The sequence below is a fragment of the Aquarana catesbeiana genome, linkage group LG05 (genome assembly GCF_042186555.1).
Source record: "Aquarana catesbeiana isolate 2022-GZ linkage group LG05, ASM4218655v1, whole genome shotgun sequence".
In the NCBI taxonomy this organism is placed as follows: Eukaryota; Metazoa; Chordata; class Amphibia; order Anura; family Ranidae; genus Aquarana; species Aquarana catesbeiana.
Window position 1 is genome coordinate 398,159,396 of NC_133328.1, and position 72,089 is coordinate 398,231,484.

A 72,089-nucleotide genomic window follows, 5' to 3' on the forward strand; every position below is an offset into this window, starting at 1 on the left:
TCTGTTGGAACAAGAAGTAAAAGAATCCGTCTGGAAATTAATTTTTTGTAAAAGAAGTATGCTAACTTTAAGTTTATGCATTTGGTAAAGAATTTGCCCTCTGTTAGAGCTAATATTTAGGCCCTTAACATTGTATGAGCAAAATTTCAGTAATGGTGGTGCCACCATCTTTTGAGCCATGAAGGAGTGTAGAAAAAGACACAAGAGAGCGTACAAATGGAAAAAAGATGAGATAGGGGAAGAAGAGAAAAAAAACAAAATTACAAATTTTTTTTTAAAAACACACAAAAACCTTCCTTTATTGAAAAAAAATTTCGAAACACTCGAGAGAGTGTAACAGAAGAATCCTAATTTGCCTGCAATAACGCAGAACACTGTGTGATAATCACACAATAGGCACTAATCGTGTCAGTCCTACTTGGAGGGGCTGGGGGGTTTGTAAAAGGGAGTAAAAAGAAAAAATCATGAGTTGTGTTCCCGTCAACAAAGCAGACATGTTGTCATCAAACAAATTATGCCCGCATAATTCAACAAATTTTGTAACTTACATAGTAGTATATTAAAAAAGAGCTAACATGCTTATGGCTGTTTAATTGCACTATTGAGGGGGGGGGGGAACCATCCCTTCAACATGGGTGCATATGCCTTATATACTCTACACCCCTTGGGGAGATAGATTTACCCAGAGTGTGTAGGGGGAACAACATGGCCCACACTGTGCCCATGGATAAAAAAAAGCATTGTGGCCTAAAGAAAGGCCAGATATGGTCACCGTGAGCTGTAATGCAACAGATCCTAAAAAAAAAAAAGGGAGGGGGGAAAATAAAAAGAGAAAAAAAAGGAAGGAAAAAAATAAAAAGGGCATGATGGGGGGAGCTTGGATTGAAGTCAGATTAACTCTGGAAGAAATAGTTGATTGGAGCTGCATGTAGCTTGGAAGATTCCAGCTAAAGTAGGAAGGATCCCCTTTTATTTATATGCCTGGTGGTCATTCTGTGGCCAAAGTCATCTGGTGAGCACATTTATATGTCACTTCGAATGAAGCACTTTTTTTGTCCCTTCAAGATTATAAGCACACTGCACTTTAGGAGGCACGGTGTTGGAGAAAATATATAGAGAAGATTTGAATCACCATATTGTTGTTTATCCATTATTTAATACTTTGTTGGACTGTTTTGACACCAAGTCCATGGTTCACATATTGGTAAAACACATCATATATTCACGTTACATTGCATGTCTATTTGCACCCTTTTTATTAATTTATGATGGGGGGAGCAGTTCCCCTATCCAGTGTAGCCAATGCTGTTTGTAATATAGCCAACATTGCTAGACCCAGATGCACTGTACTTGGTTCCTCAATGCCCTCTACATGTGTGGTTACCTATGGAACCATTTGGGCACACTGGTAAGGGGGAACTTGATCAAGGTTCCATTCTAAACATAATAAGGATGGTCTAGCACCACCTTACTCTTCATCATTACAAAAAAAAGGTGTGGGGGAAGAGGGAACCACCCCTACAACATAGGTGCATATCCCCTATATACCTTACACCCCTTGGGGAGATAGATTTACCCAGAGTGTGTAGGGGGGGACAGCATGGCCTACACTATGCCCATGGATAAAAATAAGCATTGTGGCCTAAAGGAGGGCCATATATGGTTGCCATGAGCTGTGGCACAACATATCCTCCAAAAAAAAAAAAGAGGGGGAGGGGAGGGGAGGGGAAAATGTATGTAAGCTTAAATAAAATTTGAAGTCCTGTTAAAGTTCCAAAAATATGTTGAACGAAAAAGAGTTTTTATTCTTTTCAGGTAATTTTGGATGACAAGGCCCATTTTCAGTCAGCCCACATCGGGATCGAGTGCATCCACGTTGTTGATGAAAAGTAGCTGTCCTTCCCGCCTGGCGGTAATAATCTGAAGGGTCAAGCCAATTTGGATTTGGAATGGGGGCTTGTTCAAGTATAAGTAGCACCCGTCTGGTGGATCAAATCAAGTAAAGGGCGGACCACACGATGCATGTGGACAATGTTCGGGATAGGTCTGGAAAGAGATGAATAATGGAGTTGTCAAACCCAATTAGACCTTGGCGTCATGCCTTACACAATCTCTTCTTATAGGGTATAATAATGAACCTGACAAAGAACATCTCTAGGATGATTGGCCTGGTTGTCTCTGCCCCCTCCAACACAATGAGCTCTGTCCAGTTCAATGAGTGAAGCAGCTTCCCTACCCAAAACCTGGTTGAAAATGACAATCACTGTAGATTTTAAGTCAGTACTTAGCGTTGCTTCTGGGATTAGTGTAGAAGTGTCCTTCGCGCTATCAGTACCGTGTAAAAAATAATTAAATAAGATAAATGCAGCAAAATCTCAAATGTGTGCTGTGACACATATAAAATGAAAATACTAAATCAAGACGTGATCTCGCGCAGTGATCTCATACCCTGGGATCCTTTCTCTAGGTGAAATAGTGTTTGGAAAAGGTACATAAAATAAGTGATAATAAAATAGTGACGTGAAAATAATATTATTTTGCATAGGTGCAGGTGCATACGTATAAAGACATTCTATAGTAAACTCTTAGGTGGTAAAAGTAATAAGTAACTGATGACAAATAAATTCTAGTGCAAAGCTACGCATCAGTACATGTACTCTGGTATATAATAAAGAAAGGTCAATAATAGATAAAGAGATAAAGTCCTTAACGATGGATAAACTATAATGGAAAGTCCAAAATAGGGATGTGGTATGAATCCACTGTAAGGTTTCTTAATAAAGCACTATAATGATGTTGTCCTTCTGAACTCTCTGTAAGTATGGTCTCTCAAAACTCTCACCTTAAAGCTCTGGTGTCATAGCTGTTGTGAGTAATAATCCATGGATGTTGTCACCTCTGTTGGTCAGTGCTGCTGGTCATGGATCTCTCCTCTAGGATCGCCTGCTGTAGCTTGTAAAATAGCTCCAGTAAAATCAGCTCGGCATTGGGGGTGAAGAGGGGAGAGAAAAAAGGGGGCTCCACTAGTGTAGTAAGTTAAATTATGGGGACATTTATTAAGTGTTAAAGCTAGTAAGCTAGTGTGGCGCTTTCAGCGCACTCTCACTTCTCTTCCTGTGTTCGTCTCGCTCCGGCCAATCCCAGGGATTGGACTAAGCTAGTGTGGCCCTTTCAGCGCACTCTCACTTCTCGTTCTGTGTTTGTCTCGCTCCGGCCAATCCCAGGGATTGGCCGGAGCGAGACGAACACAGGAAGAGAAGTGAGAGTGCGCTGAAAGGGCCACACTAGCTTAGTTTTGCTGTATCTGCTTTTTAACTTTTGTTAAAATGTAAGAGTCTATTTTAACACTTAATAAATGTCCCCATAATTTAACTTACTACACTAGTGGAGCCCCCTTTTTTCTCTCCCCTCTTCACCCCCAATGCCGAGCTGATTTTACTGGAGCTATTTTAGAAGCTACAGCAGGCGATCCTAGAGGAGAGATCCATGACCAGCAGCACTGACCAACAGCGGTGACAACATCCATGGATTATTACTCACAACAGCTATGACACCACAGCTTTGAGGTGAGAGTTCTGAGAAACCATACTTACAGAGAGTTCAGAAGGACAACACCATTATAGTGCTTTATTAAGAAACCTTACAGTGGATTCATACCACATCCCTATTTTGGACTTTCCATTATAGTTTATCCATCGTTAAGGACTTTATCTCTTTATCTATTATTGACCTTTCTTTATTATATACCAGAGTACATGTACTGATGTGTAGCTTTGCGCTAGCATTTATTTGTCATCAGTTACTTATTACTTTTACCACCTAAGAGTTTACTATAGAATGTCTTTATACTTATGCACCTATGCAAAATAATATTATTTTCACGTTGCTTCTGGGATGCCTTTCAGCCGTATGTTGTTCCTACGGTTTTGGTTTTCACTATCTTCAATGCATATTTGTTGTTGACGAAGGCATAGAAGATGTGCAGAGGATGCAGATTCCAACGCTAAAAGGCGTGCAGCATGATCCTCTTGCGTAAGGGCTAGTGCAGATACAGCAGATTCAGAGGCTGTTACTTGTTTCCTTATTGCATCCAATTCTGTGTACAGGGAGGATTCCATCTTTGTAGCCCATAGTTCAAAATCTGCATGAAAAGCAGATATTAGTGCAGCAGTCTCAGAGCCTGAGGATCCCCCGGGTATATGAGACAATGTTGCATCTGGATCACCCCCTGTCAGCATAGCGGACAGAGGTATATTCAGAGGTATACTCACTGCTGACAGCATAGCCTGCTCCAAGGTGTCAGCGTGAGCCACACCAGCCATGTCTGTTTCCTCAGCCCTGTCAACCCTGTCAACCTTCTCGACCCTCCCAACCTTGTCAGCGGGTTTGCCTGTCTTTTCAGGTTGGGATTTGCCCGCCTTGTCTGAGCTAGTGGAGGTGGCATGAGTGGAGGAGGTAGACCGAGTCTTAATCAGTGCCTTCTTGTCCTTGTCAGTGCGAGATTCTTGTGGAGCCTGTGAAGCTGCCTGAAGAAGGTATCGCTGGACAGCTCCCCTCTGGGTTCAGCGGTGTCGACAGTTTGAGTGTTCTAAACCAACATGAAGATTGCGGGCATAGGCAGGCAGCAGGTGGTCTGCGTGTATCAGAGAGACACAATACTCAGTGGCAGCGTGCTCAGCTGTTCATTATCGGCCACGACCAAACTAATTTGACTTGATATGGACCTCTTTCAATTCCCTGTACAGCATAGCTCAGATTTGGAGAGGAAGAGCAGGACTGGGAGCCAGTCAATTATTTTGAATGACACCTTTTTGAATAAAGGCAAATATATTTTTTTGGAGTGCGGCTGTCCAGAATTTCTTTTGATGATTAATTGCCACAGCATTGCCAGCACCTGGACTTCTAGACTGGAGGAGATGCCTTTTACTTTGATCTGACCCACCTGGAGCGGTGATACTCTCTTTCTGGGAGCCAGTCAACCGTGCTTCAGTGCTCATGTGCTAACAAGGAACATGCTGGCAGAGGGCAAGAGCAAAGTGAAAGAGAGAAGCTCATCAGTCTGCTGTTCTCCTTTCACTGTCCAGTCACGGAGGAGGGGCCAACACAAGATGTGTAAGTGTTAGAGCACAGCACAGAAAACTAGATCTTCTGCCTTGTCCTGTGTAGCAGAGCTGTGTTCAGCTTTAATTTAGAATTTGGTCTTCAGGTATCTGGGAATACTAATAACAGAATGTAATAATATGCAGGCAGAAATACAAGCTGGAATAGCGGCAGTAAATCACTTAAACATTGCACCGTGTAATATATTACAATCAGAATCTGTATCCAGAACATTGAAGAATACTATATATGGAACAATGATAAATTCAAACCCTGCACAGTGGAAGCATGGAGCCTGACAAAAAAAGAATGAAAATTAAATTGGTACATGGGAAGGAATTCCTTCTTTGCTGTAAAATAGAGGGTGAAGACAGAGAACTAACAAGAAACCTATACAAACAAGTGTACATTTTCACTAAAATCAAAGTGAAAATATTAGATTGGCTGGGATGAGTAGTAGGAATTAATTAAAGCAGAATACTAAACAAAGTCTAAGGCGCGGGAGCAGAGCTAGATCAATCGAAAGGCAACGTAAGCAGGGGCTTAGGGCTTGGCAGATTTCCAGGGTGCCAAGCTACAACCTTGAACAAGGGAGATACCACAGTTGCTTAAAGCTGTCCACCTGCCTACCATTTCACAAAGGATGATGCATTAGTAGGTAGTTGGCATCTGATGGGGCAGGCCATTCCAGTAGAGACAATACAAATACACTAGCTTCTCTGTGCCTATTGCAAACCTTTACAATGTCAATCAAAGTGATGAGTGGGGCAAAGCTGCTAACATGCTTTTGGGAATATGCTGTCCCGATCTGTTTGTGTTAAAAGGGGCAAAGAAGACAAGGAAGCCTCCAAAACAAATGGATACAGGAAGCATAGGAAGATTCAAAAAGTTTTTGAAAAGAGGGAGTTAAAAAAAAGGAATAGAGAAGAATGCAACACAGTTCCATTGAGTATGTACTGTAAGTGAGGGTTTCCTTTAGTAAAAGTGCCACGTGAAAAGGATTAACAGATACAATATTACAGGCAGCTGAGGAATTTTTTTTTTTGCTTTCTGGCCCCATCCTCCTGTATCATCATGCAGGCTAGGCTCACAGTACTCCAGGATTGAGTACATGATTACGTGAGTGCCACTGAAAAGAACGCCAAACCCCTGCCACTGCCGAAAGAAGAAAAGGAATCTCCTGTGACGTTACCTGATTGACTGGAAGGCTTCAATAAAACAAGAATATATCGTGTTTAAAAAAAAAATGTTGGTGTCCAACGGGAGGGGGTTTACATACCTGGCGTTCTGCTTTAAACGCAAATCTCAAACTTTTCCTGTTCATTTTTTTGTTTTACCCCCTTCCTCCTTCATCTTGAACTTGTCTATTTTACATTGAGGCTCCCCACTCACAAAGAATCAATATGAAGGCTTTGAAGCCAGGAGAAATCAGAGCCAATGCAAATTGTACAGGAAAACTGAAGATTTGCATATTGTATTTTGACATGCAGTATTCACTGTAAATTAGATTTGCTCATGCAAAAAAATGGGATTTCCACAAATGTAAACAGGGTAACTACTAAAACCCAAGAGAACTGAGAACATATGCTAAAACCCCTATTCTTGCCATTTTACTTCCACCATTTGCTTGCCGCCCCTGTGACAGTCTGCATCAGGTTTTATAGGTCCTACTCCTTCCTGCAAGCGCACCAGTATCTCCAAGCCTAGAGACATTTTGAGTGATCCTCTGTTTAGAGAGAATATGACACTTGTAGGAAAAAGAAACAGGGTAACTTCTAAACCATACATTATTCAATACACTATTGAACTATACATTTGGCGAAACCATACGTATTTCCCAATTTAAATGAGTAATTCCAAAGTTTACATAAATGGTTAAAACAAAATTTTCCTAAAATAATATAATATTAATAATCACTGAAAAGTTAAAATCATGGTTAATAACATTATCCATAATAACATATTGGGGTCAATAAGGATTTATGGCCTAAAAAAGACATACATCAAATACATATTCTGAATATTTTGTTTTGTTACATTTAGAAGTTCAAACTGATTTTTAACATGCATGTTATATATGTATTGTATGTCCTTTTCCATTGTAAAGAGAATTCCAGCAAAAAGAACTGATAAGAATGAATAGACCACAAAAATATAAAATAACAAAGCCAGCTTTTGCTGGAAAATTTGCCTTCAATCCAGTAATTTCCTACACTATACATTTTTTTTCTGCTGCCACATGTCTTCAGTCCGATAACCAGCATCATTCAATCTACTTACTCTTATGCCCCGTACACACGGTCGGATTTTCCGATGGAAAATGTTCGATGGGAGCCTTTTGTCGGAAATTCCGACTGTGTGTAGGCTCCATCAGACAGTTTCCATTGGAATTTCCGTCGCACAAAATTTGAGATTTGGTTCTCAAATTTTCCGACAACAAAATCCGTTCGCGTAAATTCCTATCCTGTGTACACAATTCCAACGCACAAAGTGCCACACATGCTCAGAATCAAGCAGAAGAGCCGCATTGGCTATTGAACTTCATTTGTCTCGGCTCGTCACTACGTTCTTGACGTCCGGAATTTACGACCAACTTTGTGTGACCGTGTGTATGCAAGACAAGTTTGAGCCAACATCTGTCAGAAAAAACACATGGATTTTTTTGTCGGAATGTGCAATCGTGTGTACGCGGCATTAGTCCAAGTCATCTGGGACCCTCCCCAGCCTGTGACTGGAAATTGAGAGGAGAAGCAGCACAGTGATGAGCTCATCTCTCTGTCACTCTGCTTTCTCCCCTATCAGCATGCTTCTTGCCAGCATATGAACTGATAAACATATACACTCACCGGCCATTTTATTAGGTACACCTGTTCAATTGCTTGGTAACACAAATTGCTAATCAGCCAATCACATGGCAGCAACTCATTGCATTTAGGCATCTAGACGTAGTGAAAATGACTTGCTAAAGTTCAAATTGAGCATCAGAATGGGGAAAAAAGGGGATTTAGGTGACTTTGAACATGGCATGGTTGTTGGTGGCCAGGCGGACTGGTCTGAGTATTTCAAAAACTGCTCATCTAATGGGATTTTTATGCACAACCATCTGGACTGTGCATTGTGGATGAAAATGTTGATGTCAGAGGTCAGAGGAGAATGGGCAAAATGATTTGAGATGATAGAAAGGCAACAGTAACTCAAATAACCACTCATTACAACCAAGGTATGCAGAATACCATCTCTGAATGCACAACACATCAAACCTTGAAGCAAATGGACTACAGCAGCAGAAGACCACACCAGGTGCCACTCCTGTCAGCTAAGAACAAGAAACTAAGGATACAATTTACACAGGCTCACCAAAATTGGACATTAGAAGATTGGAAAAACGTTGCCTGGTCTGATGACTCTCGATTTCAGCTGTGATATTCAGATAGTAGGGTCAGAATTTGGCATAAACTACATGAAAGTATGGATCCATCCTTCCTTGTATCAACGGTTCAGGCTGGTGGTGGTGTAATGGTGTGGGGGATATTTTCTTGGCACACTTTGGGCCCCTTAGTACCAATTAAGCATTGTTTAAACACCACGGCCTACTTGAGTATTGTTGCTGACCATGTCCATCCCTTTTAGACTACAATGTACCCATCTTCTGATGGCTACTTCCAGCAGGATAATGCACCATGTCACAAAGCTCAAACCATCTCACCACTGGTTTCTTGAACATGACAATGAGTTCACTGTACTCCAATAACCTCCACAGTCACCAGATCTCAATCCAATAGAGCACCTTTGGGATGTGGTGTAACGAGAAATTGGCATCATGGATGTGCAGCCGACAAATCTGCAGCAACTGCGTGATGCTATCATGTCAATATGCACCAAAATCTCTGAGGAATGTTTCCTTGTCAAAAGAAGTTTATTGAGTACACAATGTTATAAAGATACATAAAGTAAGTTTACAAGGATCTATAAAGTAAGCTCATTGTTTTACAGTAGGGTTTATATAGGTAAATATCATGAAATTTCAAATATTAAACATTGGGTTCACGTAAACCTAAATTAAAGATATATATCATTTCCTTAGTTACTTTTGTAGGTATTTAAACGATTTATACCTACTATACATATTGTTTACAAGTAGAGTGTATATAGGTCAAATAAATTCTGATAATGAGCTTTAATCGTAAGGTGGAGAAAAGGAAAGAGAAAGAAGAAAAAGGGTTGAAAGGTAGAGGTATGGTCCACAAGGTTGTCCCGCTCGTCAGTTTATTATTCTTTTTAGTTCTCTTTGAAGCCTTAGAATGGGTGTCTCTGTAGGTCATTTAATCTGTTACCATGGCAACAGGTCATTGAAGTTTGACAGGAACTGTTGTTTTATCCAAGGGTGCCAAAGTTTTTCAAATTTTGGAATTTGATTTTGATCGATGGCTACCATCTTAGCATGGGACATTGTATTATTCATTCTGTGAATTGTTTCTGCTAGTACCAATGTAGGAGATTTCCATGCCTTGGCCACTGTTTGTTTTGCAGCCGTTATTAGTTGGATCATAAGGTTGAATTGAGAGAGTGTTAACCATTCCGGTTTTAGATTAAGTAAAGTTAAATATGGATCTGGTTGTATTATTTTTTTAAATATTTTAGATGCAATCACGAAGACTTCCTTCCAGAAGGTTTGGATTACTGGGCACCATAGGCGTCACCAGGGGGGGGCTATCAAGGCTGGAGCCCCGAATGTGGAGCCCATAGCCCCGAGTCTCAGCGGGTGTGGAGGAGAGAAGAGCCGGCGGGTCGCGGCTGCGGCGGCCAGCATTGGAGGTGGAGGAGGGACGATCAGGCATGTACAGGCACTGAGCCATCGGACCGCCACCTCCCCCCCCACCCCGCAGCGCTCACCTCTTCTCCCTGCTTATGCAGCGCGGCTGCATACAGACATGATCCTTAGGAGTGGACACTGATAAGCTCATCGTACAATCCAGAAGTCATGCAGCCGCACACAGCTGTGACATGAACTTCCTCGGCACTTGTTCACTTGTTCTTTCCTTCCCCCGCTCTCATCTAGATTCTCCGCGGCAGCAGACAGGATGAAGAGCGGGGGAAGGAAAGAACAAGTGAACAAGTGCCGAGGAAGTTCATGTCACAGCTGTGTGCGGCTGCATGACTTCTGGATTGTACGATGAGCTTATCAGTGTCCACTCCTAAGGATCATGTCTATATGCATAACTAAGCAGGGAAGGAGGTGAGCGCTGGGAGGGGGGGGATAGAGCAGCATGGGGGGGAGGAATAGAGGAGCACGGGGACCAGAGCGGGGGGGGGACCAGCAGAGCACATGTGGGACCAAAACAGCATTCGGGGGATCAGCGGAGCATGCAGGGGACCAGCGCAGCACACAGCACACGGGGGACCAGAGGAGCACAGGCGGACCAGAGGAGCACAGGCGGACCAGAGGAGCACGCGGGGGACCAGAGGAGCACAGGCGGACCAGAGGAGCACGCGGCGGACCAGAGGAGCACAGGCGGACCAGAGGAGCACAGGCGGACCAGAGGAGCACAGGCAGACCAGAGGAGCACAGGCGGACCAGAGGAGCACAGGCAGACCAGAGGAGCACAGGCGGACCAGAGGAGCACAGGCGGACCAGAGGAGCACAGGCGGACCAGCGCAGCACGCGGGGGACCAGAGGAGCACAGGGGGACCAGAGGAGCACAGGCGGACCAGAGGAGCACAGGCGGACCAAAGGAGCACGCGGGGGACCAGAGGAGCACAGGCGGACCAGAGGAGCACAGGCGGACCAGAGGAGCACAGGCAGACCAGAGGAGCACGCGGGGGACCAGCACAGCACGCGGGGGACCAGAGGAGCACAGGCAGACCAGAGGAGCACAGGCGGACCAGCGCAGCACGCAGGGGACCAGAGGAGCACAGGGGGACCAGAGGAGCACGCGGGGGACCAGAGGAGCACAGGGGGACCAGCACAGCACGCAGGGGACCAGAGGAGCACAGGCGGACCAGAGGAGCACAGGCGGACCAGAGGAGCACAGGCGTACCAGAGGAGCACAGGCGGACCAGCGCAGCACGTGGGGGACCAGAGGAGCACAGGGGGACCAGAGGAGTACGCGGGGGACCAGAGGAGCACGCGGGGGACCAGAGGAGCACAGGGGGACCAGCGCAGCACGCGGGGGACCAGAGGAGCACGCGGGGGACCAGAGGGGCACAGGGGGACCAGCACAGCACGTGGGGGACCAGAGGAGCACAGGGGGACCAGCACAGCACGTGGGGGACCAGAGGAGCACAGGGGGACCAGCACAGCACGTGGGGGACCAGAGGAGCACAGGGGGACCAGCGCAGCATGCGGATGAAGAGAGCAGCATGCGGGGGGACCAGAGCAGCATGCGGGGGACCAGAGCAGCACGCGGGGGACCAGAGAAGCACAGGGGGACCACAGGAGCAAGGGGGACCAGAAGATCCGGCATGGGTGAGACCTGTCAAAGTTGGCCGGTCTGGATGAAGTCCAGGGCCAAATTTTTGTCTCAGTCCAGCCCTGGAGACGAGCAGGCGGACAAGCAGAGATGACATCATCCCTCTCCGCCCGTCACCAATCTTCCGCTTTCACAGCTGGGACTTCAATGTGGGAGCGATGTGCAGCGGGGAGCAGAGAGATGATGTCATCTCTCACTGCCTGCCACACATCAGCGCTCTTCTGCCCTCACTAAATGGGCCTCTTCAATGTCGGAGGTGTGGTGGGGAGCAGAGAGATTACATCATCTCTCACTGCCCGCCCCGCATCTCCGCTCTCCTGCCCTCACTAAATGGGCCAGTGCTGCCAGCCTGCCACCAATGCAGCGAGAATGCACATTTGGTGGCACTGGCTGGCATAGCAAATGACAATCTGCAAATGGTGGCAAGTGACAATCTGCTAATGGTGGCAGGTGACATGGCAAGTGACAATCTTCAAATGGTGGCAAGTGACAATCTGCAATGGGTGGCAAGTGACAATCTGCAAATGGTGGCAAGTGACAATCTGCAAATGGTGGCAGGTGATGTGGCAAGTGACACGTCCAGGGCTCCCACTGATTCTGCATTATGGTGAGTTGAACCACTTCATTATATATTACAATATAACAATAGAAACAATGCGCTTTGATCACCCTGACACCATATCAACCATGGTGCCATGAAGATTGAAACGCCCCAACACCAGCCTTCTTTTGTCCGCAAAAAATTGCTTACCACCGGCGTGCAACCCCACCCCCCCCACCCCCCCCGTTTGGTGACCGCTGCTATGGGCTCTAGCCCCAGATCTTTTTCAGACCTAGCAACGCCCCTGCTTGGAAAGGTCCACCATATGTGTAAATATGTGCCTATTTCTGGGCATCCTCGAAAACAAAGAGCTGAGGTATTAGGTGAATATTTTGCCACTCTAGCGGGTCTGAGGAATGTTTCTAACACCTTGTTGAATTTATGCCACAAAAAATTCAGGCAGTCCTGAATGTAAAAGGGGATCCAACCTGATACTAGCAAGGTGTACCTAATAAAGTGTCCAGTGAGAGTATATACTGTACTCCCCTCTATGCAGCTGTTCCATGTTGGCTCTAAGACGAAGAAGTGAGTGATCACATGACCGCTGATCACTCAGTTCTCGGTTTGCTCAGTCACCTCTCTCCGCTGCGCTCCTCCAGTGCTCACTGGAGCACGGGGCAGGGGAGCAGGCTGGCGCAGCTGACCCACAAAAGAAGTATGGCCAAAAAAGCTTTGGCCATACTTCTCTTTTAAATTGAATAGGGTGAGGTTTGATCCACTGCTGTGGTTTTGGCTCAAAAACGAAGGCTCTCAGTTGGTTATTGCCACACAATGGAAAAGAAGAAAATTCCCCACTGGAGTCCGAGACAGCACTGAAGATGCAAAACACAAATTTCACATTCCATCAAAAATAAAGAGATCCATTTTGCGTGAGGTTTCTAAGTAATGTTAATTATCACTTATTTTAAATCGGTTAGTAACAAAGATTTAGCTAGGGTGGATGGAGCAGTCAAAAAGGGTGCACTGCGCTGTGCCAAATGTATGTTATTGATGCCAGCGATTAAGAATTATCAATTAAACAAAACCTATTATTACCTTTTTCTGTCTGTTGAATTGTTGTGTCCCTTGAGAGCATGGAAGAAAAACCTGGGACACAATAGATGTCAGTTGCCACCTGTTGAATACCATTTCTCAAATTCAGCCGCAAACAGGTGGGGAAGGACAGCAGAGTATAGGACCTTTCATGGTACACAGAGCAGCTGCAATAACCCCTTAAATCACACACTGTTTACATAAATGTTGAAACGATTGCATCCAGAACTGTATTGGCCCTGTGGCTGCCAAATCTGCATTTAACTCTTTGGATTCTTTGCGATTTTTTTTAACACATGTTTAAATGCATATAGCATGCGTGAGGGGTTACATACGGTTCTTCTAAACTGAAATATTTTCATCTTGCTGTTTTAAATTTTTTTGGAAGTGCATTGTTCATCCAAAGGCAGTATAGCCTGTCAAGCTCTCCCCTTGGGGCCAATAGGAGTACAATGCAACAGCGAACCAAATGCTTGCTTCATGCATTATTTTAATACAGAAAATCCCTCTTTGGTTTAAAAATAAAAAAGCAGACATTCAGGAGGGTGCAAGAATAGCCAGCAAACCACCGCTATACTGCCCTCCACAAAATGATCCACCATAGAATACTTTTCAGAGGGCAGAAAGCTCTGCCATCAATGTGAAAGAACCCTACAGGTCTGAGTGGGAATGTCCCCTTACTAATAAAAAAGAAGATTAAACATCTTCATGATGAACGTTGAGCAATTTTTTTTGCTTAACCACTTCAGCCCTGGACCATTTGGCTGGCAAAAGACCAGAGCACTTGTTGCGATTCGGCACTGCGTCGCTTTAACTGACAATTGCGAAGTGGTGCGATGTGGCTCCCAAACAAAATTGATGTCCTTTTTTCCCCACAAATAGAGCTTTCTTTTGGTGGCATTTGATCACCTCTGCGGTTTTTATTTTTTGCGATATAAACAAAAAAAATAGCGACAATTTTGAAAAAAAACGCATTTTTTTAACTTTTTGCTATAATAAATATCCCCAAAAAATATATAAAAAAACATTTTTTTTTCCTCAGTTTAGGCCGATACATATTCTTCTACATATTTTTGGTAAAAAAAAAAAAAACAAAACGCAATAAGCATTTATTGATTGGTTTGCACAAAAGTTATAGCGTCTACAAAATAGGGGATAGTTTTATGGCATTTTTATTAATTTTTTTTTTACTAGTAATGGCGGCGATCGGCAATTTTTATTGTGACTGCAACATTATGGCGGACAGATCGGACACTTTGGGTGCTATTTTGGGACCATTCACATTTATACAGCGATCAGTGCGATTAAAAATGCATTGATTACTGTGTAAATGTGACTGGCAGTGAAGGGGTTAACCACTAGAGGGCGCTGTAGGGGTTACGTGTGTCCTAGGGAGTGATTCTAACTGTGGGGGGAGGGACTATGTGTGATACAACACTGATCACTGCTCCCGATTACAGTTAGCTGTGATCAGTGTCAGTGTCACTAGGCAGAACGGAGAAATGCTTTTTTACATTAGCATCTCCCCGTTCCTCCTCTCTGTAAGACGATCGCGGGTATCCCCATGGACATCGAGTCCGCGGGACCCACGATCACACTCACGGAGCTCGCTGTGGGCGCGCGTGCCCGCAAGCCCTTCTTAAAGGGTAACGTACAGGTACGTGAATATGCCTGTACGTGCCCTTCTGCCGATGTATATCAGTGTGAGCCGGTCGGCAAGCGGTTAAATACTGCTGCATATAAAAAAGTTTACTCACACGAGATGTGTGCCACTTTTAGGATCGCAGACCTTTCTTTACTACTTACAATTTCACTCATGCCGGATAGTATAGCTTTGACTATACTTCCAGTGCTGTGACTATGAGAGCCACGATTCTCATAAACAGAAGTCATAGTGTCCTTTTATCCATCCCTTCTCTCCCTTTGTTCTTTTACAGGACACCATTAAGATAAAAAAACCTTCTGCATGCAGCTCCCCTACAGCCCCCTAAATACTTACCAGAGCCTGATCTCAATCCAGTGCTGTGCACAAGAGCAGCGGTTCTCTTAGCTCTCTCTCCTCATTGAACAGAGAGGCAATAGCAGGATCCATGGCTCCTACCGCTGTTAATGACAGCCAGTGAGAAGAAAGAGGAGGTGGGGTCAATCCATGCTGTATGCCTCAATGGACACACAGCGCCGGCTCAGCAGCGAGCACCGGCGAGTACCCCCATAGCAATTGGCTTGCTATGGGGGCACTTGGCAGGGGGGAGGAGCCAGGAGCACTGTCGGGGAACCCCTGAAGTGGAAGATTGGGGCTGGTGTGTGCAAAACCATTGCAAGAAGCAGGTAAGTATGACATGTTTGTTATTTTAAAAAAATTAAATTGTGCTTTTAGAATCATTTAACTGACAGCGCTGACAGTTGGATTAGAGGAAACTATTACATGCACAGACAAGGAATGCTTTTTGCAACTAAAATAACTAGCTCCTTTGAATAAACTAAGTTAACAGTTACTACATATTGTAAACACATCTTCAAATTAATGTTTGAAAATTAGATGGGAATAGAAATGGGTTTGGTTCTTAAAATCTCTTGCAATACACTTGCTGGTTCCAGTCAGTAATGTGTAGTAAAATAAAAGCTTCATTAGTCAACCACAAAAATGTAAAATATTACATTCAAATCATTAGCTTTCTGTTTATGCTATTATGTCATTAGAAAAAAAATGAGTGCTGTTCCTGCACATCAAAGACCATTCAGAGTTGTGCTAATAATGTTTTAGTTGGTTGCTGGCATTGCTTTCTGTCCACTCGAGGATGAGTTTGTCCCTCTGCAGTCTTTCCTAACATGTCCATTCCTCTTGAATGAAGGATTTGCCCATTTCTGGGAATTTCAGTTCTGGAGATCTTCAGAGTAAAAAGCAAACACACCATCCTATATGTTATGTCTGACAGTAATGATTGTGAACCTGTATTCATTTCAGAAAAGGAGCATAACTGTAGAGGACATATGTAATGCTGAAATAAAAATGTTGTCAGTTTTTCCATGGTATTGTCTCGTATTTAGCTATGTTTTATGTGTTCACTAAATATAGAGTCAAGAATTGACGTCATTGTATCCCTGAGTTCAGGAGAACCCCAGGAATACACCTTTTACTAAGAATTAACAAAGTGTGTGCATACCTCCCAACTTTTTGTGATGGGAACGAGGGACACCTATTAGCAAAAGTATGTAGGCATAGGACACCCCCTGCCACGTCCCCTTTAAAGGAGAATTAAACAAACAAAAAAAGATTGGTTAACCATTTGCCAACTGCGCTATAGCCAAATGACTGCTACAGCGTGGTCATCCAGTTCTGGGAGGGGCCAGATGGCCTCCCATGATCGCGCCCACCGTGCACTCACTGCAGGGCGCAGGAGCACTCTGTGATCACAGTGTCCTCCGGACACTAATGATCACAGATTGAGGTAAAGAGCCAATCAACGGCTCTTTACCACGTAATCAGCTGTGTCCAATCACAGCTGATCACGGAGGTAAACAGAAGCCAGTTATCGACACTCCCTTCCTCATGCTGACAGGATGAGGAGTAGACATGTGCGCCGTCAATACATTTGTTTCGTTTTGTTCTGTTCCGTTTCGTAATAGCTGTTAATTCGTATTTTGTAATTCGCGTCCGAAATTCAATTTGGATTCGTACGAAATACGAATTTTCGTTAGCTTCGTTAACTTTTCGTAACAATTACGAACGTTCGTTATGATGAATTTAAAAAAGCAAAAAATACCTTTCTCAATATGGCAGTTGTTGGACTCATTACGCTCATTATGAGGGGCTCCCACCATCCCTGTGCTGTGCTGACTTCCTCCTGGGGCTGTACCCCTGCTGTGCTCATTATGAGGGGCTCCCACCATCCCTGTGCTGTGCTGACGTCCTGGGTTTGTACCCCTGCTGTGCTCATTATGAGGGGGCTCCCACAATCCCTGTGCTGTGCTGACGTCCTGGGTTTGTACCCCTGCTGTGCTCATTATGAGGGGCTCCCACCATCCCTGTGCTGTGCTGACGTCCTGGGTTTGTACCCCTGCTGTGCTCATTATGAGGGACCTCCACCATCCCTGTGCTGTGCTGACTTCATGGCTTTGTACCCCTGCTGTGCTCATTATGAGGGGGCTCCCACCATCCCTGTGCTGTGATGACTTCCTGGGTTTGTACCCCTGCTGTCCTCATTATGAAGGGCTCCCACAATCCCTGTGCTTTGCTGACTTCCTGGGTTTGTACACCTGCTGTGCTCATTATGAGGGGGCTCCCACCATGCCTGTGCTGTGATGACTTCCTGGGTTTGTACCCCTGCTGTGCTCATTATGAGGGACCTCCACCATCCCTGTGCTGTGCTGACTTCATGGGTTTGTACCCCTGCTGTGCTCATTATGAGGGGGCTCCCACCATCCCTGTGCTGTGATGACTTCCTGGGTTTGTACCCCTGCTGTCCTCATTATGAGGGGCTCCCACAATCCCTGTGCTTTGCTGACTTCCTGGGTTTGTACCCCTGCTGTGCTCATTATGAGGGGGCTCCCACCATCCCTGTGATGACTTCCTGGGTTTGTACCCCTGCTGTCCTCATTATGAAGGGCTCCCACAATCCCTGTGCTTTGCTGACTTCCTGGGTTTGTACCCCTGCTGTGCTCATTATGAGGGGGCTCCCACCATCCCTGTGCTGTGATGACTTCCTGGGTTTGTACCCCTGCTGTCCTCATTATGAGGGGCTCCCACAATCCCTGTGCTTTGCTGACTTCCTGGGTTTGTACCCCTGCTGTGCTCATTATGAGGGGGCTCCCACCATCCCTGTGCTGTGATGACTTCCTGGGTTTGTACCCCTGCTGTCCTCATTATGAAGGGCTCCCACAATCCCTGTGCTTTGCTGACTTCCTGGGTTTGTACCCCTGCTGTGCTTATTATGAGGGGCTCCCACCATCCCTGTGCTGTGCTGACTTCCTGGGTTTGTACCCTGCTGTGCTCATTATGAGGGGCTCCCACCATCCCTGTGCTGACTTCCCCGAGGAAGTCAGCACAGCACAGGGATGGTGGGAGCCCCTCATAATGAGCACAGCACGGGGATGGTGGGAGCCCCTCATAATGAGCACAGCAGGGGTACAAACCCAGGAAGTCAGCACAGCACAGGGATGGTGGGAGCCCCTCATAATGAGCACAACAGGGGTACAAACCTAGGAAGCCAGCACAGCACAGGCATAGTGGGGGCCCCTTATAATGAGCACAGCAGGGGTACAGCCCCAGGAGGAAGTTCCTCCTGGGGCTGTACCCCTGCTGTGCTCATTATGAGGGGCTCCCACCATCCCTGTGCTGTGCTGACTTCCTCCTGGGGCTGTACCCCTGCTGTGCTCATTGTGAGGGGCTCCCACCATCCCTGTGCTGTGCTGACTTCCTGGGGCTGTACCCCTGCTGTGCTCATTATGAGGGGCTCCCACCATCCCTGTGCTGTGCTGACTTCCTCCTGGGGCTGTACCCCTGCTGTGCTCATTATGAGGGGCTCCCACCATCCCTGTGCTGTGCTGACTTTCTCCTGGGGCTGTACCCCTGCTGTGCTCATTATGAGGGGCTCCCACCATCCCTGTGCTGTGCTGACTTCCTGGGTTTGTACCCCTGCTGTGCTCATTATGAGGGGCTCCCACCATCCCCGTGCTGTGCTGACTTCCTCCTGGGGCCGTAACCCTGCTGTGCTCATTATGAGGGGCTCCCGCCATCCCTGTGCTGTGCTGACTTCCTCCTGGGGCTGCACCCTTACTGTGCTCATTATGAGGGGCTCTCACCATCCCTGTGCTGTGCTGACTTCTTGGGTTTTTAACTTCATCATAACGAATAATCGTAATTATTATGACAATAATAAAATTATATTAACGAACATTCTTATTTTGTCTGTCAATTCTGAATCTTCCATCGACTACCAGTACCAGTCTCCCACTCCGATATTAAAAAAGGTCATTTTCCCAACCCTCACTCAGCAGCAGAAGAAAACCTCTGATTGGTCAACAAACCACCAGTCACGTTTCCGTTGTAACGGAATTTGGATCTGAAATTCGTCAACGAAATTTCATATTCCGTATAAAATTCGGAAGCATAGCAATTCGTATTTCGGATACTTCCGAATGTACGAATTTTCAGAAATTCGTATGAATTTTCGATTTGTACGAAATGAATCACACATGTCTAATGAGGAGAGGAGAAGAGAGCTGATAACCGGATTGTGTAAAAGGGGCATGTACACTGATAATCCAGATAACCAGGGCACTGATTATTAGTGTTCTGATTATCAGTGGAGTCGCAACAGTGCCCACCAGTGCTGCCAATCAGTGCCCACCAGTGCTGCCAATCAGTTCCTACCAGTGCTGCCAATCAGTGCCCATCATTGCCTCCATATCAGTGTCACCTATCAGTGCTGCCTACCAGTGCCCATCAGTGCCGCCGATCAGTGCCCATCAGTGCCACCTATCAGTGCTCATCAGTGTTGCCTATCAGTGCCCATTAGTGCCGTCTATCAGTGCCATTTATCAGTACCCATCAGTGCTGCCTATCAGTGCAGCCTCATCACAGCCTCCTCAGCAGTAGGGATGAGTTTGACTCGAACATCGGCTGTTTGCCAGTTCGCCAAACAGCGAACAATTTGGGGTGTTCGCGGCAAATTCGAAAGCCGCGGAACACCCTTTAAAAGTCTATGGGAGAAATCAAAAGTGCTAATTTTAAAGGCTTATATGCATGGTATTGTCATAAAAAGTGTTTGGGGACCTGGGTCCTGCCCCAGGGGACATGAATCAATGCAAAAAAAAGTTTTAGAAACGTCCGTTTTTTCGGGAGCAGTGATTTTATAAATGCTTAAAGCGAAACAATAAAAGTGTAATATTCCTTTAAATTTCGTACCTGGGGGGGTGTCTATAGTATGCCTGTAAAGTGGCGCATGTTTCCCCGTGTTTAGAACAGTCTGACAGCAAAATGACATTTCAAAGGAAAAAAGTTATTTAAAACTACTCATGGCTATTAATGAATTGCCGGTCCGACAATACACATAAAAGTTCATTGATAAAAAATGAATGGGATTTCCCCACAGGGGAACCCCAAACCAAAATTAAAAAAAAAAACTGGTGTGGGGGTCAACTTAAATTCCATACCAGGCCCTTCAGGTCTGGTATGGATATTAAGGGGAACCCCGCGCCAAAATTTTTTTAAAAATTGGCGTGGGGTCCCCCCAAAAATCCATACCAGACCCTTATCTGAGCAAGCAACCTGGCAGGCCGCAGGAAAAGAGCGGGGGAACGATAGAGCACCCCCCCTGAACCGTACCAGGCCACATGCCCTCAACATTGGGAGGGTGCTTTGGGGTCCCCCCAAAGCACCTTGTCCCCATGTTGATGAGGACAAGGGCCTCATCCCCACAACCCTTGGCCGGTGGTTGTGGGGGTCTGCGAGCGGGGGGGGCTTATCAGAATCTGGAAGCCCCCTTTAACAAAGGGACCCCCAGATCCCGCCCCCCGTGTGAAATGGTAAGGGGGTACCCCTACCATTTCACAAAAAAACTGTCAAAAATGTTAAAAATGACAAGAGACAGTTTTTGACAATTCCTTTATTTAAATGCTTCTTCTTTCCATCTTCTTTCTTCTATCTTCCTTCGGTTTCTTCCTTGTTCTTCTGGTTCTTCTGGTTCTTCCTCCGGTGTTTTCGTCCGGCATCTTCCTCCCTTCTTCGTTCTCGGGCCGCTCCGCATCCATGGGAGGCTCCCGCTGTGTACGCTTCTCGTCTTCTGACACTTCTTAAATAACGGTGGGCGGGCCACCTGGTGACCCCGCCCCCCTCTGGCGCACAGGGACTTGACGGGGACTTCCCTGTGGCATTCCCCGTGATGTCAGAGAGGGGCGGGGTCACCCGTTACGTAACGGGTGACCCCCTCTGAGAAGCGTCACACAGCAGGAGCGTCCCATGGATGCGGAGCGGCCCAAGAACGAAGAAGGGAAGAAGACGCCGTGGAAGAAAATGCCGGACGAGAACACCGGAGGAAGAACCAGAAGAAGAAGAAGATGGAGGAAGAAACCGAAGGAAGGTAGAAGAAAGAAGATAGAAGAAAGAAGATGAAAAGAAGAAGCATTTAAATAAAGGAATTGTCAAAAACTGTCTCTTGTCATTTTTAACATTTTTGACAGTTTTTTTGTGAAATGGTAGGGGTAAGTACCCCCTTACCATTTCACACAGGGGGGGGAGGATCTGGGGGTCCCCTTGTTAAAGGAGGCTTCCAGATTCCGATAAGCCCCCCCGCCCGCAGACCCCCACAACCACCGGCCAAGGGTTGTGGGGATGAGGCCCTTGTCCTCATCAACATGGGGACAAGGTGTTTTGGGGGGGACCCCAAAGCACCCTCCCAATGTTGAGGGCATGTGACCTGGTACAGTTCAGGAGAGGGGGCGCTCTATTGTCCCCCCTCTTTTCCTGCGGCCTGCCAGGTTGCGTGCTCGGATAAGGGTCTGGTATGGATTTTTGGGGGGACACCACGACAATTTTTTTTTTAATTTTGGCGCGGGGTTCCCTTTAAAATCCATACCAGACCTGAAAGGTCTGGTATGAATTTTGAGGGGGACCCCTACATCATTTTTTTTTTAATTTTGGCGCAGGGTCCCCCTTAATATCCATACCAGACCTGAAGGGCCTAGTATGGAATTTAGGGGGACCCCCACGCCAGTTTTTTTTTAAATTTTGGTTCGGGGTTCCCCTATGGGGAAATCCCATGCAGTTTTTATCAATGAACTCTTATGTGTATTGTCGGACTGGCAATTCATTAATAGCCGCGAGTAGTTTTAAATGACTTTTTTTCCTTTGAAATGTCATTTTGCTGTCAGACTGTTCTAAACACGGGAAACATGCGCCCCTTTACAGGCATACTATAGACACCCTCCAGGTACGAAATTTAAAGGATTATTACACTTTTATTGTTTCACTTTAAGTATTATTAAAATCACTGCTTCCGAAAAAACGGCAGTTTTTAAAACTTATTTTTGCATTGATACATGTCCCCTGGGGCAGGACCCGGGTCCCCAAACCCTTTTTAGGACAATACCATGTAAATTAGAGTTTAAAATGAGCACTTTTGATTTTGAACGTTCGAGTCCCATAGACTTCAATGGGGTTCTAACGTTCGTGCGAAGTTTTGGTCTGTTCGCAAGTTCTGGTGCGAACCGAACCGGGGGTGTTCGGCTCATCCTTACTCAGCAGTACCCACCAGTGCTGCCTCATCAGTGCAGCCTATCAGTGCCCATTAATGCCCACCAGTGCCGCCTCATCAGTGCAGCCGATCAGTGCCTATCAATGCCCATCAGTACAGCCTATCAGTGCCCATCAGTGCAGCCTGTTTGTATCTGTTTGCAAATAATGTTTTTTTCAAAGTTTTCCGCCTTTATTTGTTTATTTACCAAAAAATAAAAAACCCAGTGGTGATTAAATACTACCAAAAGAAAGCTCAATTTGTGTGAAAATAATGATAAAAATTTCATATGGGTACAGTGTTGCGTGACCACTCAATTGTTATTCAAATTGCGACAGCGCTGAAAGCTGAAAATTGGCCTGGGCAGGAAGGGGGTAAAAGTGCCCAGTAAGTAAGTGGTTAAACCCACAAGTGCTTTTTTTTATCACTATTATTCTTTTATATTGGCATTTGAAATTTACAAATGCAGCAATTTAGAAATTGGATGAAAGATTTAGAACTGGGAAACACTTTTTAAAAGATAAATAGTGCATTTTATATACAATTATGTAGATCAGACCAAAAAGAGAGAAAAATGAGGAGGAAAGAGGGACAGAGGGACTTTGTTCCAAATTAAGGACAGTCCCTCGAAATCAGGGACAATTGGGAGTGTGTGTGTGTGTGTGTGTAGCACCCTCCTTCATAGCTGCTGTGATTAGTTAGATCCTGTGCTTGTTCACTGTGTTTAGTGGAGCTGTATTTTTTTGTTTGCTAGGTAAATTTAGCTTTTCTCACTGCAACGAGTGTGGCTGTGATTGTTGTTTTAGGTAAATTTAGTTGTGGTCACTGTAGTCAGTGCAGCTGCCTGTGATTAGTTAGGTCTGCTCAGTGTTTCATCTTCTGGTAGTTTGTTTCCAGATAAATGGAGAACTCTCTGAAACATAGGTGAGAAGCAATGAAAATAGTAGCATGAATATTTATACAGCCCCGGCCAATCTCAGAGAGGGTGGCCCTGAAGGCTGCTGGGAGCCTGTATAAATTCTCTGAGACACAGAGCTTTTGCAGAGATTCAGTTCAGCCTGGAGGACTACTGCCCTCCAGGGCAGTGCTGTCATGTGCTTGCTGTTTGTGAGGCTTTAGTGGGTCTGGATGCTGATGCTACAGAGAGCTGACTAAGGTTTATTCTGGTATCACTGGAGAAAGGTGTCACTTGGAAGTTGACAACCAACTGGCCCTGGACATTTTGTGAGTACAGACGGCTGTGAGAGATCTTAGAGACTTTTGGGCTTCTGCCACCCATCTTGTGCTAGAGAGTCTGTGTGTGCCTGTTCAAAAGGTACATCGGCCGGTACTATCTAGTTCAATGTGAAGGGATTCTGCTCTTGTTGTTCTAAAGAAAGAAGTCTGCATTAAACTGTTTCTACTATAAAGCCAAGTCCACAGTTTGCTAAAAAAAAGCAAGGACTTTTGCTTCAGCTTTTCAGAAAGGAGTTTATTGTCCTCAATCTGTACATAGTTCTGTTTTTGGAGTACCCCACTCAATTCCCTCAACCCTATCCCAGGCTTTCCAAAAAAGAAAAACAATTAAAAGAACACCCCTAGACTGGTTATTGAGGAAAAGGTTGACTGTGTTCATGTGCTTGGTTGTGGGGAAATCTACTGGGAAAACAACCTGGGCAAATTTCTAGCGGCTCCTTTGGGGGTAACGCTCCATGTGCAAGAACTTTGACGTGCTTACTTTTTTGGAGGCAAGTAGTATAGATATAAAAACAGTCCAATCCCTGAATCATATAGATACTAAAACAGCGTTGGAAATAAAATGATAATATAATAATATTATAAACCAGTGGCAAAACCCCCCAGTTGTAAACAGATATGTAACAGATGGTTGTGGGGAGCAGTCCAAAGCATTTAAAAGCATTCAAGGTGTTAGGAACAGTTCAAAGTATTCAAGGTGTTCAACAGTCATTATCCTAGCATGCACCTTCCACCAGAGAACAGAAAAATCCGTATTCCATCACGTGTAACACACTCCCCCAGGGGGTCAAACTCACCAGACGCCTCTAATAAGTAAGCCTTAAGTTTGGTGTATGTCAGCTGCTTTGATACCTGGTCTTCACCATCCCAGAGATCCACTGTTGCAGGGGCTCAAACACGCGTCATAAAACACAAGAATGGTAGTACATAGCGTAATCCTGTTTATTATGACACAATTCCCCATACATCAGAAGCCCCCTTAATACTAGCTACATACATTAAAATAAGCATCAACAAGCAAATAGAAATCACCCAGAGGGCGCTATCACCGTGTCCGGCCATCAGAGGAAAGCGTGCATTTCTTTGCAGACACTGCAGACACTTCTGGGTAGAGGGCAGTGGATGGTGGAGCGCACGTGTCACTTCTGGGTTATCGTACTGGTCCCCTGACCGGTTTCGTCATTACCGACTTCTACGGAGGGAGTGCTTATTTTTTTGCCCATCTTAAAATACATTTTATAATTTGACAGGTTTCCTTTCAAACAGGCACTGTCAGAAGTTTAAAGTAAACAGATTTAAATTCAAGTTTTAGCTACACATCCAGTTTTGTATAAAATGGGGGAAAATATTTTTTGGCTTTTATAACTATCTGTGTCCCCAATATTCCCTCACTCCATGTTGTGGTGACTTTGACTACTTTTTAACTGTTCTCCAACCACTAGATAAATGCCTCCATAGTTTTATCAAGCAACTCCATGGTCTTCTGTTTTGCCCTGACAGGCCGCTTTTTGAATGCTAAAGGTGATGTTTTTAAACTGCACTCCAACATTCAACTACTCGAATGCTGAGCCCTAAATTCCTGTGTGAATAGCATTATTAGTTAAAAGTCACATTGTTTAATTTGGCATTTGTGAAGGGTTCAGCTACGATTACGTCATTACGCCTTCTGACTCCCTGCATTAACTACCCAAGTGAATCCACCTTAAGAGATGAAGAACAGCACATTATGCTTGACAAGTTTCCAAACCACAAGAGTTGTTTCTTCATATCACCAGCTATGCTTATAATTATACGGTACTTTTGGGAGAGTGACTATAAAGAATGCACAACTGTAAAAGGTAACACTTTTCAAAATAGCAATCTAATATGAATAAAATGCTGAGCTGCCAATTGGTACATATAGTATATGGTATTAGGGGTATATCTGTAGTATGAGCCATGGCATGCCTCTACTTGTATAACCAAAGTATCTAGTTACAAGTTAAAAGGGGAATGTGTATAGTAATTCTTAAATTATTGAATCTATATTAATTTGCATGCATAATGAAAATAAAATCTATATGTTGATCATGGTGCTGAAAGCATTTTCAGTTATGTAGCAACAGGTGTGGCAGTTAACAACTGCTATTTTATCCATGCTCCTTTGGGACTGAGCTGATCCTTCTTCAAGTAATGCTGGCCATACACTATATGAAAAATCATTTATAAAGGAATACTCCCATAATTCAATTGTTTTATTTTCTTTACTAAACATACACATTCAGAGACATGCATGTTATCCATAAACATTGCTATAAACCAGAGAATAAATGTATGTAACTAATCAATAAGGAATTGCAATATTTTATAAACTTTTCCAAATAAATCGTACTGTACCAGTCAGGCTTATATGTTGAGGTAATTTGCCTTATATGTTGAGGTCATTTGCCTTATATGTTGAGGTCATTTGCCTGTATTGGATGACAGTCACCTAGTGGCTATGTGTACCATTAGAAAAACCTTACTGGGCGTGGCCAAGATGGCGAACTGAGAGGAAGCAGGTTTTAGAGCTCTGCTGGGGATCCGTCCTTATATCCGCACTCCTGGCTGACTTTCTAGCCATAAATTACTCTAAATCATTCCGGATGCCATACAGAACACGGCACAGGGGGAAAAAGCTTCGTTTTCCGCCGGGTGAAGAGGATACAACTCCCAAAGTGACTCTCCACGTGCAGGCCTCCCTTGGATGAGCGCGGAATATGGCGTCCCAGATGGAGATGGAGGAGCAGTCGGACGTGCAGCGACTTGGCTTTCAGGAGGTAATGGCTGCGATAGCCTCATGCCAGACTGCCCTGACTAACAAAATTGAGGCTGTACAGCTGGATGTCAGTCTCATCTGGCAAGACTTTGACAAACTCCGTGCACGGGTGTCGGAGGCGGAGCAGCGTGTGGGGCTAACCGAAGACACGGTCACGGAGCACACAGCGTCGATCCGTACCTTACAAACGAAGGTTAGAGCTCTGAAATATAAGGTCGACAACGCGGAAAATAGAAATCAGAGGAATAACCTCCGCATCGTAGGCATGCCAGAGGGAGTGGAAGGAAAAAACCCCACGGTCTTTGTAGAAGAGGTGCTGAGGGAACTGTTACCAGCAGTGCAGTTTTCGCCATACTTCACAGTAGAACGCGCCCACAGGATCCCTCCAGTCCCGGGACCGCCAGGATCTAACCCCCGCACTTTAATATTTTGACTGCTTAATTTTCGAGACCGGGACGAAATACTCTGAGCAGCTCGCAGAGCGGGTGATTTGAAATACCAGAATGCTACCCTAATGTTCTTTCCTGACTTCTCACTTGAAACACAAAAATTACGCAGGTCTTTTGACCAGATCAAAGTGGGGCTGCGGGCGCGAAACATTAAATACAGTATACTTTTTCCCGCCAAACTGAGGGTCCAGGACGGAGAAACTGTTAAATTCTTTACCGCGCCTCGAGATGCTGCCGCGTGGCTGGAATCCCTGCCCCCGCACCGCCAAGCATAATTTTTGAAAGCACTTACCATATGCTCATGTAACGCTATATCACATCTGTGGCTTTGTCTAATTTTTTCCCTATTTTTGGTTTTTGATTTTGGATAGCCGTTCTCTTTCTAAGCTGATGGGGATCTGTGCTCAATGTATCCTGGCTACATATGTTTTCTAGCAGCAATGAAACCCTCTCATATACCATGCTGCACATGGGAAGGTAATGGGGACACTCATTTACCAGCCAAATGCCAGAGGCTGTGTAGCTGTAATTTACCGATTCCGTTCATGAACAAATATCTGGTTAACAGGAGTGGTCTGGCGATATTTACTTGGCCAAGAGTCCTTTCTAAGAGGAAAAGTTACTGAGTGGTCTTTACTGAAGAATCCGAGTGATACACCGGGGACGGTGATGATGCAATATGGAATCTGCCAGCATTGCAGCAATTATACTGTTTGGGGGGAAAATATGGCATAGAGGTCCTGTTTATTGATACACCTCTTTTGATCCAACATAGGATATATAGCCCTCTAGATTTGAAACTCCGGCTGCTGGGAGGACAATGGAATTCTGCAACAATTGACTCAGGCCCTATGAGTCTGCAGCAACTTAGGTGTTAAAGTACTTTGACTCTCGGTGATGACATGTGCGCTGACCCACAGTTCGGCTAGACTATGATGTGCACTACACGATCAGTCACTTTTTTTGCCTTCTAAGATAGATGTATATGTGGGCTATTGTTTCAGCAAGCATTTCTCTGTCTGCTCCACATTTAATTGTTTTATGTTTAAAGTAGGTTAGTAACTAAGATATGTACCCCTGGGGTCACCCAGGAGAAAGTCTATGCAACGTAAACCAGCATCTCTGTTGCCCTATCTCGTAGCACTCCACGCTATAAGTGCTCGCCTCTGTTAAGATATAGTTGTTGGGGGTTCAGGGTATAATGCATCCTCAGTTTTGGTGGGGGAAGTTGGGGGTGGGGTTATCTGCCGTTGCAGAAATTCAGAATTGTTAAGTATTTAAGTTTTGTAAAGGAGCTGCTTATTTGTAGGTGGAGTGCTACTAATTCACATAGGCATTATATGCATACACATATTTTGTACAATGCCTCCTTAGGCATAGGAGGGACCGTGGGACGGATTACTTATCTATATCTGGGGGGCTGGTTGGGGGGAGGATGGGACATGCGGATCCTGCTCACATATTTACATACAAGAGGGAATGACTGAGCTGTCTATTATATCTTGGAACGTCCGGGGCCTAAACTCAGCCACAAAAAGGATGCTGGTTTTTAAATATCTGCAAAAGTACAATCCCCACATCTGCATCCTCCAGGAGACTCACCTGATAGGTAAGCGTATTTTGGAACTCCGGAGGGCATGGGTGGGAACTCATCTCCACTCCACTTACTCCAATTATGCGAGGGAGCATTTTGATCCGCAGGTCCCTTCCTTTGCAGATTCTGAAAGTTAAAACTGATCCGGGAGGTAGATTTGTCATTATTAACGCCTCACTTTATGATAGGGGAATGGTGTTGGTAGGTCTTTACCTTCCTCCTCCCGCTGAGATACACCTGCTGAATGACATAATGCAGATAGTAATGGGGTTCAATGTACCAGAAGTTTTTATTTTTGGAGATTTTAATATGGTTCCATCTCAGGATCTGGACAGACTGCATGTGGCGACCCGCACTTCCTCGGCTTTGGGGGGTTGGGCTGACACGTTTGCTCTCATTGACCTATGGCGCCATTTTCATCCGGATAAAAGGGAGTATATGTGTCACTCTGCCTCTTACCGAGCACTATCACGAATAGATCTTATCTATGCATCGCCTGGGGCCTTGCGTTGGGCAATGGCAGTGAATCATTTGCCCCGCGGGATCTCAGATCATGCCCCTATTTGTCTTAAAATCCCTCTGATTAAATCCCCGGGGTTGAAGCTGTGGCGTCTGTCCGGATTCTGGGCCAAAGATGATAGAGTCCAGGAGCCAGTGATGGAAACTATCTGTAACTACTGGAATGAAAATGGGGAATCTGCTAATGCCAATGTGTTGTGGGATGCCTTTAAATCTCGGATAAGGGGGGAATATATTACCCGCATATCCTTTTTGCAGAAAGAGTCCTCCAGGCTCCGAGAGACTTTGGAAGAGAAGGCCACTAGTTGTGAGACAGAATATATTCAATCCCCTAATGAAACTAACTATCATATGTGGCAGAGTGCCCTACGTGAGCTCTCCCTACACAATGTTGACCAGACTAAAAAATCTATGTTATTTACAAAGCAGAAAATATTTGAGCATGGAAATAAGAATGGGCGATTGTTAGCGTGGCTAGCAAAAACTCAAATGGCTTCCACCCATATAGCTAATATCCGGAATGCTAATGGGCAGTTATTATCCTCTCCGGAGGAAATAAATGCAGAATTCCTGGAGTTTTTCAGGGAAGTGTATACCTCTAGGGCCCATTTCTCGTCAATAGAACTACAGGACTACCTAGACGCGGTCCCATTCCCTTCTCTATCAGAAGAACATAGAAATTCATTAGAGGAGGACTTTACATTAGAGGAGGTTCAGACTGCCATTGGAAGTTTACAGGGTGGTAAGACCCCGGGTGCAGATGGCCTTCCTACAGAGTTCTATTCACAGCATGCTGAATTGCTTGCCCCTAGATTAAAATCCCTTTTCTCTGGCCTGGTGGAGACAGGTGTTCTACCAGAGTCTATGGAGGAGGCTATTATAGTCTTAATACCCAAACCTGGTAAAGACCCTCAAGACTGTGCATCATTTAGACCTATATCTCTACTCAACGTAGATGCAAAAATCCTAGCAAAGATATTAGCGAACTGATTGTCGTCAGTAATTTCCACATTGATTCATGTCGATCAGACAGGATTTATGCCGGGCAAAGGTACCGACATAAATCTCAGGCGCCTTTTCTTAAATATGTCACTGTGTCACGACACGGTTGGATCTCGGGTGATTGCCTCCCTTGACGCCGAAAAGGCGTTTGACTCTGTAGAGTGGGCATATCTCTGGGGGGTGCTACAACACTTCGGGTTTGGCCCTAATTTCATACGCTGGATACGACTACTCTACAGAGCTCCGAGGGCTAGGGTCCGAACTAACGACCTTACATAGGGGCACTCGCCAGGGATGCCCCTTGTCCCCTAGTTTATTTGCCTTGGCCTTAGAGCCCTTGGCAATCTTGATACGGGAGTCCCGAGAGGTTAGGGGGGTTCAGGTTGGCAGCCTAGAGGAGAAAATATCCCTATACGCGGATGATGCTTTACTTTATCTGAATGACTCTGGCCCATCGCTGTCTGCAGCTTTACTGTTATTCAATAAATTTGGTGCATTGTCAGGCATCCGTATCAATTGGAATAAATCGGTCCTCTTCCCCCTGGATAGGCATCCCCAGGGCCCACATAACCACACACAACTACAGTGGGTTGCAGAGTTCAAGTACCTCGGGGTTAAGGTGTCTAGGGAAGTCGGTCAATATTATAACTTGAATGTACTCCCCTTGCTTCGACTACTGCGGGAGAAATGCCAGTCTTGGTCCGGACTTCCATTGAACTTATTGGGCCGCATAAATATCCTCAAAATGATCATCCTACCTAAGTTCAACTATATTTTTTGGTATAGTCCAATTTGGATACCGCAATCCTTTTTTCAAGAAATTGATAAATGCATCACCTCTTTTATATGGAATGGTGCTGTACCAAGACTGGCAAAATCCACACTACGTTCACCGACGTACCCGGGGGGCCTGGCCCTACCTGATTTCAGGGTCTATTATTGGACAGCAATGCTGGTTACTGTATATTGGTGGTTTGAGGCGAAGAGGTCTAATGCTGCGGTTTGTGTGGAGGCAGCCTGGCTGGGTTCACTACAGGACTTACAAAATCTGGCGTATAGAGGAGTGAGAGCCTACAGAGATCTCCCTGCACCAACTAGGGCGACGATAAGGGTTTGGATTGCGGCTAGTGGGTCGCTGGTCTCCGGTCCAGCCTCTCTGGGGAAACCCCAACTTGCCTCACTTTAGATCAATACCGGATCCTCAGGTATGGGCGAGATTTGGCATCAAGACTCTGAGGGATATTATGCCCACGAGCACACTGATGTCGTTCTCGCAGCTATTCAGGAAGTATGATTTGCCTAGGTGGATGTTCTTCCGCTATGTTCAGCTGAGACATGCGGCCAGGGCTCAGTTCCACACGCCGCCAGTTTTACAATTGGACCCCGTTGAGAACTTATTGTCCTGTGAAGACCTAAAGAAGCCACTTTCAGCTCTTTATGGTACCTTACTTCCAATTGATAGCATAAAAATGGATAGACTCTGGGAACAATGGAAGGCCGATATCCCATCACTAGAGAGGGAAGACTGGGAGGATAGTCTTGAACAGGGCCCCAAGCTGGTTATAGCTGCAGGTGACAAACTTAAACAAACCAAGTTCCTCCACAGAGTTTACTTTACCCCGGTACGTATGTCTAGAATATACCCAGGCAGAGACCCACAATGTCCCAGATGTTTGACACACCCAGGCATGTACTTGCATATGTTCTGGGATTGCCCTATGTTGTCGACCTACTGGACAGAAGTATTTGATCAGTTAAATGTCCGCCTTGAGTTGAATGTCCCTATGACGCCTACATTGGCCCTACTGGGTATTCATGATGATGATCAACGACCACATCATAGCAAGCTGCTAATTTCATATCTGCTTTTTTATGCTAAAAAAGAAATACTGTGTAAATGGACTTCTTCTGTTCCCCCGGATATAGCTACCTGGGAAAATAAAGTTAATGCTGCCCTCCCATTATATAAATTGACGTATATCAATCGTGGGTGCCCATGGAAATTCGACAAAGTATGGTCGACCTGGACATCGATTTAGCTAATGGAAAAACAACAATAGAGTTGTGAGAACCGGTGGTTGTCATGCGGTCCCTTCTGCCTTCTCAGTCCCCCCCCCCCCCCTTATATTTTTTTGTTCCTTGTTGGTTCCTCCCTTCTTCTCCTTTTTTCCTGTACTCTCCTCCCTCCCACTCAGGAACTATGTCTCTGAACAGGGATCTGAATAATGCATTATTCTTGGTAATGTACTATGGTTTATTGACAACGATTTATGATGTATGTACTATGTGTACTGCTGACAATACTGTGACAAGTGTAACTTGTAACCATTCAATGTGAACTTATCATGTTGTAAGTATAATTTTCTACAATAAAGCATTCCTCATAGGCGTGCGCACAGGGTGTGCCGGGTGTGCCTGGGCACACCCTAATCACCCCATGTGCATTAGCATTATCCAGAAGCAGCACCAGGTGGGTGGTTGGAGGTGCCAGTGGCCAGTGTAAATGCCCCCATTATATTAAAGTCTAGGTTCAACTTTAGGAACACGTTACACCAGTATTTAGGGTGTACTATAATATGCTCCCAATCGACTGCCTCCCACCACCAGAGCCCCCTTCCTGTGACAGAAGGTGGCATTTATGTGTGTTGGAACTTTGGGGTGAACACCCTAATGCAATAGGCTGCGCACACCTATGGCACTCCTGGTTGTAAAAAAAAAAAGAAAAAATCTTACTAATGCCCCGTACACACGATCGGATTTTCCGACAACAAAACCGTGGATTTTTTTTTCCGAAGGATGTTGGCTCAAACTTGTCTTGCATACACACGGTCACACAAATGTTGGCCCAAAATTCTGAACGTGAAAACGCGGTGACGTACAAGACGTAAGACGAGCCAAGAAAAGGGAAGTTCAATTTCCAGTGCGGCTCCTTCTGCTTGATTCAGAGCATGCGTGAACTTTTGTGCGACGGACTTGTGTACGCATGATCGGACTTTCTGACAACAAGTTTTGTTGTCGGAAAATTTGAGAACCTGCTCTCAAACATTTGTTGGCGGAAATTCCGACAGCAAATGTTCTATGGAGCATACACACGGTCGGACAACAAGTTCATATCCAACATTTGTTGTCGGAAAGTCCGATCGTGTGTACACGGCATTACACTTCTATTTCCACTGCATCATTTTAGAGCTGGAGCCATTTGGCATCCGTGTGGTTCTGCTGTACAGAACAGATTAAAAGTTTGTAACTCAAGACTTTATGCCTGGTTTCTCTCTAGAGAAATACCATTGTTTGCAAATTTCATAGCCCTTTGTTATAGATGCTGCATAATTAACAACAGTGTTTAATGTCAGAGGGTGATATACAGCTTGCAATTAGGGGAAAATAAATAAACTACATTTAATTTCTTCAGAAATCACATATTGATATAAAATGTTTTATGTTCTATAAATACCTTCCCTGACACCATGGGGTTATTCTCTACAGACTGTTTATGGTCCCTGGCTACAGCCTTTCAAATCTCTAGCCTATGAGGATTCCAATTAGGCAATACAAGAGAAACATCACTGGAACTATGGATAAAATGTATTTAAACCAAGTTAAGCTCCCACTGGAATGCTATGGAGTACATATCTCTCAAGTGAAGGAAAGCATACTGCCTGAGACCATTTCCCTTGGAATACTGAAGAACCTATTTATAACCAAAGATTGGTTAGTCACACAGGTCTTTAAAAAGAAAGGACAAACTGGGTTATACTTAGTACTGGGACCTCCCAGGTCTGGAGGTGGCTTCATTTCATGTTCTATCACCTTAGCAGCCCCTAAGGCAGGGGTCTCAAACTGGTGGCCCTCCAGCTGTTGCAAAACTACGAGTCCCATGAGGCATTGCAAGGCTGACAGTTACAAGCATGACTCCCACAGTCAGAGACATGATGGGACTTGTAGTTTCGCAACAGCTGGAGGGCCGCCAGTTTGAGACCACTGCCCTAAGGTGATAGACACCACCAGATATTCCTCTTCCTGCTCAGACAACTCCAGAAGAGTAAGGTTTAATACAAAGGGGGTTACTAGACACTTGTTACATTTCCAGATTTACCCTGTAGCTAGTATGTACACTCACCAGCCACTTTATTAGTTACACCTGTTCAATTGCTTGGTAACACAAATTGCTAATCAGCCAATCACATGGCAGCAACTGTATGCATTTAGGTATCTAGACGTGGTAAAGTCAACTTGCTGAAGTTCAAACGGAGCATCAGAATGGGGAGGAAAGGGGATTTAACCACTTGCCCACTGGGCACTTAAACCCCCTTCCTAACCAGACCAATTTTCAGCTTTCAGTGCTCTCACATTTTGAATGACAATTACTCAGTCATGCAACACTGTACCCATATGAAATTTTTGTCCTTTTTTTCACACAAATAGAGCTTTCTTTTGGTGGTATTTGATCACCTCTGGGTTGCGCTATAAATGAAAAAAGACAGAAAATTTTGTAAAAAAAAAAAAGGTTTTTTTTTTCGTTTTTGTTATAAAATTTTGTGAATAAGTCATTTTTCTTCATAAATTTTGCCCAAAATTTATACTTCTACATATTTTTGGTAAAAATAACCCAAATCAGTGTAAATTATTTGGTCATTGTGAAAGTTATAGAGTCTACAAACTATGGTGCCAATCACTGAAAATAGATCACACCTAATGTAATGAAGGCCTATATCATTTCTTGAGACACTAACAGGAAAGTACAAATACCCCCCCCCCCCCCAAATTACCCCTTTTTAGAAAGTAGACATTCCAAGGTATTTAGCAAGAGGGATAGTGAGTTTTTAAGTTGTGATTTTTTTTCACAATTCTTTGCAAAACGAAGATTTTTTTTCTTTTCTTTTTTTTCACAAAATTGAGATATTAACAAGTTATTTCTCTCAAACAGCATGTGCATACCACAAATTACACCCCAAAATACATTCTGCTACTCGCTACTCCTCCTGAGTATGGTGATACCACATGTGTGAGACTTTTACACAGCCTGGCCACATACATAGGCCTAACATGCAGGGAGCACCATCAGGCGTTCTAGGAGCATAAATTACACATATAATTTCTTGACTACCTCTTATGCCCCGTACACACAATCGGAATTTCCGTCAGAAAAACCTTGGATGGTTTTTCCGAGATAATCCCGCTCAAGCTTGCCTTGCATACACACGGTCACACAAAAGTTCTCTGAACTTTCGACCGTCAAGAACGCGGTGACGTACAACACTACGACGAGCCGAGAAAATGAAGTTCAATGCTTCCAAGCATGCGTCGAATTGTTTCTGAGCATGCGTAGGAATTGCTACAGATGATCGGAATTTCTGATAGGAACTTTTTCCGTCTGAAAAATAGAGAACCTGCTCTCAATCTTTTGCTGGCGGAAATTCCGCCAGCAAAAGTCCAATGGAGCATACACACAATCAGAATTTCTGACCAAAAGCTCAGATCGCACTTTTGCTGGCGGAATTTCCAATCGTGTGTACGGGGCATTACACTTTTGAAGGTCCTGGAGCACCAGAACAATGGAAACAAACAAAAATTTACCCCATTTTGGAAAGTAAACACCCCAACATATATTCTATGAGGCATAATGAGTTTTCTCAACATGTAATTTTTTTCCACAATTTTTTTGAAAATGTGGAAAGAAAATTAAAAAACATTTTTTTTTACACAAAGCTGTCCATTTCTAAGATATTTCTAACACATAGCATGTACATATCAAAAATGACACCCCAAAATACATTCTGCTACTCGTCCTGAGTGTGGCGATACCACATGTGTGAGACTTTTACACAGGCAGGCCACATAGAGAGGTCGAATATGCAGGGGGCACCATCAGGTGTTCTAGGGACCTATTACACTTTTGTGAGGCACTGATGGGCAGTGTAGTGGCACTGTAATGGCATGGATGTGGCACGGATGAGCACTGATGTGGCATGGTTGTGGCACGGATGAGAACTGATGTGGCATGGATGAGCACTGATGTGATACAGATGAGTACTGATGTGGCATGGATGTGGCACCGATGAGCTCTGATGTGGCATGGATGAGCACTGATGTGGCATGAATGTGGCACGGATGAGAACTGATGTGGCTCGGATGAGTACTGATGTGGCACGGATGAGCACTTATGTGGGATGGATATGGAATGGATGAGCACTGATGGGGCATGGATGTGGCACGGATGAGTACTGATGTGGCACAAATGAGCACTGATGTGGAATGGTTGTGGCACGGATGAGAACTGATGTGGCATGGATGTGGCTAGGGTAAGAACTGATGTGGCATGGATGAGCACTGATGTGGCATTGATGAGAACTGATGTGGTATGGATGTGGCACGGATGATCACTGATGTGGCATGGATGTGGCACGGATGATCACTGATGTGGCACGGATGAGCCAAGAATTAGCCATGGATGGGGATGGGTGAGCATGAATGAGCCATGGATGGGGATGGATGAGCCATGGATGGGGATGGATGAGCTATGGATGGGGATGGATGAGCTATGGATGGGGATGGATGAGCCATGAATGTGGATGGATGAGCCATGGATGGAGCATGGATGAGCCATGCATGGATGGATGAGACATGGATGGAGCATGGATGAGCAGTGGATGAAGCATGGATGAGCCATGGATGGAGCATGGATGAGCCATGGATGGAGCACAGTGACAGAGCATAGTAGACAAGCATAGTAGAGTGACAGCAGTAGGTAGCGAGTTACTTGAAGCAGGGGTGGTGGAAGAGAGGCTAAGGCTGTGTGTGAGGTTCGCCAGAGCAGGATGAAAGATCACTGGAGCAGTACTGTTTGTGTATTGAGGCACTATGAGTACTAGGCATTGTGACCTAGGGCACTGTGAGTATGAGGGTTTCGTGACTTGGGGCACTGTGAGTACTGAGGTATTGTGACCTGGGCACTGTAAGTACTGAGGATATAGTAGACTGTGTAATCAGACATTAGAACAGGGTTGTTGGGTGACAGAAGATGGGTTAGAGGGAAAAACATTATAGAGACCAGTCCTGAAATGCAGAATCTTAATAAATACACCAAGTTATATGATGTTAGGGATGTCAGTTCAGGAGTGGCACTGCTGGAGCAAAGTGACTCCCCTAGCTACCAGGGAAACAAGTCCTCCAGTGAGGATGGGGACAAGGCTACAGGAAAGAATAGGCAGATACTGGTGGTAGGGGACTCATATATTAGCAGAAGAGATAGGTCAATCTGTCACAAGGACAGTGATGGCCAAACACTATGTTGTTTACCGGGAGCTCAGGTTTGGCACATTGCAGATCAGGTGGACAAATTGTTGCATGAGGCTGAGGAGGACCCAGCTGTCACAATACATTATTTTAGGGACTTAGGACATATATTAACCACTTGCCGACCACCGCCGTCAATTGATGGCGGCAGTATGGCTCCCCTGCGCGAATTACTGTAGCTGTACAGCGGACGCTTTAAGGGGTATAGGGGTCGCGCGCGCGCCGCGTCCTTGAGGGGCCGATGCACGCGGCCAGCGGCTGCAATGTCCGCCAGGCACCTGCGATCGCTCCTGACAGAGCAAACACACAAATCCACATTCTGTCAGGGGAGAAGAGACAGATCGTGTGTTCCTAGTATATAAGAACAGCGATTAATCTCCTCCCCCAGTCAGTCCCATGCCCCCACAGTTAGAACACACACTGAGGGAACACATTTAACCCTTTGATCACCCCCTAGTGTTAACCCCTTTCCTGCCAGTGATATTTACACAGTAATCAGTAGCTATTTTTAACGTCAATGGTCCCAAAAAAGTGTCAAAAGTGTCCGATCTATCCACCACAATGTGGTGGTCCCGATAAAAATCACAAATTGCCTCCATTACTAATTTTAAAAATGCCATAAATCAATGACCTATTTTGTAGGCGCTATAACTGTTGCGCAAACCAATCAATATACACTTATTGCAATTTTTTTTTTTACCAAAATTATGTAGAAGAAGAATACATATCGGCCTAAACTGAGGAAAACTTTTTTTTTTTTTTTTTTATATTGGGATATTTATTATAGCAATATTGTGTTTTTTTCAAAATTGTCGCTCTTTTTTTGTTTATAGCACAAAAAATAAAAACCGCAGAGGTGATCAAATACCAGCAAAAGAAAGCTCTATTTATGTGAAAAAAAGGACATAAATTTTGTTTGGGTACAGCGTCGCACGACCGTGCAATTTTCAGTTAAAGCGACGCAGAGCTGGATCGCAAAAAATGGCCTGGTCAGGAAGGGGGCAAATTCTTCCGGGGCTGAAGTAGTTAAAGAAAAGGACCTCCAAGGCAGTATTCTCAGAAATACTGCCTGTACTTTAAGCCACACCAGAGAGGCAGCAGGAGCTTAGGGAACTTAGCTACTTAGGGAACAAGTAGCTTAAGAACTGGTTCAGAAAGGATTGTTTTGGGTCCCTAGAGAACTGGGCTGACTTTGGTTGGTTACCGGCTCTATAGTGGAGATGGACTGCACCTAAATGGGGAGGGTAAAGCTCTGTTGGGTGAAAAGATGGCCAAAAATTTGCAAGAACTTTTAAACTAGGTGGTGGTGGGGAGGGCATCAGAGCAAGTTATTCAAGGCAGTGAGCGAGGATCACTACTGTGGTCAGTGTTTGTAATGTAGATAGAGTGCCTAAGATCAATTCTGGCAGAATCCTACTACAGCCTCAGTACACGCAAGGAGAAAATATTATGCATCCATGCAAAATTAAAAGACATGTTCATAAGGAGTATGTGAATAATATTGAGAAACTGGATTCACTGATACATGAATAGGATTTTGACTTTGTGGAGTATCAGATTAGGTTTGACAGCTCTCATGACTGGCTTGCAACTGTCCAAGAGCACTCCCTGTATCAGAGGGACAGGGAAGGTAGAAGAGGGGGAGGGGTGTGCATGTATGTCAAAAGTGAGTTGCCAGTGAACACGAGGGATGATCTTACTAATGGGGCAACAGAGGAGGTGGAATCATTGTGGATGGAGCACCAAGGGGAAAACACTAATGGAAAAATAATGGTGGGCGTGTGCTACAAGCCCCCTAGCATGAAGGATGAAGAGGATACCGATATACTCTGACAGTTAGAAATGGTGGCAAGGCGAGTTAATATTATTATGTTATTATTATGAGGGACTTCAATTATAGACTGGGTGAATGGCTCACTCACCTAAGGCTTGTCATTTCTTGAATGTCTTGCAGGACAATTCCATGTGTCAGTTGGTGGATGCCCCAAAAAAGAAATAATGCTCTGCTTGACCTGCTAACTGCAAACCACACAGATTTGATTGCAGATGTGAAAATAAGGGATAACTGGGAAACGGGTAACAACATTTACCATTGCTCAAAAAAGGAAAAGGAGACATGAGGGTAGGGCAAGAACATTAAATTTCAAAAGGGCTAACTTTACTAAACTGCACTTCATACACCACAACATTAAATGGGAAGAAATTCTTGAAACAAAAACAACTGAGGAAAAGTAATGCCCCGTACACACGGTCGGACATTGATCGGACATTCCGACAACAAAATCCTAGGATTTTTTCCGACGGATGTTGGCTCAAACTTGTTTTGCGTACACACGGTCGCACAAAGTTGTCGGAATTTCCGATCGCGAACAACGCGGTGACGTCAACCACGTCCGACGAGACTAGAAAAGGCCAGTTCAGAACTCTTTGGGCCCCTTTTGCTAATCTCACGTTAGTAAAAGTTTGGTGAGAGACGATTCGCGCTTTTTCAGACTCGTGGCTTTCAGATCGTTTTCTGCGGTTCAATTTGTGCTTGTGGGTTTGTATCTGCTCTTCAGTGCATGCAAGCAAGCTACGCGTGACTTGGATTAGTCATTGTGTTCTTGTTCGTTCATTACTGTTTTTCAGGTCGCTCTTCACAGGCCTTACTGTTCTTCAGTGTGTTCTGTTACTTCGTTCTGAGCAGCCGACCGTTTTCTAGCCATGTTGCATATACGTACTCCTCGTAGAGTTCGTGCCGTGCGGGGGCTTGGTGTTGGGGTCCTGACCTTGACACAAGTCCAGTCCATGAACAGGGTGGGGAGGAGTTCATGGACCAAGAATTGGTTGCTTCAGCGTGACCAGTTCTCTCATATACCTTTGCTCCGTGAGATCCGTGAGAATAATCCTGATGATTTCAGGAACTTTCTCAGGATGACGGACCCCATATTTCACTGTCTGCTGGCTTTGCTGACCCCCTATATCAGCAGGCAGGATACCTGCATGAGGCAAGCCATCACTGCGGAGCAGAGGCTAGTCGCTACCCTGCGGTACTTGGCGACAGGGAGAAGCCTGCAGGACCTCAAGTTCTCGACAGGCATCTCCCCCCAGGCTCTGGGTATCATTATCCCAGAGACCTGTTCTGCCATCATCCAGGTCCTACAGAAGGAGTATATGAAGGTAAGATTTTTATCCTTTAATATCACATTTTATTGTATTGAATGTTTGCTAATATATTGTATTTCTTTCCTCATTCCCTAATTACCATGATTGTAATATGCTATGAATGTCCCCTTTGTTCTCATGCATGCTGGATTTTTATGTAATTATTTTTTTAGTCCTTCATACATATATGCCTTCACTTACCTCCCCACCATGGTCTCCTGCCCCTATATTCACCTCATGTAGTCGCTTAACAATGTATTTTATCAGCTCCATAGCAGTGCTTTACCACAAACACCCCCTAAAATGTTTTGAAATGTGATTTGTGCTTTAAATTCAGGCAGAGTGCAAGAGGCTTTTTTTTGTGGTGTCCCCAAATCATTTTTATTAACCCTCCCTCCCCCCAAATGCTAAGTCAGCTGATACCAATTCTCTATCTATCCTCAATCATCTATCTGCTGACTTTGCCAAACCCATACACACTATACCCACCTCTTTTGTGGTCAGATGTATGGATGAATTCCCCAAAGCATGTATTGCAAGGACCTGCCTGTATACTTTCCAATGGTACTGTTTAAAGTTTTTAAAGTAATACCCTGTATTTAGGCATTCATCTCTCAATGAAGTGGAGAGGGTTACCTGTCCAAGATTCCCCCCCCCCTATAATGTTAGAATGGCCCATGAGGGGGGGGGATATGATAGGTGTACCTTATACTTAGGTGTTGTAAAATTCCCCTTAATAAATGTTATCTGGAGGTTGGCCAAGAATGTTTGTGTCTAATCTGCTTGCCATGTTTATGTGCCAAAATAGTAATTTTTTTTTGTTTTCCTCAACAGTTTCCTTCCACGCCACAGGAATGGCAGACTGTGGCCTCCCACTTTGTCCAGCACAGCAGTGGGACTTTCCTAACTGCGGAGGGGCAATCAATTGGAAACACGTCCACATCGTCCCACCACCCAACTCGGGGTCGTACTATTATAATTACAAGGGGTTCAATAGTATTGTGATGTTGGCGGTGGTGTCGGCTAATTACGACTTCCTGTATGTGGACGTGGGAAAGAATGGCCGGATGTCCGATGGTGGAGTCATCGCCCAGACTGAGTTTTACAGGCGTCTCCAGAATGGCAGCTTGGACTTGCCACCTCCAGAAGACAATGTGGAAGGACTCCCATTCGTCTTCGTTGCGGATGAAGCATTTGCGCTGCGGGACCATCTTATGCGGCCATTCCCGATGAGGACCCTCACCCCGGAACAGAGGGTTTTTAATTACCGGCTGGCCAGAGCCACAAGAGTGGTGGAGAACACATTTGGAATCATGGCCAGCCGGTTCCGCCTATTTCACCCATCCATATGGCGGAGTATAAACTTAATCATCTAATCCTGGCGTGCTGTGTTCTACATAACTTTTTACGCCAACATTCTGCCAACTATGCTGGCTCAGTTGGGCCTGAGGCCGGAATTCTACATGAAACAACCCTGACGGCGCTTGAAAGTGGCCGTCCTGGCTTGCCCTCCCTGAGTGCCCATGATGTCTGGTTAAGATACCTTGAGTTCTTTGCGCAGAGGATTTGCCCTTAGGAAATAACCCTCATTTTCACAGAAAGCAGCAATTACATCACCACAAAAGTGTTGTAGCGTTGAGACAATAATCCACACATTCTTGATTCACAATCTTTTTAATACCTGCACAATCACATGTGCATTTAGAAAAGGTTTTTAAAACAAACCAACATGTTTGTTGTATAACCTTTTTTGGGGTGGCATTATCAAAAATAGAAATGTCCATTTAAGATAAAACAGGCATGTGTAAAACCAACAAGTAAGACACAAATCTTGAACTTAGAAAGTTCACATTTGGTAGAACTTGAAGGCAATATCATACATGAGTATTTAGGAACTGTGTTTGATATTGCGTTCAGATGGGGTGAAGTCACCCCAGGAAAAGCCAAATTTGCAAGATGCACACAATTTTGCCAATGTCAACATGTGCTAGCTTCCATCACGGGGGATCAAGGGACGTGTTTTGGGGGAGAAACCCCTTCCTCTCAGCTACTTTATTATTGAGGAAGGGGTTGCACCCCCAAAACGCGTCCATTGATCTTCCGTGATGGCAGATAGCACATGTTGACACACTGTGTGCATCCTCCAAATTTGGCTTTTCTAAAAATCGCTCAAACATTTTTAAGATTGTAGCACACAAAAAAACAAAGGGATTTGGAGGGGTTTTAAACTCACCCCAAAACATCAATGATGTTTTTAGTTTTTTGAATAACATCATTGATGTTTTTCTTGAGGTTTTCCAATTCTAAATTACACCCCATGATCTCCCCGATCAGGATCTGGGCACTTTCTGATGTGAAAAGATCTGGATCCACAAAATCACGATCACCTAAAAAAAAAACAAACAAAAACAGGTATCAAAAATATGCCGGCATCCATCTTTTACCTGAGTCTGTGGTCGCAGACACTCACCTGTTGTGGTGACAATTTCCACCACGTCTTCTTCCTCCTCCTGCTCAGCTTGGGTTGGGGGTATTTCCCCTTCTTCCAGAGGTGGGAGGTCTCTGTTCTCCTCGGATGAGGGGTGTCCTCCGAGTCTTTTCTCCCCTATGTAAAATAAAAATGGTATACTTAGCACACAGATATTTGATGGCAGAACTATAAATAGGAAACATTGCTTGGAAGTGGGGTACAATTGTCTATTTTGGCCGAGTTCCAAAATGTTGCATTTTCAGTGTCCTTTGTCAAGCTGCAATACTTTTTACCTGTTTTAAACAAGCTTCACAGATGGAGTCACCCTATAGTATACACTGGAGCACCTGTGTGGGCCCCCTAATAAAAAGGGTGTTCTTGTGTCCCACACCAGTGCTCCAGAGTCCAGATGTGAAAACAGCTGCTCAGTGTCCTCTCCTTACACAGAATCTAGTTTGTATTTCATTCTAGAAACAAACACATCTACACAACCAAATTAGTTTCATACAAGTAGGGCGTCAAAAATGTGGCCAAATGCATATGGCCAAAACAATGGTGTTTTATAGTCCGAAATAAAAATGTTTGATACGAACGAATAATGTGCCCATGAACATGAAAGTTGCCATTTTAAAATGTACACTTTTAAGAAAAGCACATGGAGCAGCACGAACGTAATAAACATAAAGAATAGGAACACAGCACAACTACTTACTTTTTTGCAGCACTCTCCAGATCTTTCTGTACTGCTCGTGTTCTAGTAATTTCAGGTCCGACCACCGCTTCCTGAGCTGATCTTTTGATCGTCGTACCCCGAAATTCCGGTGCAGACTCCTGACCACTTTCGCCATGATCTTGGCCTTTCTGACATTGGGGTTGTGGTAAGGTCCATACTTCCCGTCATAGTCGGCCCTCTTCAGGATGTCGACCATCTCCAACATCTCCCCAAAGGACATATTTGAGGCCTTAAATCGTCTCCTTCTGGATCCAGACGTTTCAGGTTTCCTCCTCCTCCTCCTCGTTGCTGTAATTAGCACGCACCTGCTGTGTATCCGCCATGTGCTCTCCCCCACTGCGCAGAACGAAAAGGGGCGGGGAATAGACTAGAAAGAACGTCAGGGGCGGCCGGAGTTAGATGCATGCGCAGTGTGTATAAAGCGTAACACGCGTGCATATTACGTACGATCTGTGAGCGGAGGAAGGAGCATCGGAGGTGCCGATCGTGATAACGAAGGTAAGATCTAAACTTGGGCCTATACAGCTTCAAAATTGAAGCCTATATTGTAACAAGATTAGGAGAGTTTGGCCTGACTTTAGGGTTTGTCTCGTGTTGTGTCTTGCAGAGAAAATAGATGGCTTCAATGACCACAACTTCCTCACCCTGTTCATAGACAAATACAGGGAGCTGCCCTGTCTGTGGCAGGTGAGACACCCCCATTATAATCATAAACAAAAGAGGTAGGCAGCGCTGGAGAAACTGCTGGAGTTGGTGAAGCCGGTGGTCCCCACAGCAACCATCCCCTATTTAAAAACCAAAATTGGTGGCCTGAGGAGCACTTATCTTAGGGAGCGCAAGAAGGTCACGGATTCCCAGAGGTCCGAAGCTGCAGCAGATGACGTTTATGTCCCCAGGCTGTGGTACTATGAGAGACTGCGATTTCTGTCAGACCAGACTGAAGTCAGGGAATCCCTCTCCACTCTTCCTTCCACTCTTCCTTCCACCCCAGCTGAGGCTTCCGATGTCCAACCTGGGCCTTCCAGCCAGGAAGAAGTGGAGGAGCCCAGCTGGAGTCAGGTATAGCATTCTTCTACAGATTTCTGGTCAATAAAGAAATGATCTTTACTAGATGTTATTATTGATCACTACTTGGTGATTTAATAAAGTGTTTGACATATCAATAGACAGTAGTGGGCACCCAAAATTGGTACAAGAATGAAAAATGCTGGGCTCAGAATGATAGTCTGTTATATTTGTTCACATTCTATTTGCAACAGTCAGGGGGTGAAAATTGTGTGTGATTGATGAAACAAATACTAAAACTATGTCCCTTTTTCATACACAGGAAGACCTCAGCCAGGAGGAGGCTGTGGAATGTGGCAGCCAGGAGGAGGCGGGGGTTAGTGGCAGCCAGGAGGAGGCGGGGCTAAGTGGCAGCCAGGAGAAGCCTGGGACCAGTCGAAGCCTGACTGAATCGCAGGTTCCTCCCCTCCACCTTCCATAAAAAAGACCCAGGAAGGGAAGTCACGTTCAGGATTCTGCACTCGGGCTCATTCAGGAGGCTTCTGCGTCCCTCAGAGCCTTACCCACTCCTGAAGAGGCCTTTGCCTGCATGGCTGTCACAAAACTGCAGGGCATGCAGGAGGGTCAATGCCTCATGTGTGAGCCAGTGGCGTTGTTAGGTGGGTGCGGGCCGCACCCGGGTGACACCCACCAGAGGGGTGACACCTGTAGGTAGCGGCACACAACCCTAACACTGCCCGCTGCCCTGATCTGCTCCACGGGACTTGCGCTGTGTCCCTCAGCACAGCGGACTGAAGCCGCGTCCCCCTCCTCTCTGTTTACATCCAAACAGGAGGAGGAGGAGGAGGAGGAGGAGCCCGAGGGACACGGCTGTGTGTATCGTCCGGTCCGCGCTGTTCTGAGGTCTGTAAACTTTATGTATACAGTATGTGGGTGGACATGTGCAGGGGGATTCTATACTAATGGGGGGCTCTGCACTGAGGGGGGATTCTATACTAATGGGGGGCTCTGCACTGAGGGGGATTCTATACTAATGGGGGCTCTGCACTGAGGGGGGATTCCATACTAATGGGGGGCTCTGCACTGAGGGGGGATTCTATACTAATGGGGGGCTCTGCACTGAGGGGGGATTCTATACTAATGGGGGGCTCTGCACTGAGGGTGATTCTATACTAATGGGGGGCTCTGCACTGAGGGGGATTCTATACTAATGGGGGGCTCTGCACTGAGGGGGGAGTCTATACTAATGGGGGGCTCTGCACTGAGGGGGATTCTATACTAATGGGGGGCTCTGCACTGAGGGGGATTCTATACTAATGGGGGGCTCTGCACTGCGGGGGGAGTCTAGACTAATGGGGGGCTCTGCATTGAGGGGGATTCTATACTAATGGGGGGCTCTGCACTGAGGGGGATTCTATACTAATGGGGGCTCTGCACTGAGGGGGGATTCTATACTAATGGGGGGCTCTGCACTGAGGGGGATTCTATACTAATGGGGGGCTCTGCACTGAGGGGGATTCTATACTAATGGGGGCTCTGCACTGAGGGGGTGTCTATACTAATGTGGGGCTCTGCACTGAGGGGGGATTCTATATTAATGGGGGGCTCTGCACTGAGGGGGTGTCTATACTAATGGGGGCTCTGCACTGAGGGGGATTCTATACTAATGGGGGCTCTGCACTGAGGAGGATTCTATACTAATGGGGGCTCTGCACTGAGGGGGAATCTATACTAATGGGGGCTCTGCACTGAGGGGGATTCTATACTAATGGGGGCTCTGCACTGAGGGGGTGTCTATACTAATGGGGGGCTCTGCACTGAGGCGGATTCTATACTAATGGGGGCTCTGCACTGAGGGGAATTCTATACTAATGGGGGCTCTGCACTGAGGGGGATTCTATACTAATGGGGGCTCTGCACTGAGGGGGTGTCTATACTAATGGGGCTCTGCACTGAGGGGGATTTTATACTAATGGGGGCTCTGCACTGAGGGGGTGTCTATACTAATGGGGGCTCTGCACTGAGGGGGATTCTATACTAATGGGGGCTCTGCACTGAGGGGAATTCTATACTAATGGGGGCTCTGCACTGAGGGGGATTCTATACTAATGGGGGCTCTGCACTGAGGGGGTGTCTATACTAATGGGGCTCTGCACTGAGAGGGATTTTATACTAATGGGGGCTCTGCACTGAGGGGGTGTCTATACTAATGGGGGCTCTGCACTGAGGGGGATTCTATGCTAATGGGGGCTCTGCACTGAGGGGGTGTCTATACTAATGGGGGGCTCTGCACTGAGGGGGGATTCTATATCAATGGGGGGCTCTGTACTGAGGGGGATTCTATACTAATGGGGGCTCTGCACTGAGGGGGTGTCTGTACTAATGGGGGCTCTGCATTGAGGGGGATTCTATACTAATGGGGGCTCTGCACTGAAGGGGATTCTATACTAATGGGGGCTCTGCACTGAGGGGGATTCTATACTAATGGGGGCTCTGCACTGAGGGAGATTCTATACTAATGGGGGCTCTGCACTGAGGGGGTGTCTATACTAATGGGGGGCTCTGCACTGAGGGGGATTCTATACTAATGGGGGCTCTGCACTGAGGGGGATTCTATACTAATGGGGGCTCTGCACTGAGGGGGGATTCTATACTAATGGGGGGCTCTGCACTGAGGGGGATGCTATACTAATGGGGCTCTGCACTGAGGGGGATGCTATACTAATGGGGGCTCTGCACTGAGGGGGATGCTATACTAATGGGGGCTCTACACTGAGGGGGGATTCTATACTAATGGGGGGCTCTGCACTGAGTAGGATTCTATACTAATGGGGGCTCTGCACTGAGGAGGATTCTATACCAGTGGGGGCTCTGCACTGAGGGGGGATTCTATACTAATGGGGGGCTCTGCACTGAGGGGGATTCTATACGAATGGGGGCTCTGCACTGAGGGGGATTCTATACTAATGGGGGCTCTGCACTGAGGGGGTGTCTATACTAATGGGGGGCTCTGCACTGAGGGGGATTCTATATTAATGGGGGGCTCTGCACTGAGGGGGATTCTATACTAATGGGGGCTCTGCACTGAGGGGGGATTCTATACTAATGGGGGATCTGCACTGAGGGGTGTCTATACTAATGGAGGCTCTGCACTGAGGGAGATTCTATACTAATGGGGGCTCTGCACTGAGGGGGTGTCTATACTAATGGGGGCTCTGCACTGAGGGGGATTCTATACTAATGGGGGCTCTGCACTGAGGGGGTGTCTATACTAATGGGGGGCTCTGCACTGAGGGGGATTCTATATTAATGGGGGGCTCTGCACTGAGGGGGATTCTATACTAATGGGGGCTCTGCACTGAGGGGGTGTCTATACTAATGTGGGTTTTGCACTGAGGGGGATTCTATACTAATGGGGGGCTCTGCACTGAGGGGGATTCTATACTAATGGGGGCTCTGCACTGAGGGTGATTCTATACTAATGGGGGGCTCTGCACTGAGGGGGATTCTATACTAATGGGGGGCTCTGCACTGAGGGGGGAGTCTATACTAATGGGGGGCTCTGCACTGAGGGGGATTCTATACTAATGGGGGGCTCTGCACTGAGGGGGATTCTATACTAATGGGGGGCTCTGCACTGCGGGGGGAGTCTAGACTAATGGGGGGCTCTGCATTGAGGGGGATTCTATACTAATGGGGGGCTCTGCACTGAGGGGGATTCTATACTAATGGGGGCTCTGCACTGAGGGGGGATTCTATACTAATGGGGGGCTCTGCACTGAGGGGGATTCTATACTAATGGGGGGCTCTGCACTGAGGGGGATTCTATACTAATGGGGGCTCTGCACTGAGGGGGTGTCTATACTAATGTGGGGCTCTGCACTGAGGGGGGATTCTATATTAATGGGGGGCTCTGCACTGAGGGGGTGTCTATACTAATGGGGGCTCTGCACTGAGGGGGATTCTATACTAATGGGGGCTCTGCACTGAGGAGGATTCTATACTAATGGGGGCTCTGCACTGAGGGGGAATCTATACTAATGGGGGCTCTGCACTGAGGGGGATTCTATACTAATGGGGGCTCTGCACTGAGGGGGTGTCTATACTAATGGGGGGCTCTGCACTGAGGCGGATTCTATACTAATGGGGGCTCTGCACTGAGGGGAATTCTATACTAATGGGGGCTCTGCACTGAGGGGGATTCTATACTAATGGGGGCTCTGCACTGAGGGGGTGTCTATACTAATGGGGCTCTGCACTGAGGGGGATTTTATACTAATGGGGGCTCTGCACTGAGGGGGTGTCTATACTAATGGGGGCTCTGCACTGAGGGGGATTCTATACTAATGGGGGCTCTGCACTGAGGGGAATTCTATACTAATGGGGGCTCTGCACTGAGGGGGATTCTATACTAATGGGGGCTCTGCACTGAGGGGGTGTCTATACTAATGGGGCTCTGCACTGAGAGGGATTTTATACTAATGGGGGCTCTGCACTGAGGGGGTGTCTATACTAATGGGGGCTCTGCACTGAGGGGGATTCTATGCTAATGGGGGCTCTGCACTGAGGGGGTGTCTATACTAATGGGGGGCTCTGCACTGAGGGGGGATTCTATATCAATGGGGGGCTCTGTACTGAGGGGGATTCTATACTAATGGGGGCTCTGCACTGAGGGGGTGTCTGTACTAATGGGGGCTCTGCATTGAGGGGGATTCTATACTAATGGGGGCTCTGCACTGAAGGGGATTCTATACTAATGGGGGCTCTGCACTGAGGGGGATTCTATACTAATGGGGGCTCTGCACTGAGGGAGATTCTATACTAATGGGGGCTCTGCACTGAGGGGGTGTCTATACTAATGGGGGGCTCTGCACTGAGGGGGATTCTATACTAATGGGGGCTCTGCACTGAGGGGGATTCTATACTAATGGGGGCTCTGCACTGAGGGGGGATTCTATACTAATGGGGGGCTCTGCACTGAGGGGGATGCTATACTAATGGGGCTCTGCACTGAGGGGGATGCTATACTAATGGGGGCTCTGCACTGAGGGGGATGCTATACTAATGGGGGCTCTACACTGAGGGGGGATTCTATACTAATGGGGGGCTCTGCACTGAGTAGGATTCTATACTAATGGGGGCTCTGCACTGAGGAGGATTCTATACCAGTGGGGGCTCTGCACTGAGGGGGGATTCTATACTAATGGGGGGCTCTGCACTGAGGGGGATTCTATACGAATGGGGGCTCTGCACTGAGGGGGATTCTATACTAATGGGGGCTCTGCACTGAGGGGGATTCTATACTAATGGGGGCTCTGCACTGAGGGGGGATTCTATACTAATGGGGGATCTGCACTGAGGGGTGTCTATACTAATGGAGGCTCTGCACTGAGGGAGATTCTATACTAATGGGGGCTCTGCACTGAGGGGGTGTCTATACTAATGGGGGCTCTGCACTGAGGGGGATTCTATACTAATGGGGGCTCTGCACTGAGGGGGTGTCTATACTAATGGGGGGCTCTGCACTGAGGGGGATTCTATATTAATGGGGGGCTCTGCACTGAGGGGGATTCTATACTAATGGGGGCTCTGCACTGAGGGGGTGTCTATACTAATGTGGGTTTTGCACTGAGGGGGATTCTATACTAATGGGGGCTCTGCACTGAGGGGGATTCTATACTAATGGGGGCTCTGCACTGAGGGGGGATTCTATACTAATGGGGGGCTCTGCACTGAGGGGGATGCTATACTAATGGGGCTCTGCACTGAGGGGGATTCTATACTAATGGGGGCTCTGCACTGAGGGGGTGTCTATACTAATGGGGGCTCTGCACTGAGAGGGATCCTATATTAATGGGGGGCTCTGCACTGAGGGGGATTCTATACTAATGGGGGCTCTGCACTGAGGGGGTGTCTATACTAATGGGGGCTCTGCACTGAGGGGGATTCTATACTAATGGGGGCTCTGCACTGAGGGGGGATTCTATACTAATGGGGGGCTCTGCACTGAGGGGGATTCTATACTAATGGGAGCTCTGCACTGAGGGGGGATTCTATACTAATGGGGGCTCTGCACTGAGGGGGTGTCTATACTAATGGAGGCTCTGCACTGAGGGAGATTCTATACTAATAGGGGCTCTGCACTGAGGGGGTGTCTATACTAATGGGGGCTCTGCACTGAGGGGGATTCTATACTAATGGGGGCTCTGCACTGAGGGGGTGTCTATACTAATGGGGGGCTCTGCACTGAGGGGGGATTCTATATTAATGGGGGGCTCTGCACTGAGGGGGATTCTATATTAATGGGGGGCTCTGCACTGAGGGGGATTCTATATTAATGGGGGCTCTGCACTGAGGGGGTGTCTATACTAATGGGGGCTCTGCACTGAGGGGGATTCTATACTAATGGGGGCTCTGCACTGAGGGGGATTCTATACTAATGGGGGCTCTGCACTGAGGGGGATTCTATACTAATGGGGGCTCTGCACTGAGGGGGATTCTATACTAATGGGAACTCTGCACCGAGGGGGTGTCTATACTAATGGGGGGCTCTGCACTGAGGGGGATTCTATACTAATGGGGGCTCTGCACTGAGGGGGATTCTATACTAATGGGGGCTCTGCACTGAGGGGGGATTCTATACTAATGGGGGGCTCTGCACTGAGGGGGATGCTATACTAATGGGGCTCTGTACTGAGGGGGATGCTATACTAATGGGGGCTCTGCACTGAGGGGGATGCTATACTAATGGGGGCTCTGCACTGAGGGGGGATTCTATACTAATGGGGGGCTCTGCACTGAGGGGGATTCTATACTAATGGGGGCTCTGCACTGAGGAGGATTCTATACTAATGGGGGCTCTGCACTGAGGGGGGATTCTATACTAATGGGGGGCTCTGCACTGAGGGGGATTCTATACGAATGGGGGCTCTGCACTGAGGGGGATTCTATACTAATGGGGGCTCTGCACTGAGGGGGGATTCTATACGAATGGGGGCTCTGCACTGAGGGGGGATTCTATACTAATGGGGGGCTCTGCACTAAGGGGGGATTCTATACTAATGGGGCTCTGCACTGAGGGGGGATTCTATACTAATGGGGGGCTCTGCACTGAGGGGGGATTCTATACTAATGGGGGGTTCTGCACTGAGGGGGGTGTCTATACTAATGGGGGGCTCTGCACTGAGGGGGATTCTATACTAATGGGGGGCTCTGCACTGAGGGGGGTGTCTATACTAATGGGGGGCTCTGCACTGAGGGGGATTCTATACTAATGGGGGGCTCTGCACTGAGGGGGATTCTATACTAATGGGGGCTCTGCACTGAGGGGGTGTCTATACTAATGGGGGCTCTGCACTGAGGGGGATTCTATATTAATGGGGGGCTCTGCACTGAGGGGGGTTCTATACTAATGGGGGCTCTGCACTGAGGGGGTGTCTATACTAATGGGGGCTCTGCACTGAGGGGGATTCTATACTAATGGGGGCTCTGCACTGAGGGGGATTCTATACTAATGGGGGCTCTGCACTGAGGGGGATTCTATACTAATGGGGGCTCTGCACTGAGGGGGTGTCTATACTAATGGGGGGCTCTGCACTGAGGGGGATTCTATACTAATGGGGGCTCTGCACTGAGGGGGGATTCTATACTAATGGGGGGCTCTGCACTGAGGGGGATGCTATACTTATGGGGCTCTGCACTGAGGGGGATGCTATACTAATGGGGGCTCTGCACTGAGGGGGATGCTATACTAATGGGGGCTCTGCACTGAGGGGGGATTCTATACTAATGGGGGGCTCTCTACTGAGGGGGATTCTATACTAATGGGGGCTCGGCACTGAGGAGGCTTCTATACTAATGTGGGCTCTGCACTGAGGGGTGATTCTTTACTAACGGGGGGCTCTGCACTGAGGGGGATTCTATACGAATGGGGGCTCTGCACTGAGGGGGATTCTATACTAATGGGGGCTCTGCACTGAGGGGGGATTCTATACTAATGGGGGCTCTGCACTGAGGGGGATTCTATACTAATGGGGGCTCTGCACTGAGGGGGATTCTATACTAATGGGGGGCTCTGCACTGAGGGAGGATTCTATACTAATGGGGGGCTCTGCACTGAGGGGGGTGTCTATACTAATGGGGGGCTCTGCACTGAGGGGGATTCTATACTAATGGGGGGCTCTGCACTGAGGGGGGTGTCTATACTAATGGTGGGCTCTGCACTAAGGGGGATTCTATACTAATGGGGGGCTCTGCACTGAGGGGGATTCTATACTAATGGGGCTCTGCACTGAGGGGGTGTCTATACTAATGGGGGCTCTGCAATGAGGGGGATCCTATAGTAATGGGGGGCTCTGCACTGAGGGGGATTCTATACTAATGGGGGCTCTGCACTGAGGGGGTGTCTATACTAATGGGGGCTCTGCACTGAGGGGGATTCTATACTAATGGGGCTCTGCACTGAGGGGGGTGCTATACTAATGGGGGCTCTGCACTGAGGGGGATGCTATACTAATGGGGGCTCTGCACTGAGGGGGGATTCTATACTAATGGGGGGCTCTGCACTGAGGGGGATTCTATACTAATGGGGGCTCTGCACTGAGGAGGATTCTATACTAATGGGGGCTCTGCACTGAGGGGGGATTCTATACTAATGGGGGCTCTGCACTGAGGGGGATTCTATACGAATGGGGGCTCTGCACTGAGGGGGATTCTATACTAATGGGGGCTCTGCACTGAGGGGGGATTCTATACTAATGGGGGCTCTGCACTGAGGGGGGATTCTATACTAAGGGGGGGCTCTGCACTGAGGGGGATTCTATACTAATGGGGGGCTCTGCACTGAGGGGGGATTCTATACTAATGGGGGGCTCTGCACTGAGGGGGGTGTCTATACTAATGGGGGGCTCTGCACTGAGGGGGATTCTATACTAATGGGGGGCTCTGCACTGAGGGGGGTGTCTATACTAATGGGGGGCTCTGCACTGAGGGGGATTCTATACTAATGGGGGGCTCTGCACTGAGGGGGGATTCTATACTAATGGGGGCTCTGCACTGAGGGGGTGTCTATACTAATGGAGGCTCTGCACTGAGGGAGATTCTATACTAATGGGGGCTCTGCACTGAGGGGGTGTCTATACTAATGGGGGCTCTGCACTGAGGGGGATGCTATACTAATGGGGGCTCTGCACTAAGGGGGTGTCTATACTAATGGGGGGCTCTGCACTGAGGGGGGATTCTATATTAATGGGGGGCTCTGCACTGAGGGGGATTCTATACTAATGGGGGCTCTGCACTGAGGGGGTGTCTATACTAATGGGGGCTCTGCACTGAGGGGGATTCTATACTAATGGGGGCTCTGCACTGAGGGGGATTCTATACTAATGGGGACTCTGCACTGAGGGGGATTCTATACTAATGGGGGCTCTGCACTGAGGGGGATTCTATACTAATGGGGGCTCTGCACTGAGGGGGATTCTATACTAATGGGGGCTCTGCACTGAGGGGGTGTCTATACTAATGGGGGGCTCTGCACTGAGGGGGATTCTATACTAATGGGGGCTCTGCACTGAGGGGGATTCTATACTAATGGGGGCTCTGCACTGAGGGGGGAATCTATACTAATGGGGGTCTGCACTGAGGGAGGATTTTATACTAATGGGGGGCTCTGCACTGAGGGGGGATTCTATACTAATGGGGGGTCTGCACTGAGGGGGGTTCTATACTAATGGGGGGTCTGCACTGAGGGGGTTCTATACTAATGGGGGTTGGCACTGAGGGGGGATTTTATACTGATGGGGGGCTCTGCACTGAGGGGGGATTCTATACTAATTGGGGGCTCTGCACTGAGGGGGGATTCTATACTAATGGGGGGCTCTGCACTGAGGGGGGATTCTATACTAATGGGGGATCTGCACTGAGGGGGATTCTATACTAATGGGGGCTCTGCACTGAGGGGTGTCTATACTAATGGAGGCTCTGCACTGAGGGAGATTCTATACTAATGGGGGCTCTGCACTGAGGGGGTGTCTATACTAATGGGGGCACTGCACTGAGGGGGATTCTATACTAATGGGGGCTCTGCACTAAGGGGGTGTCTATACTAATGGGGGGCTCTGCACTGAGGGGGGATTCTATATTAATGGGGGGCTCTGCACTGAGGGGGATTCTATACTAATGGGGGCTCTGCACTGAGGGGGTGTCTATACTAATGGGGGCTCTGCACTGAGGGGGATTCTATACTAATGGGGGGCTCTGCACTGAGGGGGATTCAATACTAATGGGGGCTCTGCACTGAGGGGGATTCTATACTAATGGGGGCTCTGCACTGAGGGGGGATTCTATACTAATGGGGGTCTCTGCACTGAGGGGGATGCTATACTAATGTGGCTCTGCACTGAGGGGGATTCTATACTAATGGGGGCTCGGCACTGAGGGGGTGTCTATACTAATGGGGGCTCTGCACTGAGGGGGATCCTATAGTAATGGGGGGCTCTGCACTGAGGGGGATTCTATACTAATGGGGGCTCTGCACTGAGGGGGTGTCTATACTAATGGGGGCTCTGCACTCAGGGGGATTCTATACTAATGGGGGCTCTGCACTAAGGGGGGATTCTATACTAATGGGGGGCTCTGCACTGAGGGGGATTCTATACTAATGGGGGCTCTGCACTGAGGGGGGATTCTATACTAATGGGGGCTCTGCACTGAGGGGGTGTCTATACTAATGGAGGCTCTGCACTGAGGGAGATTCTATACTAATGGGGGCTCTGCACTGAGGGGGTGTCTATACTAATGGGGGCTCTGCACTGAGGGGGATTCTATACTAATGGGGGCTCTGCACTGAGGGGGTGTCTATACTAATGGGGGGCTCTGCACTGAGGGGGGATTCTATATTAATGGGGGGCTCTGCACTGAGGGGGATTCTATATTAATGGGGGATCTGCACTGAGGGGGTGTCTATACTAATGGGGGCTCTGCACTGAGGGGGATTCTATACTAATGGGGTCTCTGCACTGAGGGGGATTCTATACTAATGGGGGCTCTGCACTGAGGGGGATTCTATACTAATGGGGGGTCTGCACTGAGGGGGGTTCTATACTAATGGGGGTTGGCACTGAGGGGGGATTTTATACTGATGGGGGGCTCTGCACTGAGGGGGGATTCTATACTAATGGGGGGCTCTGCACTGAGGAGGGATTCTATACAAATGGGGGGCTCTGCACTGAGGGGGATTCTATATTAATGGGGGGCTCTGCACTGAGGGGGGAATCTATACTAATGGGGGTCTGCACTGAGGGAGGATTTTATACTAATGGGGGGCTCTGCACTGAGGGGGGATTTTATACTAATAGGGGTCTGCACTGAGGGGGGTTCTATACTAATGGGGGGTCTGCACTGAGGGGGGTTCTATACTAATGGGGAGTCTACACTGAGGGGGGATTCTATACTGATGGGGGCTCTGCACTGAGGGGGTGTCTATACTAATGGGGGCTCTGCACTGAGGGGGATTTTATACTAATGGGGGCTCTGCACTGAGGGGGTGTCTATACTAATGGGGGCTCTGCACTGAGGGGGATTCTATACTAATGGGGGCTCTGCACTGAGGGGGTGTCTATACTAATGGGGGGCTCTGCACTGAGGGGGGATTCTATATTAATGGGGGGCTCTGCACTGAGGGGGATTCTATACTAATGGGGGCTCTGCACTGAGGGGGTGTCTATACTAATGGGGGCTCTGCACTGAGGGGGATTCTATACTAATGGGGGCTCTGCACTGAGAGGGGATTCTATACTAATGGGGGGTCTGCACTGAGTGGGGTTCTATACTAATGGGGGGTCTGCACTGAGGGGGGTTCTATACTAATGGGGGTTGGCACTGAAGGGGGATTTTATACTGATGGGGGGCTCTGCACTGAGGGGGGATTCTATACTAATGGGGGGCTCTGCACTGAGGGGGGATTCTATACAAATGGGGGGCTCTGCACTGAGGGGGATTCTATACTAATGGGGGGCTCTGCACTGAGGGGGGAATCTATACTAATGGGGGTCTGCACTGAGGGAGGATTTTATACTAATGGGGGGCTCTGCACTGAGGGGGGATTCTATACTAATGGGGGGTCTGCACTGAGGGGGGTTCTATACTAATGGGGGGTCTGCACTGAGGGGGGTTCTATACTAATGGGGGTTGGCACTGAGGGGGGATTTTATACTGATGGGGGAGTCTGCACTGAGGGGGGATTCTATACTGATGGGGGCTCTGCACTGAGTGGGTGTCTATACTAATGGGGGCTCTGCACTGAGGGGGATTCTATACTAATGGGGGCTCTGCACTGAGGGGGTGTCTATACTAATGGGGGCTCTGCACTGAGGGGGATTCTATACTAATGGGGGCTCTGCACTGAGGGGGTGTCTATACTAATGGGGGGCTCTGCACTGAGGGGGATTCTATATTAATGGGGGGCTCTGCACTGAGGGGGATTCTATACTAATGGGGGCTCTGCACTGAGGGGGTGTCTATACTAATGGGGGCTCTGCACTGAGGGGGATTCTATACTAATGGGGGCTCTGCACTGAGGGGGATTTTATACTAATGGGAGCTCTGCACTGAGGGGGATTCTATACTAATGGGGGCTCTGCACTGAGGGGGAGTCTATACTAATGGGGGCTCTGCACTGAGGGGGTGTCTATACTAATGGGGGGCTCTGCACTGAGGGGGATTCTATACTAATGGGGGCTCTGCACTGAGGGGGATTCTATACTAATGGGGGCTCTGCACTGAGGGGGGATTCTATACTAATGCGGGGCTCTGCACTGAGGGGGATGCTATACTAATGGGGCTCTGCACCGAGGGGGATGCTATACTAATGGGGGCTCTGCACTGAGGGGGATGCTATACTAATGGGGGCTCTGCACTGAGGGGGTATTCTATACTAATGGGGGCTCTGCACTGAGGGGGATGCTATACTAATGGGGGCTCTGCACTGAGGGGGATGCTATACTAATGGGGGCTCTGCACTGAGGGGGGATTCTATACTAATGGGGGGCTCTGCACTGAGGGGGATTCTATACTAATGGGGGCTCTGCACTGAGGAGGATTCTATACTAATGGGGGCTCTGCACTGAGGGGGGTTTCTATACTAATGGGGGGCTCTGCACTGAGGGGGATTCTATACGAATGGGGGCTCTGCACTGAGGGGGATTCTATACTAATGGGGGCTCTGCACTGAGGGGGATTCTATACTAATGGGGGCTCTGCACTGAGGGGGGATTCTATACTAATGGGGGCTCTGCACTGAGGGGGGATTCTATACTAATGGGGGCTCTGCACTGAGGGGGGATTCTATATTAATGGGGGGCTCTGCACTGAGGGGGGATTCTATACTAATGGGGGGCTCTGCACTGAGGGGGGATTCTATACAAGTGGGGGGCTCTGCACTGAGGGGGATTCTATACTAATGGGGGGCTCTGCACTGAGGGGGGAATCTATACTAATGGGGGTCTGCACTAAGGGGGGATTTTATACTAATGGGGGGCTCTGCACTGAGGGAGGATTCTATACTAATGGGGGGTCTGCACTGAGGGGAGTTCTATACTAATGGGGGTTGGCACTGAGGAGGGATTTTATACTGATGGAGGAGTCTGCACTGAGGGGGGATTCTATACTGATGGGGGTCAGCACGGGGGGGTGTATGTACTGATGGGGCGGTCTGCACTGAGGTGGGAGGTTGATACTGATGGAGGGGGGTCTGCAGACTGTACTGAGGGAGGGTATCTGTACTGATGGGGGGTCTGTACTGAGGGAGGGGGTCAGTACTTAGTGGGGGTCTATACTGAGGAAAGGGGGTCTGCACTGAGCGGGGGTCTGTACTGATGGAGGGGGTCTGTACTGAGGGAGGGGAGTCTGTACTTAGTGGGGGGTCTATATTGATGGAAGGGGTTCTGTACTGAGGGAGGGGGGCTATATTGATGGAGTGGGGTCTGTAGTTAGTGGAGGGGGGTCTGTACTGAGGTAGTTGGTGGAGGGGGGTGACACAAATTTTTTTGGCACCGGGTGACACCAACCCTAGTGACGCCACTGGTGTGAGCACCTTACTTACTTAGTCCTAACTAAGGGGGTGAGTGGCGAAATAACACCCAAGACCGACGTGATTGATTTGGACCATCCTCCTCCTCCTCCTGCTGCCAGAACTCCACCACCAGAGCCACAGCGTGGAAGGAAGACCAGAGAGTGATGGCCCTGGGTTCAGTCTGGTCTGGCAGAAGATGCAGTCTCTTGTATGACCACAGCCTGGGGACACAGATGTCATCTGCTGCTTTCTGGATCTCTGGGACTTCTGGACCAGACTGCACTCCCTTATATATGGACTGCCCAGGCCACCAATTTTGATTGAAAATAGTTGATGTCTGCCCTGGGGGTCCAAGGCTTCACCCATTTCTGCTGTTTCTCCAGCGTTGCCTCCCTCTTTGTTTAGTTGTGAGCCCTTAATAAATGAAATTTTTTGGAAAATTATACTCTCCTATGTGTGTTTTCATCCAAAAAGGACAGCTGGTTGGTGAGGATTCAGGTACATTTCAAAATACAATGTGAAATTAACAAGAGACAACAACACCAAACAATCTCCTACAGATTAAATAGAACAACATATCAATGGTGTTGTGGTAACTTGACACACAAAACACACACAAAAATATTCTGGAGTAAAAATTAAAATACAATAAAACAAAGATCAGCCTTTAAAAAAAGACAAACCAAAAAAAAATCTGCCTTAAAACCAAAAATAAATAAATAAATAAATAAAAAATAATGTTGTCAGATGTGACAAATCCAAATTCATTGAGGGAATCCCGATAAATAGTAAAGAAATAAGTTTGTGAGAACTCTGTGTGAATATGAGCAGCAAAACAACTTAATTCTTCTCACATTATAAAGAAGAAGAGAGTGCTCTGTATTAAACCATTTTTAACATTGCAGCCTGACGAAAGTGCTGTATCCATTCCGAACGCTAATTTTACCCGACCGAGCTGTTCCATCTCGGAATTTCTTCTGAGCATGCATGGCACTTTGTGCGTCGGAACAGGCCACACACGGTCGGAATTGACGCGATCGGATTTTGTTGTCGGAAAATTTTATAGCCTGCTCTCAAACTTTGTGTGTCGGAAAATCCGATGGAAAATGTCCAATGGAGCCCACACACGGTCGGAATTTCCGACAACACGCTCCGATCGGACATTGTCCATCGGAAAATCCAACCGTGTGTACGGGGCATTAGAGTGCTTTAAAGGCTGTTTGCCTTTTTTTTCAAATTCTGTACAATTCCCTTTAGATTTACCAAAACTATATAATAAGAGGACACACCTATCTATCTAATCACTCTGTATCCAGTCAGGCAGACCCTTTCACTACATATTTGATGGTAGATCTAAAGGAGATTGTACAATCAGATTATATAGTGTATGTTGAGCTTTACACACTTCTCCTGTTTTCAGTACTACTGCCTGTATATGAGTACAGAGGTGGGTGAAGGGAGGGGGATGGCAGGTGCAGGGTGTGTAATAATAAGGTCTACTGGTGAATTACTTCCTGTGTCTTAACAGTTTTCATGACCCAAATCTTCACACCAGGAAGTCATGAACTTTTCTATCGGGAAAGCTGAAGGCTCAGGTAAGGCTGTCCTAAAATACTTAGAAAGCTATATCTCTTGTGACTAATGTTGATAAATATAAAGAAATGCATTTGGGGGCTAAAAATATGAATAAAAGTTTTAGGCTAGGGGGAGAACCTCTGGGGGAATCGAGGATAGAAAAGGATCTGTGGGACGTAGTAGATCACACGCTTGCAATGCCAAGCTGCAGCAAGTAAGGCTAGAAGACTATTATCATGCATTAAAAAGGGTGTTTACCCAAGAGATAAAACTATAGCTCTGCCACTGTACAAAACTCTGGTTCAGCAACATCTTGAACCAGAGTCAAGTTCTGGTCTCTAGCCCTCCAGAACGATGTGCTGGAACAAGAGAGAGTCCAAAGAAGGGCAACAAAGTTGAAAAGGGGCTGGAGGACCTCAGTTATGAGTAAAGGCTACATACATGAAACATATTCTCCCTGGAGAAGAGACACTTAAGAGATATGATTGAAATATACAAATATCTGAATAGTGATTCTAGCATAGGGAGGAAACTATTCAGTCTCAGTTTGCTAAAGAAGACACACCGCCACTCAATGAAGTTGGACGAGAGATAGTTTAACCTTAAACTGCATAGGGGGTTCTTTACTGTTAGAGCAGTGACGACGTGGAACTCATTTCTACAATTGGTGGTGTCAACAAGGAGTGTCGCTAATTTAAAAAACCTTTAGATGTGCATCTTAGAGAACGCAATATACAAAGATACGGGAAATTGTAGCGTAAAAAAATACATACATACATATATACACCCACACAGGTTGAATGGGATGGACTGATGTCTTTATTCAACTTTACCAACTATGTAACTATGTAATAGCTGTAACTGCATCTTTTACAATCACATACAGGACAACAGGTCAACCTGCCAGTGCAATATACCTGACTTACTGTTGCTTACAAGTCATTGTAAAAACATTACACAGCAATAGCAAATGTATATGCTTGTACAGTGCCTTGAAAAAGTATTCATACTCCTTGAAATTTTCCACATTTTGTCATGTTACAACCAAAAACATAAATTTATTTTATTGGGATTTTATGTAATAGACCAACACAAAGTGGCACATAATTGTGAGGTAGAAAGAAAATGATAAATGGTTTTCAAATTTTTTTAGAAATAAATACATGTATCTGAAAGGTGTGGCGTGCATTTGTATTCAGCCCCCCTGAGTCAATACAATGTAGAACCGCCTTTTGCTGCAATTCAGCTGCACGCCTTTTTGACTATGTCTCTACCAGTTTTTCACATCTAGAGAGTGACATTTTTGACTATTCTTCTTTGCAAAATAGCTCAAGCTCTGTCAGATTGGATGGAGAGCATCTGTGAACACCAATTTTTAAGTCTTGCCAGATTCTCAATTGGATTTATTTCTGGACTTTGACTGGGCCATTCTAACACATGAATATGCTTTGATTTAAACCATTTCATTGTAGCTCTGGCTGTATGTTTAGGGTCGTTATCCTACTGGAAGTTGAAGCTCTGCCCTAGTCTCAAGTCTTTTGCAGACTCTAACAGGTTTTCTTCTAAGATTGCCTTGTATTTACCTCCATCCATCTTCCTATCAACTCTGACCAGCTTCCCTGTCCCTGATAAAGAAAAGCATCACCACAACATGATGCTGCCATCACCATGTTTCACGGTGGGGATGGTGTGTTGAGGGTGATGTGCAGTGTTCGCTTTCCGCCACACACAGCATTTTGCTTTTAGGCCAAAAACTTCAATTTTAGTCTCATCTCACCAGAGCACCTTCTTCCACATGTTTGCTGTGTCCCCCACATGGCTTCTCGCAAACTGCAAACAAGTTTTTTCAACAATGGCTTTCTTCTTGCCACTCTTCCATAAAGGCCAGATTTGTGGAGTGCACGACTAATAGTTGTCCTGTGGACAGATTCTCCCACCTGAGTTGTGGATCTCTGCAACTCCTCCAGAGTTACCATGGGCCTCTTGGCTGCTTCTCTGATTAATGTTCTCCTTGCCTAGCCTGTCAGTTTAGGTGGATGGCCATGTCTTGGTAGGTTTGCAGCTGTACCATACTTTTTCTATTTTCGGATGATGGATTGAACATTGCTCTGTGACATGTTCAAAGCTTGGGATATTTTTTTATAACCTAACCCTGCTTTAAACTACTCCACAACTTTATCCCTGACCTGTCTGGTGTGTTCCTTGGCCTTCATGGTGCTAGTTGTTCACTAAGGTTCTCTAACAAACCTCTGAGGGCTTCACAGAACAGCTGTATTTATACTGAGATTAAATTACACACAGGTGGACTCTATTTACTAATTAGGTGACTTCTGAAGGCAATTGGTTCGACTAGATTTTAGTTAGGGGTATCAGAGTAAAGGGGGCTGAATACAAATGCACGCCACACTTTTCAGACATTTATTTGTAAGAAATGTTGAAAACCATTTATCATTTTCCTTCCACTTCACAATTATGTGCCACTTTGTGTTGGTCTATCACACAAAATCCCAATAAAATACATTTACGTTTTTGGTTAACATGACAAAATGTGGGAAATGTCAAGGGGTATGAATACTTTTTCAAGGCACTGTAGATAGTTTACCTCCTTTAGGATTTACAGATGGCATTACCCAAATATTGCTACATTGTTCAGCAAAAGCTGATCTATGTACTGTACAGAATGCTGCTTTCATGGGTTTCACTGCTATGGAGATTGCCCTATAATAAATTGCACAGTGCGGGCAAACATCACAGACCCACAAGACCAAAAAGGCAATTGGCATATCTGTGTTATAAATGGATGAGAATGAGGGGTTAACCAATAACACACAGCACAGCTATATTTACTGATACTTGTCCTTATCAAATGTTGGTCAAGTCACAACAAAATGTTTTCTGGTGTTGTGTTTTCTGATTCAAAATGTATAGGTGTTAATGTGGAAGCTTCAAAGATTGTACCCATTGAGGCTGGTTTACTAAAGAAGTTGGGATGTTTGAAGAAACAACTGTGAATATTCACTTAAATTATCCAATCATATGTCTACATGGTGCAAAATTTTAATAACAGTTAAAAAAAAACTAAATACCGACCTGTCCCACTGCCCTGCACTGCCAATTTTCTCTCACAGCTATGCATACTGCAGAATCTTTAGTATTTGACACCTCCTGGTGTATCTCCTTGCCCCTACATCACGACACTAATATGTCCTGCAGTGATATAGTAGTTGTCAGATGGGAACACAGCAGGGGGCCAAGCATCCAACACAATTGGTAGTATTTGAAGTCAGAAGATTTTTCAACTACCAAAGCTTTGCAAAAAAACAGGTAAATATAAAATAATTTCTAATTTCTTCATTACCTTGACTTTTTTTTATCTACTGACATCATATACACATGGGTTATACACATAAAAAGCCACTAGGGTGGACCCAAAAGGCAGTGCTGTGGATAAGGTCCAAAACTACTGGAGTACACTGGAGAATGAGGCTTTTACAAGGTAAGAACATAGTAGGAACTGATCCCTCTTGATCTTGCAAGTCAAGTCAAGAGAGGGATAGGGCTGATTGGAGCCCTGCACTAAAGGAAATACCACAAACTGTAATGAAAAAATGCTCAGGTAATGAAAAAATGCTCCACTGCAGAGAAGAGGGCAGAATTGAATTGAATACAATTCCCAAGGCTAGATTCCCACCAGGGAAGGAATCTGAGATCCCAAGTGCAGGAAACCCAACAAACACCATAGGGTCCAATAATACAAGAATGGGCAACTAAAAGAGATGCCTGATTCAGCAGTTTAGAGTGAAAGCTACAAGAAGAAGCATGTGCATCCAAACTGTGGGGAGATAAACCACTTATGATTAACAAAAAGACCCCACTTGCAAAAGTCAAGGTGTATCTTCATGCAGATGGCTGAACAGATGAGACAGATGATTCTGGCCCTGAGATCTGCAGCTTGAGTGGGAGACTGTGACATTCTACAAGGTTCTATTGGAGCTTAAACAGAATGAGATTCTTTTGTCCCGTCCACAGATCTTATGCATTAAAGTAGGCCTACACTCTGGCAACCAGAGAATAACATTGCCAAGGGCAGAACCAAAGAGACACTTACTCTTAGTAAGTATATCAGATGTTTCTTGGACATATTCTTGACTTCCCAGGCACAAGCCAATGTATCCAAAATATGAATAGACATGCCAATGCAAGGGGTCTCCTTTAGAAGATATGATCCACAGTGACATGGATGTACAAATTAGAGTCAACAGGGGATAGATAATTCAATCAGAGACCGGAGTAGGGAGTCTAAAGCCTAGTACACACTATTATTTTTTTTTTTTTCATTCAACCCAGTGTGCTGAATGAAAAAAAAACTGACAGCTCGGGAGGAGCCGCTGTACTAACTATGCAATGTTAAGCTGGATACACACTATCCAATTTTTTGTAGATTTTTTCCTTCAGATTTACCAAAACCATATAATATGAGGTCAAACCTAAAGAGTTTCAATTTGTAGGCAATCAGGCAGGCCCTTGCACTACGTGGTCTTAGTAACTCTAAAGGAAATCTGACAACAAAAGTTGTATGGGAGTTAGTATAGTGATCTTCCCTGCTGTCCTACTGTGATCTGACAGGGGGATGGGCCCCCTGCCAGCACACTCCGGTCAGTGCTCTCAGGCACTGGCACTGATCGGATGCTGAACGACAGACCTTTTTCAGTCATGCCCCTTTGACAGAGGCTTCTGTCGGACTGGCTGCCGTACACACGTGTCGAATGTTGGCCGGTTTCTATTGAACCAGCCGATGATGCCCAATATTCGGCCCTTAACTGTCTGCCAGTGAAATCCCTAAAGGGAAGAACATCGTCGACCTGTTTGGTGGTATGCTTCTTAATGGGGATGACTGGAGTATAAACAGTGTGCAGAGACCACTTTTCAATAGATTCCCCTTAAAGAAAAAAAAAATACTCCACATTATCAAGAGGAAAAGCATGAGTCTATAGGTTGTTTTCAATCCTCATATAGGAATGTTTTAAATACTGTGTGTATTGGCAAGGTCTTTTTAGCCATAAGGGCTCCAAAAGATCCTATGCCTGGAACAGCAGGCTGATCCTCCAAATGCAGGGTAGAAAGCACTGCACCAATCAGGTTATAAACAACACCTTGTAAAGCTGAGTCATAGGGAATTTGCTGAAATACAAGCTCAGTAGACTGTGAGGGCTCTGAATCGAAAATAATAACAGGGGCCTGAAGGCATACATAGAGGCGGAGGTCCAAATGGGTCAGAATTAGATTCAGTTGTGGATGGCTGAGAGCATGCTTACAGCCTCTGTGAGCAAATTGTTTTATTAATCATGCACAGTGTCAGACTTCCATGTACCTGACCAATGAGCCTGATATAGCAGGGGAAGGCCTCCCTTATGTATCTGGTTCCTGGCCCCTGGTAGTATGGACAGGAGGCACGGGAGCACAGAGTGGTATGAGGGCCTGGCGGGTCAGCAGCAGGAGGATCCTGATGAAGGTGGCTTGGAGATCACCAGATAGCTGAAGCACAGGCAGCAGGTGCAGAGCAGGAGTGGAGTAGGCAGGTCGGGTCACAGGCAGGGTCGGCAACAAGCGGGCAGCGCGGTACAGAGGAGCAGGCAGGTTCGTAGTGAAGACAGGCCAGGGTCAGATGCAGGCAGAAGACAAAAGGATAATCCAAAGGGCAAGCTGGGTAATCAGGAGATCAGACGTTCAGACAGGTAAGCAGGTGCAGGGATACAAGGAGCTGCAGATCGGACAGCACAGGGCCAAATGTGCTGACAGCCTAAATAGGCAGACTGGCACCAAGCGCTGTGGGCGCGCACGCGCCGACGCACACCAGCACAGCGTCTGCTCTGGGAACCTCTCTGACAGTGCCCCCCCTCAAGGGCAGCCTCCGGATGTCCAACTGAGCCAGTCTGGTGGCGTGGGCACTCCTAAAAGCCCTCAAGAGCTCTTCGGCATGTAGGTTGCTTTCCGGCTCCCAGAAATTATCTTTCGGTCCATACCCCCTCCATTTGATTAGATATAGCATCTGGTTGTGCCTTTTCCTGCAATCCAGAATAGCCTCTACCTCAAATTCTTCCTTGTTGTTAATAATTATTTGTTCCGGTGGATCGGTATTTAAGCCAGTAAAGGTGTTGGGAATAACAGGCTTCACCAGAGATATATGAAAGACTCTCTTCAGAGTACCAGGTAAGTCGAGTTCGTAAGTTACATCATTGATTTTCTTTTTAACTGAGAACGAACCCATGAACTTAGGGCCCAACTTCCTTGAAGGGCAAGCCATTCTTAGGCTGGTTGTGGACAACCAAACCGGGTTGCCAGGTTCCAGGATAAGCTCTCTCCGCTTCTTCTTGTCAAACATATTATTATTATATTCTTGGGTCTTAGCCATGGTTTCCTGCAAGAGTTTATTGTTGGTAAGGAAGAAGTCCATGGTTTCAGAGACCGCAGGGATAGTACACTCGGTAAAGAACTGGGCAGGAAAGATGGGTGGAACCCGTAATTGGCAAAGAATGGCGTTTGCTTAATGGCAGAATGTAAGGAGTTATTGTAGGAAAACTCAGCAATAGGCAGAAGAGAAACCCAGTCGTCCTGTGAGAATGTAGAGAAGCAGCGGAGATATTGCTCCAAAGTCTGATTTGTTTTCTTCGTCTGCCCATTAGTCTGGGGATGGTAAGCTGAAGAGAATGCCAACTTGATTTCCAGAGAACCACAGAGAGCCTTCCAAAACCTGGAGGTGAACTGAACACCACGGTCAGATACGATACTTGACGGGACTCCATGCAGCCTCACAATCTCCCTGATGAAAACCTTTGCTGTTTCCATAGCCGAGGGCGTGTCCTTCATTGGCAGAAAATGAGCCATTTTGGATAATCTATATACGACGATCAAGATGGTAGAAAAGCCTTCTGCCTGGGGAAGCTCCACGATGAAATCCATCGAAATCATCTTCCAAGGTCTTTCTGGGACGGGTAGCTGTTTTAGTAATCCCCAGGCTCTTGTCTGGCTATTCTTGCTCCGTGCACAGGTAGTACAGGATTCCACGTAGCTCTTACAGTCACTTGTCAACTGAGGCAGCCAGAATGTGCGCTGTATCAGCTCTGCTGTTTTTAGCACACCGAAATGTCCGTCCATCTTATGGTCATGGCAGAGCTCTAACACTGCCACCCTCAGATCCTCTGGAACCACAATTTTGCCCTTGTGCCAGAATAAACCATCTTGGGCCCTCACATCATCTTCAGAAAGCGGGGTCCAATCCAAGGAGGCTTGTTTTATTCGGGATAGAAGATCCCCTTTGGAGTAATAGGAAATTTCCGGGAGGGAGAATAGTGTCTGGATGCAAAGATTTTCCAGAATCAAGGAACATACGGGATAATGCATCCGGTTTGATATTCTTGGAACCTGGTCTGTACATGATATGGAACTGAAATCTCGAGAAAAATAGAGCCCACCTCCCCTGCCGTGGTTTCAATCTCTTGGCCGTTCTCAGGTACTCCAAGTTCTTGTGGTCAGTGTAGACCAAAATGGGATGTGCAGCACCCTCCAGTAAGTAACGCCACTCCTCCAGAGCGGCCTTGATGGCCAGAAGCTCACGATCTCCAACATCATAATTTCTCTCCGCTGTGGAGAGCTTGCGTGAAAAAAAAGCCACTGGATAGAGAAGGGCCTTGGCGCCTTGCCGTTGGGACAGCACAGCTCCTACTGCAATCTCTGAAGCATCTACTTCAAGAACGAATGGTAAAGCAGGATCCGGGTGTTTCAATATAGAAGCAGAGGTGAATAGCTCTTTGAGTTTTTCGAAGGCGGATTGCGCCTTAGGGGACCAATAGAAACGGTTCCCTTGCTTGGTTAATTCGGTGATGGGGGCAATTATTGCAGAGAAGCCCCTGATGAACTTCCTATAAAAGTAGGAGAAGCCAACGAAGCGTTGACCCCCCTTTTTATCGGAGGGAGCGGGCCAGTCCAGGATGGCAGATACCTTTTGGGGGTCCATTTTAATACCTTCAACAGAAATGATTAGGCCTAGAAACTGGATGCATTGGAGTTTGAATTGAAATTTTTCTGGTTTAGCGTAAAGTCCATGCTGCCTTCGTACAAGTCCAGAAAGTCACGGAAAATGTCATTAACAAAATGTTGAAACGATGCTGGTGCATTGCACAGGCCAAAGGGCATAACGAGGTATTCAAAGTGCCCGAATCGGGTACGGAAGGCCGTTTTCCACTCATCTCCTTCCCGGATACGAATTAAATTGTAAGCACCACGGAGGTCTAATTTGGTGAAGATTACTGCGGATCCCAGCCTTTGGAAGATTTCAGGCACTAGGGGTGGCGGATAAAGGTTCTTGATGGTTATCTTGATTAATTCCTGGTAATCAATACAAGGACATAAGGAATGGTCCTTCTTCTCTACAAAAAATATGCCAGCACCAGCTGGAGAGGTGGACGGGCGGATAAAACCTTTCTTTGGGTTCTCATCAATGTAGATCTTTAGAGTATCCAACTCCTGCTTTGTTAATGGAAAAATCCTCCCAAAGGGGACTTCCGTTCCTGGTAGAAGCTCTATCGGGCAGTCGTAAGGCCTGTGAGGAGGAAGGGTCTATGCTCCCTTCTTACTAAACACATAAAGGAAATCCTGATAGGGTGCAGGGATTACATGCTGTAACTCGGTGTCAGTGTCCAGGCAGAGGAGCTGGGTAGATTTAACAGGAATACTGTGCAAACAGCGCTGCTGTCAATATTTGGAGAGGAACTTGATTTCCCCACTGGTCCAGTCAATGCTAGGATTGTGGGCCTGCAACCAAGGCATCCCCAAGATGATGGGAAAAAGAGGTGAGGAGATGGCATCCAGGCGCAGGAGTTCTTGATGGTGGGAGCACATGGTGGCCAGCAAAGGGATGGTCTCCTGCGTGACAGGACCAGAACTAAGGGAGGAACCATCAGCGAGATGTACAGCAAGTCCCCGAGTTTTAGGCTGCAGAGGGATGCGGTGGTTGGCAGCAAAGGTCAGGTCAATAAAACAGCTGCATGCTCCTGAGTCAATTAGGACCGAGACTGGGATATCCCTTCCTGGTAGCTGTAAGATGATGGAGAGAGCAAGGTGAGTAGCAGGATTAGGCAAGGCAGATGCACACATTGAAGAGATTGGAAGAGACTTATGCGTCTTGTTAGGGAAAGACCTCACATAGTGTCCGGACTACCCGCAATACATGCAGAGGTTGTTGACTCGTCAGCGCTGTCGTTCTTCCGGAGTGAGGGAAGGATGGAGAAGACCAAGCTGCATTGGTTTGGGGGTATCAAGGACCGGAGTGGCTGGTGCAGGAAAAGACTGTCCGAGTGAGTTGGGAGAGCTCAGAACCTTGGGGAGCATCCAGGTGGGGCGAAATGGACTGGTGGATCTCTTGAAGTGACGCTCCTTGAGGAGTCGGTCAATTTGGACAGACAGATTGATGAGCTCATCTAAGGTTTGGGGTATTCTGACCCGTGCCAGCTCATCTTTCAGTGGATCAGATAACCCCATACGGAATTGGTAACACAGGGCAGCATCATTCCAGTCAGTGTCGGAGCTCCACCGCCTAAATTCCACCACATAGTCCTCTGCTGCTCTACGCCCCTGTTGAAGAGCGTGCAAAGCGGCCTCAGCAGTCGCTGTTACTTGGGGGTCCTCATACAACTGGGACATAGTGGCAAAAAAGGCATCGAGGTTATCAAGGAATCCTGATTTTTGCTCCAGGAGGCAGTGAGCCCAGGTCCGTGGTTCACCAGGTAAGAGAGATATCACAAAGCCCACCTTGGTTGCCTCCAGAGAAAAGGTGCGTGGCTGCAGGGCAAAGTAACATTCTCAAGCATTGCGAAAAGCCCAGTATTTACTGTGGTGCCCAGAAAATCTTTCGGGAATAGGTACCCTGGGCTCAGGAGGTAGCATTACTACTGAGGGTGCAGATGACAATCCGGCAGAAGAAGCACCTTGAGGGTTGGTAGGAGAAGACAGGACTTGGACTTGTTCTTCCAACCTTGTATAACCTTCCTGAAGGCTCTTCACGGCTTGTGTGAGACCCGCCAGGTGTCTACACAGTTCCTCCATGGGGGAGGTTACCTGCTCGGGCTCGGACATGGCTGTCCGATACTGTCAGACTTCCACGTACCTGACCGATGAGCCTGATATAGCAGGGGAAGGCCTCCCTTACGTATCTGGTTCCTGGCCCCTGGTAGTATGGACAGGAGGCACAGGAACACAGAGTGGTATGAGGCCCTGGTGGGTCAGCAGCAGGAGGGTCCCGATGAAGGTGGCTTGGAGATCACCAGATAGCTGAAGCACAGGCAGCAGGTGCAGAGCAGGAGCGGAGTAGGCAGGTCGGGTCACAGACAGGGTCGGCAACAAGCGGGCAGCGCGGTACAGAGGAGCAGGCAGGTTCATAGTCAAGACAGGCCGGGGTCAGATGCAGGCAGAAGACAAAAGGATAATCCAAAGGGCAAGCCGGGTAATCAGGAGATCAGACGTTCAGACAGGTAAGCAGGTGCAAGGATACAAGGAGGTGCAGATCGGACAACACTGGGCCAAATGTGCTGAAAGCCTAAATAGGCAGATTGGCGCCAAGCGCCGATACATACAGGCGCGCGCCCACGAGCACACGCACATGCCCGCAACCGCAACGGTGTACACGGGCATGCACGCGTGCCAGCGTGCCCCTGCCACACTGACGCACACCAGCACAGCGTCTGCTCTAGGAACCTCTCTGACACACAGACTGCAAAAAGTGGCTATTAAGGGTTACATGGGTAGTCACAGCTTCACAGTGAGGCTCTATAAAGGCATCCAATGAGGATGCCTTTATAGCGCCGCATATAGTAAAAGGGTTCCCAGATTCTAGGTTACAGGCATAATTTGCCAATGGGAAAACCAAGAAATCACCCCAAAAAACAATGAAGACGTATGGGCTGAGGTCATCCATTGCAGTAGGGCTGTGCTCTGTTTGTCTTTATGAAAGACATGTTGTCCTATGTAGTGGAAAATAACTAAGTATAAAGTGAAGCAAGGCCTCGCAAACACAAAACCAAGCAGCTGATACTGAAGAGACAACACATATATATGTATCAGTGCTCAGGACCAGTGGTATAAGTCACATTAATTATATCTATAAATTATATAAAGTCCAATATTGGTTGCTGGGAATAATATCAGAGAGTCTATAAAAAGTCCGTGATGGTAGATCGATGTGGTGACAAACAGAATCTTTATCTTTAATGGGCACCAGCGCTAAGGGCAGCTTTCATGATGAGCGAAGTCAGCTCTCTAGACAACCATAGAAAAACAAGAGAAGGAAAGCGCCTCTGAGTGCAAGCATTTAATGTGAAATAATAGGCACGTATTCACACTTACAGTATAGTAAATGAAGTACAGTTCCAGTAAAAAGTCATCCTAGGTCAGTCCTGCGTCCATTAGCCGAAATCTGTGATGGTGCTCCGAGGGGATAGCCGCGGACCTCCGCTCGGAGTGACAGACCGCTAGGCTGCTGAGCTGAATGGAAGCTTCCATATTACGTACAGTGTGTTCCCGTCCATCACAGTCATCCTGGTGATGTCACACGCCCACAAGCGCCTTGCCGGAATACGGAAGCTTACATTCAGCTCAGCAGCCTAGCGGTCTGTGACTCCGGCTATCCCCTCGGATTTACTATACTGTAAGTGTGAATACGTGCCTATTATTTCACATTAAATGCTTGCACTCAGAGGCGCTTTCCTTCTCTT